This window comes from Megalobrama amblycephala, linkage group LG17, assembly GCF_018812025.1.
Source record: "Megalobrama amblycephala isolate DHTTF-2021 linkage group LG17, ASM1881202v1, whole genome shotgun sequence".
NCBI lineage: Eukaryota > Metazoa > Chordata > Actinopteri > Cypriniformes > Xenocyprididae > Megalobrama > Megalobrama amblycephala.
The window spans coordinates 250,305-311,239 of record NC_063060.1 but is presented as its reverse complement, the minus strand read 5'-3'; the positions used below and the strand labels follow the sequence as shown (position 1 = coordinate 311,239).

At 37.4% G+C, this 60,935-nt stretch overlaps 2 protein-coding genes across 3 annotated transcripts; one reads left to right on the top strand and one right to left on the bottom strand.

Annotated features, from left to right (window-relative positions):
* Positions 1–2,065: 2,065 nt before the first annotated feature.
* vapal (VAMP (vesicle-associated membrane protein)-associated protein A, like) lies at positions 2,066–24,270 on the bottom strand. 2 transcript variants are annotated; one of them, XM_048163200.1, is made up of 7 exons: positions 24,072–24,270; positions 11,053–11,205; positions 7,960–8,063; positions 7,210–7,290; positions 5,615–5,830; positions 3,015–3,197; positions 2,066–2,824 (listed from the first exon to the last, which is right to left on the bottom strand). In XM_048163200.1, exons 1-7 carry the CDS (start codon positions 24,127–24,129, stop codon positions 2,663–2,665), a joined length of 957 nt encoding a protein of 318 aa, XP_048019157.1. In that variant the 5' UTR covers positions 24,130–24,270; the 3' UTR covers positions 2,066–2,662. The 2 variants fall into 2 exon arrangements, with proteins under 2 accessions (XP_048019157.1, XP_048019158.1); XM_048163201.1 differs by lacking the exon at positions 5,615–5,830 and having other exon boundaries at positions 24,072–24,262.
* Positions 24,271–25,231: 961 nt separating this feature from the next.
* Positions 25,232–38,564, top strand: LOC125251130 (nucleolar protein 9). The gene is given in 13 exon segments (XM_048164067.1): positions 25,232–25,378; positions 28,408–28,588; positions 28,672–28,908; positions 28,994–29,203; positions 29,299–29,406; positions 30,885–31,026; positions 31,097–31,289; positions 31,359–31,499; positions 31,801–31,920; positions 36,954–37,133; positions 37,135–37,173; positions 37,239–37,344; positions 38,264–38,564. Coding segments are annotated over 13 exon segments (1,944 nt in total). The 5' UTR covers positions 25,232–25,246; the 3' UTR covers positions 38,419–38,564.
* The last annotated feature ends 22,371 nt before the right edge of the window (positions 38,565–60,935 follow it).

The window sequence follows — 60,935 nt, the reverse complement described above, 5'->3', positions numbered from 1 at the left end:
TGTTCATGTTTATTTCGCTGTAACTGGTATTAAAGCGGAGGAGAGGATGATCACATGCTTCTCTTTAACTGAGGCGCTAAAGCGATCCGTCACGCCACATTAAACAGCGCCAAAACGCTATTTATTTTTTAAATCTCATAATAAGATGGACGTCATTTGAAATCTGAGACTTTGCTTCATATCAAAAGTAACAAAGATAACTGCGATTTATTGGATGGGAGGAGCTACATATTCTGCTCATTCATCAACTGAAAACAGACTAGACTAATCGATTCTTGGGATTTAAGAATCAATATCGGTTTGATTAAAATCGAGAAATCAATATTTTTTACCCAGCCCTAATAAATATCATTTGACAGAAAATGAAGATCTTACAGGTTTGAAATGACAGAACTTTCATTTCTGGTGTTTTTCGCTGTAAAGCATTTGAGTGAGACGTTCATATAAGAGGTATTTTTATAGGAGAGTGACTTTGAGACGACGATATGAAGCTACATGGAAGGAAAGGGAAATATTCTGACTGTAGATAATCACTGCTGACTTCCTCTCTTCTGGTCCCTGAACAGACTTCAGATGAAGGTTTCTAACACACGCTGTTTCAGGCCAGTAGAGGACGATCACTGACCCTTCACCAGATTCATCAAGTGAGATTTCATATATAAATATGCTGATGAAGTGATCAAATCAAGTAGATATTATTCGTACGTGTGCTGGAATGAACTGTCATTTTGCAAAGTTTTACAAAAACTCACTGTTTTCCAGCACAAACATCTAAACGTTCGTAAATCAAGATACATTTATGAGTCTGAAAAGCAGTTTTTAAGGCGAGACTTTCTGAAGGGTCAGATGATGTTTTGTAGTTATAATAACATTGTTCATGTTTCATACTGTATGACGGGGCTGTACTATAGTGACGGTCAGTGTTCAATCCTGAAACACGAACCACAATGAGAATTTAATGGAAAATAAAATGTCCTGCTTTATTCTGACATTAGCGTCATTTTAAACATCCAACCGCACTTGTTTAAGATGTTTAAATGGTCAAATTATTTTTTGTATCTTCATATCTATTGTTTTACAGTGTCTGTATATTAAGATCCACATTTATCAATTTCACACAGACATCGTCCAGGAAAATCTGGATTCATTGTTTATTCATTACATTCTTCAGCAAAGACAATAAATCTGAAACTTGAACACGATTGAGTCTCGAATGGAGATCGACACTAAATATGCCTTTGCTAAAGGAAATATTGGTACTTGAAAGACTAAAAACTTTAGATTTTGTTTTCAGTCTGTAGATGTGCAAAAAAATTACTTTGAAATAAATCCATATGTATTAAAGGGAACATATCATGAAAATCTGACTTTTTCCGTGTTAATAATCGGGTCTCCGGTGCGACCGAAGCGTGAGCTGTTAAAGCTCCGCCCTCTTCTGGAGCAGCAGCTCATTTGCATTTAAAGGGACACACACAAAAACGGCGTGTTTTTGCTCACACCCAAATAGGGGCAAATTTGACAAGCTATAATAAATGATCTGTGGGGGATTTTGAGCTGAAACTTCACAGACACATTCTGGAGACACCAGAGACTGATATTACATCTTGTGAAAGGGGCATTATAGGTCCGCTTTTTATATACGTGCACGATTGATATATTGAAAATGAATGTTAAATTTTTCTTTCTATGCATCAATATGCAATATATAGTCAAACAGTCTATAGATATATTTACAAAAATACTTTTTCACTGCCATTGACGGAACTTTCCGGCTATCCATGTTTTTGCTGTTATACAGTAGGGGGCGCTATTTGATTCACAGAAATGAATCAGTTATGAAAGCATCTAAATACAGTCTTTATGAAACTTAATGGACAAATAATAATCACTGCAATAATCAAGATGCAGCTCAATTTTATTTTACCAGAAAAATCATAGCTAGATACTGTAAAGGTCAGTAACGGTTAAACATACGCAAGCGGATCGGACCAGATTCACGTCGTCTTTCACTGCAGAACTGAAGCACAAGTTTGAGGAATATGACAAATAAAAGACGCACAAAACGTGTATTTTTCCTGTTTATTTCTTCAATGTCGTCTAGTATGAGACAGTAAAGTGAAGACGTCAGTGAACATTTGTGTGGATAAATGCTGTTCAGAGAGAAAGTACATTAATAATATAATTAATAAATGATAATTACAGTAATAAAACAGTCTGCATTGGTATTGTTAGGAACAGAGAAGAAGAACAAATGTACATGGGAAGGAAGGAGGCACCCGTGTCGCTCGGCCGACCGTTGACATCATCAGCACTAACTCACCGTGAAGGGTTAAAATGACATTTACACTTTCAATCGTTTTAGTAAAACTAAATGGAGTTTGGGGGAAGACAACCGCTGCGGTGACATCAGATCCGCCCTCGACCGTCCCGATAAACCAGTTCATGCGCTCCGACATCATCCCTCGACAGGAAACAGCATGTGAACCAAAACAAACAGATGGAGTCGCCGGCCGTCTGTCGGGATGATGACGACGACGATGATGATGATGATGCTGCTGCCGCGTCAACAGAAAGACTCTTTCCCATCAGGCCGTGCGATCGCTCGTTTAGGAACCGTTCGTCAGGCAGTCAAACGCATCAGATCCCCCTCCGCCCGCCGCGCCTACAGGATGAACTTGCCGAGGAAGAATCCGATGAAGATGGCTGCTATGACGACCAGGAGCGAGGGGAGCGAGCTGGCGGTGGACTCTCGTCCAATCAGAGAGCTGGAGTTGGTCGTTGCGTGTTCGCTGCGCTGGAACTTTCTCAGTCTCAAGCCCTCGTCCTGATGAACACAAACAAAACAGCGTCAGTTCATCTGCCAGAGAGATGCATCATGGGATCAGGCCTGTCACATTTCAGTACACAGAAAAATCCCAATCTGAGCCGATTCACGGGAATGAATCAAACCTGTCAGCTCTGAACGCTAGTCTGACACAGTGAGCAAACAGTCGATGTTGCGTCAGCTGACTGACCTTCAGCTGGCGATTCTCCTCGTTCAGCTTGCTGACCTCCGTCTGCAACCGTTTGCACTCCTCCAGAACCTTCTTCCTCTCCGAGTCGTCCAGGGCGGCGCTGATGGGCTTCTGTGCCAGCGGCCCGTCCACTTTAGAGGAGTTGAGCACGGCCGCGGATTTAGCAGCAGCGTCGACGTCGTTCTGGAGGAGAACGGGAACATGAGCCGATAAAGCAGGTCAACTAGAGAGCCGGAGCAAACTTACACGACAAACTGAACATCACCAGATCTCATACTTGAAGTCACACTGTTAATAAAGTCAAAATATTAATATTTGTTAAAAAAATAATGTTTTTAAAAATTTAAAAATACAATATTTCACTGTAAAATAAAAATCTACTAATCTAGTAAAATATAATAATAATAATTATTATTATTATTATAAAATTAAGTTATTTTTTTTTTAATTATAAAAAAATTCATGTTTTAAATCTAGAACTTATGGAAATATAATAAAATAGTTATTAAAATTACAGATTTTAAAAATATTATATTTTACAGTAAAATATTTTTTATTTTTTTAAATCTCGTAAAATAATGTAATACTACATCTAATACTACTAATAATAATTTCAACAGTAACGCCTGAATACATGATTAAGATATTTTAAAAATCTGATTTTTAGAACTGGAAAAGTCATGTAATCTTTTATAAATGGGTGTGATCATATAGAAATATGACTAATAATAATAATAATAATAATAATAACTTTTTATTACTAAATATTAAAGTTTAAAAACAAAACAAGTAGTAATACAATTTCAAATTTTAAATCTAGTATTTAACAAAATAATAATAGAATTTTTATTTTACAGTACTACTATTATGGAACTCTTAATTCCTTCATTTTCAAACATTAAACCATAAAGCTTTTATTTTGGTGGAAAACAGCGAAAATCCCTTAAAGCAGTCGGTTTATAAGACAAAAGAATCGAGTCTGAATCTGCATCTGATCTGTTAAATGTGACTCATGAAGATGTTCCTGAAGAAGCACAACTACAGGATCTGGGAACACTTGAGCCTAAAACACACAGAAACTCCTGAAGATCTCCAGAGACCGATGGAAATCTGTCACCGCCTTACTGAGAGAACAGCCAATGAGGGCCTCGATGACATCACACCACTGACAGGGAGCGGAAGGGCTCAAAAGGGCATTTGCATTGTGGGTAAAAACAGAAGAAATTTAAAATGCAATAAAAAGATCTAGGTTTGCTAGATAAAATATTATTAGTACTACTAAATTAAAAAAATATATAAAAAATACTAAAAACAATAAATATTACTATTGAAATATTTTACTGTAAAATAAAAAATATATATTTAAGAAAATAATTATTTACATTACAACTAAAATTACAATACTAGTATTTATGGTGACATAATTCATTTTCAAATGTTGAAAACCCTAGCCATTATTATTACTATTATTATTATTATTATTACTAAATAAAAATATTAAAAAAATAATAATAATAATTCTACGGTAAAATTACAATACTAATATTTATGGTTGTTGTATTATTTTTCCAAATGTTGAAAATGTTATTATTACCATATAAAAATAACTAATATAAAAAAAGAATTATTACTATTGTATTGCTTAAATATTACTACAATATTACTATTGTAATATTTCACTGTAAAATACAAAATAGCGTATTTAACACAAAATAATACAATTTTCTTTTGCATTACAACTGTAAAATAACAATACTATTATTTATGGTTGACAATTCATTTTTCAAATGCTGAAGATCCTAAATATTATTATCATCAGTACAAAATAAAACTATAAAAACTACGTAAAAAAAAAAAAAAAAAAAAAATAATTACTATTGCAATATTTCACTGTAAAATTAAAAAAATTGAGTATTTAAGAATAATAATTTTATTTATTTTATTTTAAATATTTATGGTTGTTTTAAATCATTTTTAAACCATCAAACTTTTATTTTGACAGAAAGCCCTAAAGGGATAGTTTAATCACTACACTCCAGTTTGTCGTGAACGCGCTCGGGACCGTTTGTCGAGGCTGTGGATTATATAATAATGTTCAGTTTGCGGCACAGAGCGATCATTTCTCTGTGTGTGTTTTTGACTCAAAGTGACTGGCATCATGTGACCACGGTTTCAGCTAAACATCTTCTTTAAAAAAATTTCACCTACATCTCGGATGGCCTGAGGGCGAGTTCATGAACAGCACACTTTCAAATGTGACTCAAACTCATGATCATGTGGACATTTACTGTGAACAGAGGCGGATCACATGTTAGGGTGTGTTCACACTCGTCATGTTCGGTTGGATTAAAAGGTGATGAGACCCAAAGGACAGAATCCTTTTTCTCGTCATAGTCGTGAGTTTGTCCATCACAGGCATCATGTGTCTCGTTTGTCTCTGTGCCTGTAGGTTCAGTGATAAAATTGCCAATCTGAACACTAATCGGACCAGAACTAAATGTTTTTCTTTATTTATTTTCTGGTCCGGACCAAACGAACCGGACTACAAGTGTGAACGCACCCTAAATTAACAGTGCTGACCCTGCTGACCTTTGACCTACCCTACTGAAGACTCTCTGCTCTGAACATGCGTTCTGCCTGCTCTGACCCTCACAGACCTTGACCTCTGACCCTGCAGTCCTGACTTCCTGGACGTCGTTCCGGTTTCTAGCGCCGCCTGCGGTGGGAGGGCGCATGGAGAGAGGCGAGCGGAGCTTTGTCCAGGCCAAAGTCGGAGCGGTACAAATCCAGTGGGATACGTTCCTGGCCTTAGAGCGCTGTGACGCAGCAGCAGAGGTGTGAGGGAAGAAACAGGAAGTAATGTGTGTGTGTGTGTGTGTGTGTGTATTTATTTCAGATTGTAATCGATCCGTATCTCTCCCTCGGCTCTGTTCTGGTGCATCAGTGTTGGTGAAGAGCAGCAGCGTGTGAACCAGTGAAAGAGGGAAACTACATTAATGCTGAAGTGTTTTTACTCCAAACTGAAGAATCTCTCGTTACGGTGAAGGTGCTGTAAGTGATTTCAGGAGTTTCGCTAACTTCAGCCACTCCCACCCTCTGTCCAAAACCCCGCCCTCCAAACACATCAGCCAATCAGAGTTAATCAAGATTTTGAGACCTTTTCTCAGATGTGAGAATATTGTACATCCCTGCATCTCCAACACATTCAAGTGCAAATCTGGTTTACACTGTTCCAAATTATTATGCAAGTGACGTATCAGTAAGATTTCAGTAGAATAAACATTTAGATTTTAGTTTTTCTAAGAAAATGTTTGTTTGTTTATTTATCCATGTCTTTTTAGATAACTGGTATCAATCTCAGACAAAATAATTTGCCAGATCTATGGAAACCCTACTTAGAGGTTGTTCCGCATTATTAAGCAAGTCACAGTTCTCATGCAATATGGGAGGAAGAAAGATCTTTCTGAAGATGAAGAGCATGAAATGGTGCAATGTTGTGCAAAAGGCATGAAAACAACTAATATTGTGTGAAACTGAATGGAGATGATCAAATTATCATAAGATTTGTGAGTGATTTAGAGCACAGGTCTAAAATCTGAATGTTTATTGTACTGAAATCTTACTGATATGTCACTTGCACAATAATTTGGAACGCAGTGTAAAATGCAAGTTTAAAATGTTTTATTCAAGACCAATATATCAATACATGTTGACTGATATGATGTTTAAAGAAAAGCAATAAACAGATTATTGTGCCTATTATATAACTAGTACAAATTATATATTGAATGTGTTAAATAATGTTAATTATAAACAAGCCCAAAACATGATTGATTTGGAACATGCAGCAGTTGCATTTATTTCATTGACTTTTTATATCATAAAATATAATAAAAAATATAATAAAACAATTATAATTCAATTTGATCACATCAAGACCTTAAATGGTGCAACGAAAGAACTTGAACTTAAACTTGATCAAACCAAAGTTCTAGAATTTAATTTTTAAGTTCCTATTCCAGGAAAGAAAAAAAAAAAAAAAATCACTTACAGCACCTTAAAATAAGTGTGAATGTTGTGAGTCGAGCTCTTTCTGTTAGTAAAACACGATTAAAACTCAATTTACAGCAGCAGCAACAGGGTGGAGTAAATCCAGACGCTCTCCTTCACTTCCTGTTCATCTCTCTGTACTCACCACTTTATCGTTTTCAGACGGCAGCTCAAACACGCATCTGAGTTTGGAATCCATGAGCTCATCTGGTTTCGCGTCTTTCCACTGAAACACATGAATAAAACAGGCAATTCATCATCAGACAACCACTAACAGCTGCCACACACACACACACACACACGCACTCACGCACGCACGCACACGCACACTCTCACACACACACACACACACACACTCACACACACACACACTCACACACACACACACACACACACACACACACACACACACACACACACACACACACACACACACACACACACACACACACACACACACACACTCACACACACTCACACTTAAGTTTAATGTCGTGTGGCTCATATTATCCATTTTCTTCAGTTGGTCACCAAGAAACCGATGAATTTGCACCAAAATACCCTAGAGTTTAATTGGACACAAACTTTGACATGCATTTGCACCTCATTTGCACCATTATAGGGCTAGTTGCATTGTTGTCTGTGATGCAATCCAACATGTCGACAGCTGTATTACAAACACTTCCTGTCTTAGACAGGACATGACTCTTAGATAGGATGATTTTGTAAAACACCAGCGAACAACCGCTGCATTATGAACTGAACTATTAATTCATGTCAGGCTAAAACGACTGAAGCTAAAGGGTGTCTGCTGCCATCTGCTGGTGTGAACACGCAGTTACAGCACTGAACAGCAGCTCCACACACACACACACACACACACACACACACTCACCAAGGCTTCTGTGTCTGTGAGGGTTGCAGGGGCGAAGATGGTCTGTACCATGAACTTGTGTTTACTTTTCTCGTTGGGGTCGTAATCAAACGGCTGCAGCATAACTGTGACATAAAGACAAACATGAACACAAACCGAGCAGAAGAAGAGGCATTTCTACACACTTGTGTAACACATGCGGTCTAGAGTCTAATCTGCACATCATTAAATCTAAACATTTTTAGATTATTTTGCAGAAGAAACAGTGAATATTCTAAATATGACAATAGTAAGAGATCACATGACTGACTTTCTTCTGTGGAACATTTTGTTTTCTGTGCAATCATACTGAAGCTGCAACAATAAAGCATCACTTGTATTCTGAACTTCAATGTCAGAAACAGACATTAATATTCATGAGTTTATAAGAGAAGCAGCAACATCTGATTCATGAACGAATCATTCGTTGAGTCTGATCTGTTCAATCACTGGTGAAAACTGTGATTCTGAATGATTCGTTCAATGAAGTTCAACTCACTGAATGAGTTCAGATGCGTGTCTGTTCTTCTCACAAGTCTTGGAATATAAACCATGAGTCACATGAACTACTGTTATGACGCTTCAAACCTTCGGTCAGCATCGTTTGAGACTGACCAGCACATCAAATATTCTGTTTTTGTTTTTACAGGTTTGAAACAACAGCTTTAGAGACTAAATGACAGAAGGGTGAGTCGACTAATAAATCAAAATGTCAAAATCTAATCAAAATCTATATTCTAGTGATGCACCAAGATTATATTTTTACCGAAACCAAAATTAACCCTCTGGAGTCTGAGGCTGATTTGGGGCTTGGAGAAGTTTTGACATGCCCTGACATTTGTGCTTTTTTCAGTTGTTCATAAACATATAAATGACAAAAGTGTCATTACACTGTATTCAGCACAAACTAGGCTACAATAATATGTGAGGAACATGTATGTACATGTTTGTATTTTTGAAGGAATAACATTTATGCGTGGTTATTGAAAAAACTAAAACTTAAGTCACTGAAATAAGGCCAAAAAAAGTATAGTAAATCTGTGTTCACAAGACTTTTGGGTATTGGAGGTTGTAAACTAGAGTTTTTGCTTCAAAATTATGTAAAAATTATGCTGCCTACTCCTTCATATAAAACAATATATTGATTTAGTTTTTGTAAGACACTTTTTGCCAAGAAACACAGTATGCGTGGAGGCGTGAATCACCACTGAATAATGGGCCATTCTCACCTGAGAAGACAAAAGAATTGCATAGTAATGAGCTGAAATGACTTGCATATTAATGAGGCATTTCAGTCAGGTAGGCTGTGAAAAAAACCTTCTGTGATGTCTCAAGCTCATCATGGTATATGAAACATACAGAAAAATATTATTACAATATAAAGTAATGGTTTTATATTATACTTTAAAATATAATGTATTTCTGTGATGCAAAGAGTCTGAATATAGGCTTTTAGTTTAAAAGCATGCACATTTGGAGAAATATTGGATTCTCATATGCTTATGTCAATTTTCTATACAGAGAAGTTATATTTATTTAATATTCATTGTCATTACTATGAGCGCTGGTGTTTTCAATTCATCCTTGAAGTCGGAGGGCGCTCTCTGTGCATTTTTAGTCCACAAATTCATCTAAAAGAAGAAGAGGCTATTCCATGAATGAAGTTTCCAATTCATACTGCAGCCGGAGGGCGCTAAAGAAACAAAAACTCATCTAAAATTCATCTATAGAAGAAAAGAAAACAGGAACTAACTGCATGTCTTCTAGAGCTCCCTAACCATTGCTTTAACATCCAAATAAACACTTTTCAAGACAATAAATACACGATTGAGACGATGAATGCATGTATTGCCTCTGAATTTGCGTCTGAATAGCGCTGGCTCCGTGGGCGTGGCCTCATTAGCGGATAATGAGCTGAATCACGGACTTCTGACATGGCTCTCTTTTCATACAGATTACATAAACACAGAAGGTTTGTTTTCGATTTGACTTCAATGATTTAAAACCTGACATCTTAACGTTTTTTTAGACATAAGTTTAACTTTTCTGTGATTAGTATTCACTAAGTTACAGTTCATTTTCTGAGAACTATCAGATTGGACTTCGTTCAGAGGGAGAGGAGAGATCACGCATCATGTTAGTTTTCTTTATTTTACAAAAAGCACAACATTGTGTTTTTACTCTGAGTGTACACAAATAAAAGAAGATATTCTATAGTTTCAATTGATATATTACTTATGTCTCTATGACAAGAAATGACAGAGTATTTTAAGTCTGTTTTGCTGCAATGTGAAAAAAAACCTGCAAAACGCGCCGGCGCGTTTTCAGACCTCAGAGTGTTAAAGTTTTCATTTAGCCAAAAATTTAAAATGAATATAAGGCAGTTAACATGTTTCCACTCCAATTCCTTATTAAAATGTAAACATTTAAAATCAATCAACATTATTTCAGTATCAGAGTTACTATTATAGTTTTTATTAATATTTTGAACCAGTTTTCAATTTTTATATTTCCATTTTCGTTTTATTTTTTACGTTTATTTATATATAACTTTTAAAAATATAAAAACAAAGTATTTGTTGTGTCTTTTACTGTCTTTTTTCCTCTGATTCTTTCTCTCAAGATGATTTGATTACACCCTATGATGTCATTTAAACCTAGTTTTCTGAACTCGAACTAGACAGTTCGTCCAATTTTCATTAAAACTGGCTCAGATCATCTTCGGATCATGCTGGCGAAAAGTTAAAATAATGAGCAGGTGAAGAGCTCGCCAAACTGGATGCGAGGCAACGCTTCAGTGCATTGAGACGAAAACTGGAACATGTCATGTGATCTGAGGCCACATGCAGCGTTTCGGCACAGCGCCACCTACTGGTCAGGGAAAATGGCTCTTTTTGCTTATAACTTCCCAAAAATCATAAAACTGGTCTCTCTTAATTCAGTGCAGCATTTTTTATGGTTTAATTTCAGTTAACTATCATAACCCTGGCTAACTATAATAAGCCACTATTTTGGCCATGATTTTCAAACCCTTTCAGAAGAACACGAATGTTTTTCCGGGTCACGTGTTCTAACCTGAGATGGTGAGCGTGGCTCCGGGCTCGATGATCCCGCTGTTGGGCCGTACGCAGTATCTGCGCGGCGCTGTGGTCTTCACTTTGAAACATACTTTCCTGTCTGACGGATTCTTTAGCTTCAGGTTAGCAGTGACGACATCTGTGAAAGGACCTGAGAAGAAGAAGAAGAGAACATCATGAGCATTCTCACACAATACGTGACACAAGCGTGGAGAAAACAGAACATCAAACAGAGGCAGAAGAGACTCGAACACAAACACAAAGACTCCGCTGTGCTTCAACCTCACAGACGGACCACTTTATTAAATCATGTAATTGCTCAATTACCATAAAATCACAATTTACTGCCATTTCAAGCAGCACCATTTCTGAGGTCCTTTAAAGAGAGCATCAGTCACTGACCGTCACACCATAAACTCCCACAATCCACCGGGAAAATGCAACGCAACCAATGTTTTTTGGTTTTAGTTTACTATAGTAACCCTGCGGCTGAGTGATGTCATTGTGGCAAATGCAACTTTTATATTTATATCAATCAGGAACACAGTTTAATTACAGCAGTCTGTGGCGTTCGAGGACCTCCTGATTTATTTCAGAGCTGGTTTTACGATCCCGTCTGTGTCACTGCGTTCAGGAGAAACCTTCTTCTGTGCGAAACATATTAGAGGCGTATGATCCATAAATGTGGCAAACATGAAGGCTCAGTAAACGATGTTAAAGATGGCATCAGTGGCATGTGTGTTTGAAGTGCACTAAAGTACAAAGACACAACAGAGACAGTGTCACGGCGTTAGCCGAAGAAATGACATTACCGTCGGTCTGACGGCGCAAGAACACCTTTAATTCAACCTCAGTCTGTGAAACATTACTGTTCAAACAAGCTATTTTAGGAGTACATTTATAAAACTGATAATATTACAGTACTAGCCAAAGTTTGGACACACTTGGCCGAATAAATAAACGCTGAAAAATTATTATTATTATTAAATTTAAATTTATTATTATTATTATTAACATTAATATCATTAATATAAAGAAATAACCTGAATTAAAATATTTTCAATTTAACTATATTTTATTTTAAAAAATCATTCATATATTATTAATTAATATTATTTTAAAATAATTTAAATATATTATAATATATTTAAGATCTTAAGGTAAATTAATATATGATAATTATAATCAATAATTATATTTTTAAATATATTATTATAATTATAATTGACATTAATCATTGATATCTTTAAAAATTAAATATATTAGTATTAATATATTTATTAATTATATTTTAATTAGTGCTGTCAAACGATTAATAGTGATTAATTGCATCCAAAATAAAGGTTTGTATACATAATGTGTGTACTGTTTATATTTATTATGTATATATACATACACACATATATATTTAACAAAAATATACTATATTTATATATAAAATATTTAGATTTATATTTAAATTCTATATAAAAATGTAAATATTTATTAAATAAATACATGTGTGTGTGTTTATATATACATAAATATACACAGTATACACACATATTATGTAAACACAAACCTTTATTTTGGATGTGATTAATCAGGATTATTTTAATGTACGTGAACATATTATTGTAATTAACATTATATTAGTAAATATCTTAAAATAATTTAAATAAATATATATTATATTTTATTATCTTAATGTTAATGAATATAACATTAACATTATTCAAACAAACTAAATTAAAATGCTATAAAAAACATACAATCAAGATGTAAATTTAACATACATTTTTAATTGTCACAACATGAATTGTGGTTAATTATTCAATATTCAAAGGCCCCGTACATAATATAATATTAACAGAACTGGTTTTACATGAAGTTGTTTGATGAATGTCTGGAATCTAGATTGGAGTCAAATATAAAGATCATTTAGTCTAGCGGTTCACTGATAAATCACACACACGATATAATCGTACCATATTTGCATATTTTTAAATCTCAACATTGGCAGACAATCTGTTTGGCTGATAAGGACTTTTATTTTGACAGCGCAGAAGCTTCCATTCGTTTACAGTCTTTATTTTAACAGTTCTGTGACTGTCTAATAATTTAAAAGCAAACGCTAAAAAACTTTCTTCTTATACTGTCTGCATTCAGCAAATACGCATTTTAAACAAGTCTTTGTATCTAATAAACATTTAATGCTACGAGCATCAGCGAATCCACATCTTCTGAGATAAAATGTGTGAACGAGTTATTTTTAAATTAAAAGTGTGTTTTCATATAAGTCTATGAGCTTCACATTGGCCATCAGAATTCAGATGGAAATGCTGGTTTATATGCCAACATCAGGACATTTAGGTACAACAAGCATCTCTCCTCAAATCAAATCCCGCTTCAGCTCTTCCGATGGTCTTTTGGATCAGATGAACGGAGATGATGTGCAATTAGCCTTCAAAACTCAGGATCTTATGACCGAGCATGTCACATATTAGTGGATTAGAGGAGTCCTGCAGGATCAAGAGAAGGAATGGATTTATTTTTGTAAACACGGTCCAGAGCACCAGATGCTCGACCTTGAAAATTAGCTTCTGCTGAACTTGTGAGAACAAGGATTGTTGTGTGCAACATGAGAACGAAATAAACTCACATCAGATAACATTAGAGAGCATCGGAGGGAATCATATGAGCTTCCAGCTATGAGAGGGATGAGAGAGAAATCAAATCAGCAGGAAAAACGGCGTGACTTCAGGTCAAACATATGAACATTCACGTATCACACTCAACTGATTTCTCTCTGATGCCAGATTTGTGTTTGTCTGCTGTACAGTACAGCCGTTTCAGCTCAACGACGGTCATGACGGAGCAACAGTTTGCTAAGTGAGTTAATTAAGAGGTCATAACTTGAACATTAGACCTGAACACATCTGACCTTAAGGCAGGACACTACAGATAAAATCAGTGTTTTTCATGCAATGGTCAATTTTGCTTCCTTAACATGTCTTCTTTCAGACTAGTGGAAAGAAAACATCCAAATACAAACATATAAACACTGATGTCTGCGGCAGCGATCAAAACCAATCCACATCAGTAACGAAACAAGTCTTTATGAGGGATTCACTGAATCATTCATTTAAAAGACACTGATTCATCCAGTAATGAAACAACCCTGCGTCCCAATGTCCATACTAACCATCCTAAACAGTACAGGTGCTGGTCATATAATTAGAATATCATTAAAAAGTTAATTTTTTATTGTAAATTATTTAAAAAAAAAAAATGAAACTTTCATATATTCTAGATTCCCTACATGTAAAGTAAAACATTTCAAACATTTTTTTTTTTTTTTTAAATTTTGATGATTAGAGCGTACAGCTCATGAAAGTCCAAAATCCAGTATTTCAAAATATTAGAATATTTCCTAAGATCAATCAAAAAATTGATTTTCAAAACAGAAAAGTTCAAGTTCTTTAAAGTATGTTCATTTGTACACTCAATACTTGGTCGGCAGCACATATTACAGCAAATGACTTGCTCCTAGCACAAATTACAGCATCAGTGAAGTATGGAAGTGATCAGCCTGTGGCACTGCTGAGGCACTATTGAGCCTTCAGATCATCTGTATATTGTTGGATCGACTGTTTCTCATCTTTCTCTTGAAAATATCCCATAGATTCAGGGGTCAGGCATGTTGGCTGGCCAATAAAACACAGTAATATCATGGTCAGCAAACCACTTGGAAGTGGTTTTTGCACTGTGGGCAGGTGCTAAAGTCCTGCTGGAAAAGGAAATCAGCATCTCCATAAAGCTTGTCAGCAGATGGAAGCATAAAGCGCTCCAAAATCTCCTGGAAGATGGCTGCATTGACTTTGCACTTGATAAAACACAATGGACCAACACCAGCAGACGTCACGGCCCCCAAATCATTACTGACTTCAGAAAATTCCCACTAGACTTCAAGCAGCTTGGATTCTGTGCCTCTCCAGTCTTCCTTCAGACTCTGTGACCATGATTTCAACATGAAATGCAAAATGTACTTTTATCTGAAAAGAGGACTTTCGACCACTGTTCACTGTCCAGTTCTTTTTCTCCTTAGCCCAGGTAAGATGCTTCTGACGTTGTTTCTGTTTCAGAAGTGGCTTGGTAGTCCTTTTCCTGAAGATGTCTGAGTGTGGTGGCTCTTGATGCGCTGACTCCGGCTTCATTTGACTCATTGTGAAGCTCTCCCAAGTGTTTGAATCGGCTTTACTTGACAGTATTCTCAAGCTTGTGGTCATCCTGTTGCTTGTGCACCTTTGCCTACACAATTTCTTCCTTCCAGTCAACTTTGCATTTAATATGCTTTGATACATCACTCTGTAAACAGCCACCACATTCAGTAATGACCTTCTGTGACTTACACTCTTTGTGGAGGGTGTCAATGATTGTCTCCTGGACCATTGCCAAGTCAGCAGTCTTCCCCATTAGTGTGGTTTCAAAGAACAAGAGATACCCGGAATTTATACTGTAGGGATGATCAATTAATGAAACTCAAATATAAATATTCTAATATTCTGAGATACTGGATTTTGGACTTTCATTAGCTGTACGCTCTAATCAACAAATTAAAAAAAAAAAAAAAAAAAAAAAAACTTTTGAAATGTTTTACTTTACATGTAGGGAATCTAGAATAAATGAAATAGGGCTGCACGATTTGGGGAAAATGTCATATTGCGATTATTGAGGTCAATATTGCGATTGCGATTTGCGATAGCGATATAATAAACAAATAGTATCATGAGTCATCTTGCTTGGTTCTCAATGGAAATACACACACAGATTACTGATAATGCTGAAATGTGTATTTCTCAACTCAAACTAGCAACAACAGCAAACAAATGTACAGCGTTTTCAAATTAAAATATTTTTATGAAATGAAATAACATCTTTGCATTACTGCAAACTTGTTATAATCCCATTTAAGATATTTGTTTCTTTACTAATCTGTAGTGGTTTCAACGGATCACAAAACTCACGGTTCGGATCACATCACGGTTATGACATCACAGATCGGATAAAAAATTGGATGGGGGTAACTTAACTTTGCATTTATTACTTAGCCCACTTAAACTATTCTGATACCATAGCATAAACTGCTAGCCTAAATAATACATTATTAAAGGCAAGTGAACAGACTGTAAAAAGAACAAATACTGTACACCAATTACAACAAGCATAGATAAATACTACATAAAGTCTAGCTAAGGTCTAACTGTAGTATTAATTTTCATGCACAGAAATGTAATAATTAAATGTAAAATGACACTGTTCATTGTATAAATTTAATATAGATTAATCTTTGTTAAAGCTGTGTTTTGTTGTTTGATTTACATGACAGACAACAGCAGGTATTTATAGGTTGCTGTCACTTTAAGAGTAAGACATGCACGCACACATCGGACAGATATACATCCGAATTCTCACCTCGTTCAATTAAGACATAACTGAATGTGTTTACATGAATACTTGCTGAGAGGGGTATTTTGACTGACATAATGCGTGTATGTGACCATCCAAGTGCACTGAGGACGCGAAAGAGAAATCAATTTGGAGTTCGCGAGCTATAACGCGCCTCTCTCTCTCTGTGCGCGCGAGCCTTGTATGTATGTGCGTCATGTGCGCACCGATAACAGCGCTGCGTGCGATACCGAATTAAATCCTCTTTCCTCTTCAACCACTACTAATCTGGGTTTATAATCTTATAGCCAAAATATCGCCATATAACAGAGGTAGCGTTTTTTCTTGCCACCAGTTCAGTGACCGTTTGCTCCGCATCCATCTTTACCCGTTCTCTGCGCTGCACACCGGAAAAGTCATGACCGTGCGCGTCACACGTGACACTGCCTAAACTGAAACTGACTGGTCTTCTTTTTATTAGCGGTGTATAAAATGGGCAAACAGCTCTCAGATAATGGGTTGTTGTGTCCACACATGTATTTTTTTATTTATTTATTAACTTATTATTATTTTATTTCATAAAATCGCAGCATTTTGCGTCATATAATCGCACAAGCTTGACATCGCGATTGCGATTGCGATATGATTAATCGTAAAGCTCTAAAATGAAAGTTTTATTTTTTAAAATAATTTATAATAAAAAAAATGAACTTTTTCAAGATATTCTAATTATATGACCAGCACCTGTATGTGAGATTAAAATAAGTGTGTCCCAAAGCATAGTATGTTGAAAAGAGTATGCCGAAAGTCCCCGGATGGTCTACTGCTTCCGGTATATTTTCGAAGTGTGGATCCGCGCACACTATAAAGGCTAATAAAATACTATGGCGGACGGATATGCGCGAGTGACTATAATAACAAGTTTAACCTGATAAAAAAAATATTTATTTAATGTTAACCGTGTTATATTTCATCTGCAATAACAATGTGGACTTTTATAAAGATCCCTTAACTTTTAAATGCATCATTATGCATTAACATGAGGACAGTTCTCCGCATGAAAGACCCGCGACTGCAGATCACCGCGCTACTGCATTTCTCTCCGACACGGTAGGAAATTAAATGAAATGTCGAGGATGTAAGATGATTGACAGGTCAGTTTATGGTGACAGGATATGACAGAGAGCAAAGACGCAATTGTATGATGTGATAGTGTGTCCCAAAGCTTGTCTACTCTTTTGCTACACACTCAAAACACTGTACTTTTTGTTCACAGAAAGATACTTTTAGACACTAGATCACACAGCACAGTCTTTATGAGTGAGTCGTTGAATCATTCATTCAAAAATGCCGATTCATCCAGTAATAAAACAAGTATTAGGCTTGTTCGAGACGCATCAGCACGGCGCAGATTGTTCGGCGTATGACATCAAAGAACCGCGAGAGCGACTGGAGAGCATGTGACTCGAACAAGTCATTGAATCATTCATTCAAGAGATTTGTTAAAAAAAACAAAAAACACTGATTCATTCATAATGAAACAAGTCTTTATGAGTGATGAATTGTGATCTCGTGATTTTAAACAACAACAAAAAAAAAAATGCGATTCTTTTTTTTATATAGAATCGTGCAGCTCTATCAATATTCTGAAGGTTTGTTTATCGTTTGTCTAATTTATACATTTTATTCCTAAAAACATGGTGAAAATGTATTTTTTCTGGCTGTTGACAGCATTTTCTGATTTATATGCAAAATCCCCTTTCTCAACTTTAACTCTAATATGTCAACAAAAATAAAACCGGGCTTTATCCAATGTTCACATTTCTAGAAAGGTATGCAAATTAGAGGTGTGCACAAATAGCCAAATATTCGACCTGTAATTAATATACGAAAAATAAAAATACTATTCGAAATTTACTATGTTGCTAAATGCAGTGAATCCATGATAAAGCACTAAAACTCGCAGTTATAACTATATGCACCAGGTGGCGCTGTGGAGCACGTTTAACAAGTTTATTTTATTTGATCATAACAATGTTGTCGTCTGCCTCGCGAAGTTTGGAATTACTTGGATGAAACAAAATGTAATTACTTTTGATCAAATGATTTAATGAAACCGAGTTATCATAATATCACCACCATAATGAGAAAGCACAGGAAATCAAAACACCAGAGAGGAAAGACAGCTGTCCATCACTGCATTCACGACAGGTAAGCAGCTGTACCCCCGTGAGCAAAATGATTTTGAGACATATGCTTCCTTTAAGTTTCGTCGAGGGAGATAAATTTACGAAGAGAAAACACAGTGCTATTGTTAGAAACTTAGCTTAGCATAGCGTTATGTATTATCGTTATCTTTGTTTCGTCAGCGCAGCTCGTTTTCTCACCCGAGCATGTGGATATTGTTGTTTTTCTCAACATGAACATGTGAAACAATATGAACACGATACGAGTGTATTATGTACGTTTTGTACGATAACTGGTGCTGTCTGCTTTATTAGCGTTTTTCCCGTTCGCACTGCTTGAGTTTAAATGCTTTTGTTCTTTGTATTTTTATTTTTTTTTTGCACATCTTGTTTAATGCTTTGAACTAAAAGAAACGTAAGCTTGTTCAGAAATGGTTACAAAATCTTGATGAATTAAAAAAAATAACATCATTTAAATAAACAAATATTCGTTTTTTACGAGCCCAAATATTCGAATACAATATTTTGGAAAAATGCCCATCACTAATGCAAATGCATATTATTTAATTAGATAATGCCTCATTTGCATATATAACCATAACATTTCAGAAAACCTGCAATACAAAACAATTGTCTTAATGTGCTGTGATTAATCAACTGAGGAACGCATGTTAGTCGATATCTATTAGTTTACATGACGCACTTGGGAAAGGTCAGTTTCTACTGTAAATGTCCATTTCAAGGGCATCACTTCAGCTGCACACGTGAAGACCAACCGAACACATGATTTCTGCAGATAAACAGATATTTACTGCATGGCTTCCTCTAACACAGAGACGCCAAACTGGGACTGCTGAATGGAGCATTAGGAAAATTTAATTGTGAAATTTTGCCTCAAAAACATCTGCATCATGAGAACGCGAAAGACTTCTTACATAAATCAAAGAGACGAGGTGAAAGAAAGTTCACTGCTAGTCAGACATTTTCCATCTCATGGTTTGGACACACGTCACTCACAGAATAAAGGGGCGGGGCCTGGTTGAGTTCGTTAGTAGTGTGTTATGGAAAGGGGCGGGACATTTCCCAAACACACTCAAGGCACTTGACCAATCAGAACACTGCTGAAGTCAGTGTAGACAGCATCAGTCATTATAATGACTTTGATTTGCTTTTGACGCTCACATCCAAAAGACTGAACGCCAGTGGGCGGGGCCTATGGTGCGATGATGTATAACTATTGGTTGATGCTCTGGAGATAATCATATGCAAATATATTTGCCCGTGTGATGTCACAGATCCCGCAATATCAAAACAAACCATTTTTGGAGCTTGATTAAATAAATGCTTTGTTTATAAAGAGGAAAACTTGCAGGATATTTTAATGGTACAAAGATGATCATGTGTCAGAAGATCAAGACATTTCTCATGTCAATTTATAGGCCATTTACAATATATTAATTTCTGACCCCGTTTTACAATTTATGGGTTAAACTAAATCACTGTGGAGAAGAGAAACGGGAGGGAGACTGAAGCGTAGAGAGACGGTGAAACGGGAATCCCGTCAGGAGTGTGAGAAGCAGGGCAGCTGTATTTAGATCAGGGTTCCTCTTCCTGTCACCTCATTTATTTATTGGGTTACAGACCCATCCAGAACATCAACACGTCTTGCTTTCTGAGGCCGGGCAGGACAACATGAAACCACCTCTGGGGTTTGACTGGATCCTTTCTAAGCTTGATTCCACCACGGAATAATAAATAAAAAAAATCTGATTGAAACTTTTTAATCTCGTAATTACGAGTTTATATCTTGTGTCTCAGAATCGTGAGATATAAACTCAAAATTGTTAGTTTTTTTTACAGTTTTTCACCATATATAGAAAGGAAACACACCACTAACAGGCGTTTACATGCAAAATTACAATATTTTGACAAAGAACACAGAGACGTGAGATCTCATTAACAAACACTAAAAAAAATCTACATGAATCAGAACTGCTTGATTCTGGATAAATTGAGAATCACATTTTTTTGTTTAAAAATAGAGATGACGATTCTGAATAAACAACTAAACAAAATAACATGTAATTTACTAGAGCTTCAGACAAAATATTAACCGCTGCAGTCTATTTAAAAACACTTCATTTGAATCACCTGTTTATTTTTAATAGATTTGAATGAATGATTCAACGACTCACTCATAGACTTCACTGGATGAATCAGTGTTTTTGAACAAATCTCTTGAATAAATGATTCAATGACAAATAGATATTTTTTTGTAACAGTCACTTGTCGCCACCTACTGGTGTAGCGGTGTAATTGCTCTCTCTGTATCAGCGGCGGCGCAGGTCTGAACGTTCGCTGTGATCGCACTCGTCAAAGACAGGAGAATCACTGAAACTAAACTAAATACTCATGACTCAAAACAATAAAAAAATGAAAACACAAATGATAATAAAATAATTATTTTGTCTTTGCTGTGGTATGAAATTGGCATTAAGAATAACGCAATTCTACAGGTATTACTATGAAGTCTTGACGACCCTAGACGACACGACAGCACCTCTACCAGAGCAGAGGAAGTTCAGGACACAGAGAGGAATAAATACAGATCTGTTTCTAATCATCATCTCATGCTGCCACTTACTGTCAGGAGAACTTGTCCAAAAAACATGATTAAGATCCTGAACAGTCGATCCAGCCACACATCACAGTCCCTGATGTCCTTTATCTCAGGTACCATAACCCTACCAAAGCCTCCGGGACAGTCCGACATTTTCATGCAGGACAATTATTAAGATTCTAATAAACCAGCTACAGTTCAAAAGAAATTAATATTTTAACTCAGCAAGAACTCATTAAATTGATCAAAATTGACATTTATTAATGTTACAGAAGATTCTATTTCAAATAAATGCTGTTCTTTTGAACTTTCTATTTATCAAAGAATCCTAAAAATTTAAATGTATGACGGTTTCCCCAAAAATATGACTGTTTTCAACACTGATAATAATCATAAATGTTTCTTGAGCATCAAATCATCATATTAGAATGATTTCTGAAGGATCATGTGACACTGAAGACTGGAGTAATGATGCTGAAAATCAGCTTTGATCACAGGATATAAATTACACTTTACTATATATTCACATAGAAAACAGCTGATTTACATTATAATAATATTTCACAATATTACTGTAATTCTGATCAAATAAATGAACACTTGGTGAGCAGAAGAGACTTCTTTTAAAAATTAGCCTATTGAAAATAAGTAAACAGTCAATAATAAGATAAAATTGAACGTTAACTTTGGTGTTTAAAGAAGGAGCAGAAGCACACTATGTTTTATCTCGATTATTGTATTTTCATAATAATTGCAAGGCAAAATTGAAACTCAGTTTATATTAATACGCTTTATACGTTTGCTGCAAAAAAAATGTTGTTCTATTCATTATAATACTGTAGTGTGTATTATTTATTCGTTTATTTTCATCTTTTTATTTATTTTTAATGTAACTTGTAATTCATTTTATCTGTTATCTGTTAATTATACATTTTATTCATTTATTAATATCAAATTTGTATTTTAATTATTTATTTTAATCTTTTTATTATTCATTAGAATCGTATTATTTATTTATTTTTACACTGTTTTTCCGTCAGACATTTAGAATATTATAATTAATATAAATATATCTGAAATATTATTTGGAAGTATTATTTATCATTTATATTTATTTATTTATATGTTTATTTTCTCAAGCATGCTATTTTTAATTCCTATGCAACTGTTGTAATTATCTTTATTATTTTAATTACTTTTATGTAAAACACTTTGATTTGAAATGTGCTATAGAAATAAACTTGCCTTGCCTATATTTAAGTTATTTTATGTTCTTTCTTACTCATTAAAAGTACCATTATAGTACTGTTTATTCATTTATTTACTTATTTTAATCTAATTTATATTTATTTATTTTTGGGTCATTTACTAATTTATTTGATTATTTAATCAAATGTTTGATTATTTATTTATTTTTCTCTTTTTTATTATTTATTTATATTTAGTTTATTACACTTTTTCTGTAAACATTTCCACATACTTTTTTGTTCCTGGACCCCAGTTTGAAAATTCCTGCACTAAATCACGTCAGAATTACCAAACATACAAACAGTGTTGAGTTTTTCACCACTAACAAGTCAATTTAATTGAGTTTTGCATGAGCTGAAAACTCATCACAGAACATCCTACGCCATAAAAGCCTCCTGAAATATGCAGGGAAAGACATCAGGCGTATCACAGCACTGGTTACTCATTTATCAGGACGCCCTCAGAGAACACACACAGAAGCAGCAGAATCCCGCCGTCCGCTGCAAATACTCACAAATAAAAGTCCTCCTTCATGAAACGCTTCATTTCGTCCCTCTGAACTCTAATATCATGTTTATTAGGCAAGCACTGGAGCAGATACGACGCTACATAATGATAATAATTCATTACCAAACTACACAAACTCACCGTGGTGTTATTACCACTTGCACAAAACTACCGTACAGTGATGATATCATGGTACTTTGAGATATACCACGGTATTTACAGTTACTCTAATGCGAGGGTTTTCAAACAGGGGTGTAAAATAAATAAGAAAATAAATATTTAAAAAAAAGATCAAACATAAATAAGACTCAAATAAATAATTTATATTAATGGATTAAGTTAGATTAAAATAAATAGAAACTGATGAATATAAATAAGGAAAAAGTAGATTCAATAAACAAATAAATAATACATTTAACAGTACATTCCTATAGTGAGTAGAAAAATATTTAGTTTGATGTTTATAATAGATTTCAGGATCTAAAAAATTGGCAAATAAAGCACTGCGAGAGTAACATGGTAAAGCTAATGTACTTTGAGATATTTATAATGAAATTCATTCACTGCTCCATAAGGAAGTACCATGGTACAGTCCAAAATAAACATGGCAGTACCATGATACCTGAAGTGTGAATTCACTTACAAAACGTTTCTGAAAGAACTATATATGTACTATAGTAAACAGAATTCAATACTATTATTACCTGATATATGAGGTACAGTCACAGTACTTTATTTTGAGGATTTTTCTTTATTAACGCATCCACGTAAGCACTGGACCGCTGCATTTCTGCATTTTACCCCATAAATGACACCCAGCCCCGCCACACAACTCCGAACCGACACCAGCTCCGTGTCGCCTCCCTGCGACTGTGTGTTGTGAGGCCGGGGCGCGCGGGCAGGAGAGTCCGCTTGTCAGTTACTCGAGCTCGGGGATCCGACGCGGCCCGCACCGCCTACCTGTGTTATGGCGAGACAAACCCGCTTACACTTCACAGAACCTGCTGAATGTCCGCGTTACTCCCTTACCTTTGAACTTCAGGTCGTTTGCGGGCTCTAGGATGAGGATCTGCTCCAGTTTGGACATGTTTTGGCCGGGAGGTGACGCTCGGTTCCGGAGGGCAGCTGACAGCAGCGCGGTCAATCCGAAACCTTCACTGAGTCACTCAGAGAGCGCGGCGCGGGAGTGCGCAGCGCGTTCCCACGTGTGCGCGCGGGGCGGTCTGCGCGCGTGTTCTTGGAAGAGCTCCATCGTTTTTTTAGCTAAACTCGATTTATTAGTTCTATATTGGTAAATAAATTCAATACAAGCTGTAATCTCTGCCCCGTGCACTCTGTACCCAAAACATTATCCCAGTTATACGTTTGGAAAGTCGAAATTATGACATCGTAAATCATAATTGAGAATAAAAGTCACAATTATGACATAAAAAGTAAAAATTATGGCATAATAAGTCATAATATTAAGTAATAATACGGCTTTTATGGCATAATTTCGTAATTATGATTTAAAGCATGATTTTTTTTTTTAAGTTTATAGTTTTTTTTATAGTTCTTGGTTTTGGTTTGCATGTTGTTATCTGTGTTACTCAAATACTTCACATTTCCTTCCTGTTCTGCTGTAATAATATTTTTTCTCACATGTTCTACAACAGAATTTCAGCAAGTTGTGATTAATGTCATTGCATAATACAACAAATATCTATCAAAGTTTAAAAATATGACTTAAAATAAAACATAAAGTTAAATGCCCAAAATATAGAGAAGACACAAATTAATTTAAATAAAAACATGGAAATGCTTACATTCATTACAGCTTTCTTGTTTGTCAGATTGTAAATAGATTTTAGGTATTGTTTAACTTCTGATATCAAAATGAGAAATAATGGTTTATAATCACCATATTTACATGTATATTAAACTTTGCCGACAAAAGTAACAAATTAACCAAATAATATTCCTCATGGAATGACATAAGGAAAAAATAAAAAATAAAAAATTTCAAAGAAAGTTGAAAGCTGGGCATAATATAAACTCTAACAAAAGAGCAGAAATTTAACCAAAATTATTTTGAATAAGGACAACTCCAAAACAAATGGAAAAACGTTTCTGTATGTTGACCACAATGTCAAATATTTACTGGTGTGATATTTATGAATGACTTTGAAAGAAATTTCTTTTACTTTATTTGTTAATAAATATTTATGAGCTCATTTCCACATCAAACCATCGACAGGACTTTTATTTGCGAAGCCGCTGCTGTACGTCATCACGCTACACTTACGTCATCACGCTGCGTCGCCTGCAGTGCGTACACATGTGAGCAGAAGACTCTGGTAAGCTCAATATTACACGCTGTTTATTCGTCAGATTTTCTTGTATGATTGTCAGTGATCTTGTGACTCGATGCTTCAGTTATTAAGCGATTGTCGCTCGTATTTTTATCAATTATTGTCACGTGTTTATTGATTGTAACAGAACAGTACCATGGTAATAGTAACACAATTACCATAGTAGATTAGTGGTATTCTTTGAAATACCGTGAGCATGCATTAAAATACCGTTTAACACACTATATATCAAAGTACTGTGTCACATTACTAAAAAAAATCATGCTTTGGTAAATCTAAATTAATTATGACACAAATAATTATTTATTTTACACAAAAACATAATTATGGCATAAAATGTCGAGATTATGACATTCTAAGTCAAAATTTTTACTTGCCATGACTTTTATGTCATAAATATGACTTTTTGTTTGCTATAATTGAGTTTTGTTTCATAAATATGACTCTTTGTTTCATAAATATGACTTTTTGTTTCATAAATGACTTTTTGTGTGCCATAATTGACTTTTTGTTTCAGAAATATGACTTTTTGAGTGCCATAATTGACTTTTATGTCATAAATATGACTTTTTGTTTCATAAATATGACTTTTTGTTTGCTATAATTGACTTTTGTTTCAGAAATATGACTTTTTGAGTGCCATAATTGACTTTTTGTTTCATAAATATGACTTTTTGTGTGCCATAATTGACTTTTTGTTTCAGAAATATGACTTTTTGTTTCATAAATGGCTTTTTGTGTGCCATAATTGACTTTTATGTCATAAATATGACTTTTTGTTTCATAAATATGACTTTTTGTGTGCCATAATTGACTTTTATGTCATAAATGACTTTTTGTTTCATAAATATGACTTTTTGTGTGCCATAATTGACTTTTTGTTTCAGAAATATGACTTTTTGAGTGCCATAATTGACTTTTATGTCATAAATATGACTTTTGTGTGCCATAATTGACTTTTTGTTTCATAAATATGACTTTTTGTTTGCTATAATTGACTTTTGTTTCAGAAATATGACTTTTTGTTTCAGAAATATGACTTTTTGTTTCATAAATGGCTTTTTGTGTGCCATAATTGACTTTTATGTCATAAATATGACTTTTTGTTTCATAAATATGACTTTGTGTGTGCCATAATTGACTTTTATGTCATAAATGACTTTTTGTTTCATAAATATGACTTTTTGTGTGCCATAATTGACTTTTTGTTTCAGAAATATGACTTTTTGAGTGCCATAATTGACTTTTATGTCATAAATATGACTTTTTGACTTTTTTCATAAATATGACTTTTTGTTTGCCATAATTGACTTTTATGTCATAAATGACTTTTTGTTTTTGTTTCAGAAATATGACTTTTTGTTTTTTGTTTCAGACTTTTATGTCATAAATGACTTTTTGTTTCATAAATATGACTTTGTGTGTGCCATAATTGACTTTTATGTCATAAATGACTTTTTGTTTCATAAATATGACTTTTTGAGTGCCATATTGACTTTTATGTCATAAATATGACTTTTTGTGTGCTTTTTGTGTGCCATAATTGACTTTTGTCATAAATGACTTTTTGTTTCAGAAATATGACTTTTTGTTTTTGTTTCATTGACTTTTATGTCATAAATGACTTTTTGTTTCATAAATATGACTTTTTGTGTGCCATAATTGACTTTTTGTTTCAGAAATATGACTTTTTGAGTGCCATAATTGACTTTTATGTCATAAATATGACTTTTGTGTGCCATAATTGACTTTTTGTTTCATAAATATGACTTTTTGTTTGCCATAATTGACTATAATTGACTTTTGTTTCAGAAATATGACTTTTTGTTTCAGAAATATGACTTTTTGTTTCATAAATGGCTTTTTGTGTGCCATAATTGACTTTTATGTCATAAATATGACTTTTTGTTTCATAAATATGACTTTGTGTGTGCCATAATTGACTTTTATGTCATAAATGACTTTTTGTTTCATAAATATGACTTTTTGTGTGCCATAATTGACTTTTTGTTTCAGAAATATGACTTTTTGAGTGCCATAATTGACTTTTATGTCATAAATATGACTTTTGTGTGCCATAATTGACTTTTATGTCATAAATATGACTTTTGTGTGCCATAATTGACTTTTTGTTTCATAAATGTGACTTTTTGTGTGCCATAATTGACTTTTATGTCATAAATGACTTTTTGTTTCAGAAATATGACTTTTTGTGTGCCATAATTGACTTTTATGTCATAAATGACTTTTTGTTTCATAAATATGACTTTTTGTGTGCCATAATTGACTTTTATGTCATAAATGACTTTTTGTTTCATAAATATGACTTTGTGTGTGCCATAATTGACTTTTATGTCATAAATGACTTTTTGTTTCATAAATATGACTTTTTGAGTGCCATAATTGACTTTTATGTCATAAATATGACTTTTGTGTGCCATAATTGACTTTTTGTTTCATAAATGTGACTTTTTGTGTGCCATAATTGACTTTTATGTCATAAATGACTTTTTGTTTCAGAAATATGACTTTTTGTGTGCCATAATTGACTTTTATGTCATAAATGACTTTTTGTTTCATAAATATGACTTTTTGTGTGCCATAATTGACTTTTTGTTTCAGAAATATGACTTTTTGTGTGCCATAATTGACTTTTTGTTTCAGAAATATGACTTTTTGAGTGCCATAATTGACTTTTATGTCATAAATATGACTTTTGTGTGCCATAATTGACTTTTTGTTTCATAAATGTGACTTAGTATGTCATATTTTCAACTTTTTGTCTCATAATTATTATTTACAAAAGCATTTTTTTCTGATGTGGCAGAAATATGCTTCCAGAAAGTGTGTTTTTGGACATTTATTACCATAATGATCATGTAAATATTCGCACAATATGAATATGGTCATTTAAATATTTGTTTAGTATCAAAAATATGATTCCATATTAATACCATCATAATCCGCTGTAAGGAAGAACGATGTTTCCTCGGATAATAATCGTGTGTTTTTAGATCAAGGTGATGTTGGAGAAGATGGAAGCCAAAGGTCAAAGGTCAGTTAAGGGTGGACAGAAGGGTCATAAACGGCCGGTTCAGGGGACGAGGAAACCTCGGCTGGACGGCACGGCGGTCGGCTACTTCCGGCGCGTCAGTGACCGACTGAAGGAGGGATTCACGGAGGAGGAGGAGAAAGGTGAGGCTGAGGTCCGGCAGAATCGTCCTGCTGATGATCACGTGACCTGTGGAAGTGAGTCAGGTGTGTGTTTGTGTGTCCAGGTGTGTTTGTGCACAATGTGCTGTCGGAGGTGAAGGGCAAAGCCGCGCTCGTGGCCGTGGATATGACCGGCAGTCTGGTGCTGGAGAAGCTGCTGCCGCTGGCCAGTCCCGCTCAGGTGGCGGAAGTGCTGGCAGAGCTGGGTGGAGAGACGGGGTCAGAGTTCAGAGGCGTGGCGTGCGATCAGTGCGGAGGTCACGTGATGGAGAGCGCAGTGAGGCAGGCTCACAGGTGGACAGGTGAGACGCAGTGAAGAAGCTGCTGGTTTTGTTTCTGTGAGCAGAATCATCATCATCATCATCATCATCTCATGTTCTTCTGCAGAGGAGGATCCTGCGCAGGAGGGGTCTGACGCCACAGAGGCCGGTGAGGAGCATTGTGGGATGCTGGAGGCTCAGGTGCAGCGTCTGTGTGGAGTCGTCAGGGAGAACATCGTGCAGTTCGCCAAGGATCCGTACGGATCGCACGTGCTCCGGACGCTCGTACAGGTGCTGAGCGGCTGCTTGACTCGAGAAGCTCCCGGCGCTCAGAAAGGTCAGAATCCTCACCGGACGCTCCGCCGTCTCTCCAGTGTTTGAGTCTTACTGTCTCAGATCAGGTCAGTTTCATTCCGTTTCATTCGTTTTCAGCCAAGAAGAACAAAAACTGTGAAAGTGAGATGATGGATTTCGAGATTCCCACATCGTTCTGGTGGGAGCTGAAGCATCTGGCCGACTGTCTGATGGAAAACATCAACGGTAATGACGTCTTCCTATTAAAACATGCGTTCCATGAGGAACTGGATTAATATTAATGTTAATAATGCCTGGACAACAGTGTCACTGGCTACTGCCGTCTGAACGTGAGGCGAGATGAACTGTCGTCTCGTTTCTGATGTTTCTGTAGTTAAATGTGATCAACATTACGAGTGATTCTGTCGGAAGAATGAATGACATCAGTGAGATTTCTCCTGATAATTGGATGAAATGTTCAAAAGTTTAATGTCTCGCAGGATCTGTAAATTGTATAAATAAATTTGTAGTCAATCAGTTATGTGGTTAATTATTATAAATTGAATTAATTTAGTAAATTCCGTTATTTTAGTATCATTAATATAGTTTTAATTTGTTTTTATTTTCATAATTTTGGCTAAAGTTTTATTTGTTTGTCATTTTTATTAGCTTTTTTTTTTAATGTCTATACAGTTTTTATTAAATTTTTATTTCAGTTTTAGTTATTTTAGTACATCAAGCCTGTTTGTTTTTATTTTAAGTTTTATTAAATATTTTGAAGTGTCTTTTTTTCAGTTATTAACATTTTTCATGTTAATTTTTAGTTTATTTTTTAGTACTTTCTTTGTGCTTTTGTCATTTTATTAGTTTTTTTTTTTTTTTTTTAAATATTGCTATTTGTTTCATTTCAAGTTTTAGTTTTTAATTATTTCCTTTTAAAAATTTCAATCTACTTCAACTTATTTGCCAAACGGAAACATTTTAAATTTTCGTTTAGTTCAACTTTTTCAACTAATATTTACATTTTATTTTATTTCAGCTTTATTTCAATCAACAGAAATGTTTTAATAATTGTAATTTTAGTTAACAGATAATCATAATCGAATTGATTCATGAGACCAGCGAAGATTCACAACTAGCTGAAATATTGTTTTTAATTTTATTTCACTTAACATTTATTTTATTTCTAGTAACAAATGCTCTATATGGTTTTATTTAAAGGGTTAGTTCACCCAAAAATGAAAATAAGGTCATTTATCCACACCCGTAAGACCTTCGTTCATCTTCAGAACACAAATTAAGATATTTTTGATGAAATCCGATGGCTCAGTGAGGCCTGCATAGCCAGCAATGACATTTCCTCTCTCAAGATCCATTAATGTACTAAAAACATATTTAAATCAGTTCATGTGAGTACAGTGGTTCAATATTAATATTATAAAGCCACAAGAATATTTTTGGTGTGCCAAAAAAACAAAATAACGACTTATTTAGTGATGGCCGATTTCAAAACACTGCTTCAGGAAGCTTCAGAGCGTTATGAATCTTTTGTGTCGAATCATGATTCGGATCGCGTGTCAAACTGCTGAAATCACGTGACTTTGGCGCTCCGAACCGTTGATTCGACACAAAAGATTCATAACGCTCCGAAGCTTCCTGATATTTCTATATTTTCTACATTATAATTTCAATGATGTTCAAGTTTATAATGTTGATTTCTTCAGTCTGCGTGTCGAACACGAGCGCCTGCGCGGCTCTTCAGACGCTGCTGACCGTGTGTCACCGGAAGAGACCCATACTGTGCAAGAAGCTCAACAAGGGCATCATGGGATACCTGACGTCACTCAGCTCGGCTCCTGGAGTCAGGTGAGGAGGATGACGGAGCGATAGATGGATGTTGAGTGCCGAACCGTAACTCTGTCTGTTTCCGCTTCAGTCCGCTGCTGGTGTTCATGAAGGACCCGTCCGACAGTCATCTCCTCCAGACCGTCTTCAGGTTCTCCCATAAAGCTCTGCTGCGTGACGTCTACAGGAACCACCTGAGATCGCAGCTGATGCCTCTGGCTCTTCATCCCATCGCACACTTCCCCGTCCAGAGCCTGATCGCAGCGTCCGCCCCCTTCAGACTGGTGCGCCTCCTTCACTAGTGCTTCACATCTTCTGCCGTCATCATGTGACTCTTATTTCCCTCTGCTCAGTTCCTGAAGATCTTCGACGAGTTGATGGAGGGGTTCGAGGCCATTCTCGCCGCGGGTAACATGGGGGTCGTAGTGCAGATGGCGGAGAGCTGCGCGCAGTGGGAGGACAGGCAGAGCGTGCTGCTGCAGCGCCTCCTGCAGGTCCGGATGAATTATGGCACTGATCTCTAACTGTAATGAACAGATTTCTGGATTTAGCGCCACATTTTCAGATATGACCCTTCATGCAGTGTGTAATGGAGAATGTAAAAGCAGAAGACTGAAATGCATCCCTTTATCAGTGTTGTTATTGTTAACTAGAACCATAAAAACATTTTGCTTGGTTAAAATGATAAACGTGTGCATAAAAACATAAAGTATTGTTTGCTTGAGCATGCTATTTTTCCTCATGAATTGTTGGCAGTAAGTAATATGCTGGTATTCTAACTTCATGTCCCATCAGGCCTTTCACTGCAGTGAACCGGCGTCGCTGCAAGTTTCCTGTCTGCCTCTCTTCCTGTCCTTCCTGGCGTATGAAGTGTACTACCACACCGAGCCAGCAGAGGGCGCCGCCGTCACACAGGTGCTGCTCAATCACTCGCTCTGAAGGGCTCAGTCTGTGTTGTGCAGAACAGCTGCACCAGATACTCTATCCCATAATGCAATGCGTATTTGACTTGACCTTCCATTTCCAGTGTGGAACCATGAACCAAAAGTAACATCAACCACACTGACTGGATAACTGATCGATTTACACACAAAATAAACATTATTTTCAAGATGAACTAGATGATTCTGCACAGCAATGACATCATGATATTTTGATTTTCTGTCATACTTATATCCTGATATGAAAAAAATAGAGGAATTTTTCATCAGATGACTTGAAAAAATAGTCAGGAAGTGTATCTACATTGAAAATAATTTTTTATAGCTTTAAAATGCCCTTTTCGTCTTTCTTGAGTTTGAACCTTCCTTTTATATTTATTGTGATTATTATCAAACATATAAGAAATGTAATGCTAGTATACTGTAAAATGAGAAATATATTTAAACAAATAAGTACAAATAATAAAATTTTATTGTAAAACTGTAAAAATACAATCTTAATTTTCAAACTTTTATTTTGTTGGTTTCCCAGCAAATCAAATGAAGCTGCACACATTTATTAATTTATTTAAATCACAGCCTTACGATTTAATAATGGCACTAAGTCATATCGCAATATTGATTTTAACTAAATGAATGATGTGAGGTCATGTGGAAAACACATTAGATCGTTACAGTTTGAAATGTTTTTCATCACGTACTCTCCACTCGATTACATGCTATTTCAACTAAGACAGTAGTGTGCACTGAGTAGTGTGCACTGAGTAGTGTGCACTGAGTAGTGTTTCTTTTTTAAAAATAGAGTGAGTAGTGTGCACTGACTAGTGTTTCTTTTTTAAAAATAGAGTGAGTAGTGTGCATGCATAGTGTGCACTGAGTAGTGTAAATAAATTATTTATTGGAAATAAATTAAAAACTGAAATAAATTAAACCTAAATAAAGAGAACAAATAAAATGACAAAAGCACATTACAAAATTGCAAAAAAATAAGCTAAAATTAACATGAAAACTAAAAATATGAGCTAATTCAAAATATCAATAAAACTATAGTAACATTTCAGTAATGCTGATTAACCTCATTTTAACCTTGAAAATAATATCATTAATTAAATTTTTAGATTATTTATTTATTTTGACTCCCTTTTAACACCCACTGTTGAAAAATACATAATAACGATTTATTTCCCAGTTGAAGGTTGATGGCACTCAGTAAATGAATGGTGCTGGTGTTCACCACAGACTGTCACATGCTGTTTACAGTCAGTAGTATGCAGTATGCAGGTGTCATGCTCTGTCTCTGTTGTCAGTCAGTAGTATGCAGTATGCAGGTGTCATGCTCTGTCTCTGTTGTCAGTCAGTAGTGTAGTATGCAGTATGCAGGTGTCATGCTCTGTCTCTGTTGTCAGTCAGAAGTGTAGTATGCAGTACGCAGGTGTCATGCTCTGTCTCTGTTGTCAGTCAGTAGTATGCAGTATGCAGGTGTCATGCTCTGTCTCTGTTGTCAGTCAGAAGTGTAGTATGCAGTATGCAGGTGTCATGCTCTGTCTCTGTTGTCAGTCAGTAGTATGCAGTATGCAGGTGTCATGCTCTGTCTCTGTTGTCAGTCAGTAGTATGCAGTATGCAGGTGTCATGCTCTGTCTCTGTTGTCAGTCAGTAGTGTAGTATGCAGTATGCAGGTGTCATGCTCTGTCTCTGTTGTCAGTCAGTAGTATGCAGTATGCAGGTGTCATGCTCTGTCTCTGTTGTCAGTCAGAAGTGTAGTATGCAGTACGCAGGTGTCATGCTCTGTCTCTGTTGTCAGTCAGAAGTGTAGTATGCAGTACGCAGGTGTCATGCTCTGTCTCTGTTGTCAGTCAGAATTGTAGTATGCAGTACGCAGGTGTCATGCTCTGTCTCTGTTGTCAGTCAGTAGTATGCAGTATGCAGGTGTCATGCTCTGTCTCTGTTGTCAGTCAGTAGTGTAGTATGCAGTATGCAGGTGTCATGCTCTGTCTCTGTTGTCAGTCAGTAGTATGCAGTATGCAGGTGTCATGCTCTGTCTCTGTTGTCAGTCAGAAGTGTAGTATGCAGTACGCAGGTGTCATGCTCTGTCTCTGTTGTCAGTCAGAAGTGTAGTATGCAGTACGCAGGTGTCATGCTCTGTCTCTGTTGTCAGTCAGAATTGTAGTATGCAGTACGCAGGTGTCATGCTCTGTCTCTGTTGTCGGTCAGAATTGTAGTATGCAGTACGCAGGTGTCATGCTCTGTCTCTGTTGTCAGTCAGTAGTATGCAGTATGCAGGTGTCATGCTCTGTCTCTGTTGTCAGTCAGAAGTGTAGTATGCAGTACGCAGGTGTCATGCTCTGTCTCTGTTGTCAGTCAGAATTGTAGTATGCAGTACGCAGGTGTCATGCTCTGTCTCTGTTGTCAGTCAGTAGTGTAGTATGCAGGTGTCATGCTCTGTCTCTGTTGTCAGTCAGTAGTGTAGTATGCAGTACGCAGGTGTCATGCTCTGTCTCTGTTGTCAGTCAGTAGTATGCAGTATGCAGGTGTCATGCTCTGTCTCTGTTGTCAGTCAGAAGTGTAGTATGCAGTACGCAGGTGTCATGCTCTGTCTCTGTTGTCAGTCAGAAGTGTAGTATGCAGTACGCAGGTGTCATGCTCTGTCTCTGTTGTCAGTCAGTAGTGTAGTATGCAGGTGTCATGCTCTGTCTCTGTTGTCAGTCAGTAGTGTAGTAGCAGTACGCAGGTGTCATGCTCTGTCTCTGTTGTCAGTCAGTAGTATGCAGTATGCAGGTGTCATGCTCTGTCTCTGTTGTCAGTCAGAAGTGTAGTATGCAGTACGCAGGTGTCATGCTCTGTCTCTGTTGTCAGTCAGAAGTGTAGTATGCAGTACGCAGGTGTCATGCTCTGTCTCTGTTGTCAGTCAGAAGTGTAGTATGCAGTACGCAGGTGTCATGCTCTGTCTCTGTTGTCAGTCAGCAGTGTAGTATGCAGGTGTCATGCTCTGTCTCTGTTGTCAGTCAGTAGTGTAGTATGCAGTACGCAGGTGTCATGTTCTGTCTCTGTTGTCAGTCAGTAGTGTAGTATGCAGTATGCAGGTGTCATGCTCTCTCTCTGTTGTCAGTCAGAAGTGTAGTATGCAGTACGCAGGTGTCATGCTCTGTCTCTGTTGTCAGTCAGAAGTGTAGTATGCAGGTGTCATGCTCTGTCTCTGTTGTCAGTCAGTAGTGTAGTATGCAGTACGCAGGTGTCATGCTCTGTCTCTGTTGTCAGTCAGAAGTGTAGTGTGCAGTACGCAGGTGTCATGCTCTGTCTCTGCTGTCAGTCAGAAGTGTAGTTTGCAGTACGCAGGTGTCATGCTCTGTCTCTGTTGTCAGTCAGAAGTGTAGTATGCAGTACGCAGGTGTCATGCTCTGTCTCTGTTGTCAGTCAGTAGTGTAGTATGCAGTACGCAGGTGTCATGCTCTGTCTCTGTTGTCAGTCAGTAGTATAGTATGCAGTACGCAGGTGTCATGTTCTGTCTCTGTTGTCAGTCAGAAGTGTAGTATGCAGTACGCAGGTGTCATGCTCTGTCTCTGTTGTCAGTCAGTAGTATGCAGTATGCAGGTGTCATGCTCTGTCTCTGTTGTCAGTCAGTAGTGTAGTATGCAGTACGCAGGTGTCATGCTCTGTCTCTGTTGTCAGTCAGAAGTGTAGTATGCAGTACGCAGGTGTCATGCTCTGTCTCTGTTGTCAGTCAGAAGTGTAGTATGCAGTACGCAGGTGTCATGCTCTCTGTTGTCAGTCAGTAGTGTAGTATGCAGTACGCAGGTGTCATGCTCTGTCTCTGTTGCCAGTCAGAAGTGTAGTATGTAGTACGCAGGTGTCATGCTCTGTCTCTTGTCAGTCAGAAGTGTAGTATGCAGGTGTCATGCTCTGTCTCTTGTCAGTCAGTAGTGTAGTATGCAGTACGCAGGTGTCATGCTCTCTGTTGTCAGTCAGTAGTGTAGTATGCAGTACGCAGGTGTCATGCTCTGTCTCTGTTGCCAGTCAGAAGTGTAGTATGCAGTACGCAGGTGTCATGCTCTGTCTCTGTTGTCAGTCAGAAGTGTAGTATGCAGTACGCAGGTGTCATGCTCTGTCTCTGTTGTCAGTTAGAAGTGTAGTATGCAGTACGCAGGTGTCATGCTCTGTCTCTGTTGCCAGTCAGAAGTGTAGTATGCAGTACGCAGGTGTCATGCTCTGTCTCTGTTGCCAGTCAGAAGTGTAGTATGCAGTACGCAGGTGTCATGCTCTGTCTCTTGTCAGTCAGAAGTGTAGTATGCAGTATGCAGGTGTCATGCTCTGTCTCTTGTCAGTCAGTAGTGTAGTATGCAGTACGCAGGTGTCATGCTCTCTGTTGTCAGTCAGTAGTGTAGTATGCAGTACGCAGGTGTCATGCTCTGTCTCTGTTGTCAGTCAGAAGTGTAGTGTGCAGTACGCAGGTGTCATGCTCTGTCTCTGCTGTCAGTCAGAAGTGTAGTATGCAGGTGTCATGCTCTGTCTCTTGTCAGTCAGTAGTGTAGTATGCAGTACGCAGGTGTCATGCTCTCTGTTGTCAGTCAGTAGTGTAGTATGCAGGTGTCATGCTCTGTCTCTGCTGTCAGTCAGAAGTGTAGTATGCAGGTGTCATGCTCTGTCTCTTGTCAGTCAGTAGTGTAGTATGCAGTACGCAGGTGTCATGCTCTGTCTCTGTTGCCAGTCAGAAGTGTAGTATGCAGTACGCAGGTGTCATGCTCTGTCTCTGTTGTCAGTCAGAAGTGTAGTATGCAGTACGCAGGTGTCATGCTCTGTCTCTGTTGTCAGTTAGAAGTGTAGTATGCAGTACGCAGGTGTCATGCTCTGTCTCTTGTCAGTCAGAAGTGTAGTATGCAGTATGCAGGTGTCATGCTCTGTCTCTTGTCAGTCAGTAGTGTAGTATGCAGTACGCAGGTGTCATGCTCTCTGTTGTCAGTCAGTAGTGTAGTATGCAGTACGCAGGTGTCATGCTCTGTCTCTGTTGTCAGTCTTCCCAGCAGGCTCTGTCCGTATGTTATCACGGCTCTCGGCTGGTTCAGGCTCTGGCCGGCTTCAGAGAGCGATCCGTGCTGATGAACAGCCTGCACGAGCTGAGCCCCGCCGACCTGCTGACCCTCGGCACCGATCCCATGGGCAGCCGCGCGCTCCAGGCGCTGGTGACGTCCGGCCAGCGATAAGGGCCGAGGGAAGATCTTGAGGAAGATGCAGGTAAAGCGTCACACACTCGTCTGGTTCTGTAGTGAAGAGCGCGTCTCATGAAATCTCTGTCGCAGGACATGTACGTGGATCTGGCCTGTTCGGCGTGCGGCAGCCGTCTGCTGGAGGCCGTGTGGAGCAGCGCCACCGTCAGTCAGAGGCAGAGCATCGCAGAGAGACTCGGTGAGCAGACCTGCGTCAACACCACACGCGTTTACATCCGACGATAAACCAGTGCTGCATTCTCAGAACTTACAGTCTTCAGAGAGATAAACACAGTCATATCAGTGTATTACATTATTATAGTTATTATAATGTAAAAAATAATTTTCATTTTCATGTGGAGTTAGACTAGATCCTAGAAAATTAAGATGTTTTCACCTGAAAAAAATCATGAATATTAATTAATGAATACATATTTTTTCACCAGGGGACTTTCATAAATTAATATTATTAATTCATAATTTTTTTAACCAAGATGATTTAAAATTAAAATCATGAATTAATTTATATTAATTAATGAATTAATATTTTTTCACCTGATGACTTGAAAAAAGTAATAAATTAATTAATATTAATGCATATTTTTTAACCAGATGATTTAAAATAAAAATCATGAATTAATTTATTTTAATTAATGAATTACTTTTTTTTTTTTACCTGATGACTAATTAATTAATATTAATGAATTAATAATTTTCACCAGATGATTTGTAATCAAAATCATGAATTAATTTATATTAATAAATTATTATTTTCTCCTGATGACTTGAAAAAAATCATAAATTCATTAATATTATTAATTCGCCATAAACATCATTTTAGTAGATTAGATTTTTTTTTATTGAATTATAGCTTTTTATAAATAAAAACAAAAAATGACACTATTATGTTTATTATTTAATTCAGAAAATAACAAAAGTATGAAAAATATAAATAAACAGAAATTACACTTTGCGTGTGTTTAATGCATCCTATCAGATGATAAATGTGCTTCATATGGTGGAGTATACAGTAATCAGTCAGTTAGTATGATGTACAGTGATCACGTTACTGTCACAGGAGCGTCAGTGTTTGAGTCGATCGTGTTCTGTCGTTTCAGCCCCCAGTGAGAGTCGGCTCCGCTCGCATCAGTTTGCACGACACATTTGGGCCAAATTCGGCCTGACGTCGTTCCTGAAGCGCCGCCGCGACTGGCTGGAAGCGCAGACGGGAGATTCGAAGAAGAGGAAGATGTTCAGGGATATTCTGGAGTGACGGAGTTCATTAACAGACACTTTCCTCAACTCCTGTGGATGTTTTAATCATTCCAACTGAACGACGCCATCAGAGACTCGTTTACTAATGAGGAATTTTCATTCAACCCTTGAAGATGCGTTTTATTAATAAAAACATCAAAAATGTCTGTGCAACACGTCTGACTCCATCCTCCATTATAGTGACGATTGATTCATATCCACTGGATAATTGATCAAACACATAATAACTGTTTCTTTTATGTTTATCTGGCTTTATCAGGGTTTTATTTTTCTCTGATATAAATTGTGATATAAAGTTAAAAAAATAATATTTTTATGTAAAGTTAGACTAGATTCTAGACATTTTTCATGAATTATTACAAATAAATTAATTGTTTTTCACCAGATGATTTGGAAAAAAATATGAATTAATATAATTTTTATATATATATATATATATATATATATATATATATATATATATATAGAATTAATAATGAATTAATATGGTTTTTACCAGATGACTTGGGGGGGGGGGGAAAACAATTAAAATAAATGAATGAACTAATTATTTTTCACCAGACAACTTGGAAAATAAATCATATGAATTGAATATAAATTAATGAATTATTTTTTCACCAGGTGACTTGAATAGCTCTATTTGTGGAAAATAAAAATTAAAATTAAACTCCAGATCATCACCACAGTAAGTGATGAATTTTCATTGATTCTCCCTTCATAAAAACGTCTATTCTACTCTATACACACACACACACACACATACTCTACTCCACACACACACACACACACACACACACACTCACAAACTCTACTCCACACTCACACACACAGAGTTGAGTGCAGAATGTGTTGTTAGTGCGCATGACCGTCTGCAGCACGTGTGTGAAGCATGTTCAGAACGAGGTTTGTCCCGCTGGGTGAAGGTCAGGTGGGATGAGCAGATACGAGCACAGCTGCGATCCTCTATCTGTGTGGGAGAGACGAGGAGGAACGACAAACCCCGGGATCTGATGATCGGGGCGGCGTGACATTCAGCTGAGAGCGCGTGCGCCAGAGTTTGTTCTGAAGGGTCTGTGAGGTCATGTGACTCTGTAATGATGGGAATTCTTCCACTGAGGATTGAGAATTGGGTGTTTTTTTTATTATTATTATTAAATGCTTGAAAGAAAAGGAAAAACAGTAATGGGGTGTTTTTATATCCAGTAGTGTACCTCAGGGATGACGTGTTTTTGTAGGCCGGAAGTTAGCGGCACGTGTTTTTTCCTCGATCGAAAGCTTTTGCATTTTCCCATAGACTTCTAGAAAATCGCAAAAAATAAGCTCTGTGTTTAACAAAGGGTTTTGACACTTACACGTTTTGTCTATGAAGATAATCTGTAGAAGTGAACACAACATTTATACATTTTGAAGCCTAAATAAAGTGGTCAGATATAAAAAGCTAACAGGCTAGCACACCATGGTCGCGGATCAACATCAAGCGTCCTCAAACTTTATTTAGAAATCAACTTTATTTAAAAACATGCTCGCTGATTATGATCTGCGCTGTGTATGAATACTTATCCACGTTTCCATGAGAAATGCTGTATCCAAATGTTGTTTGTCATTATGACGTCTAAAGTCCCCGTCGGAAGGAAGTAGCCCCTTTTAGTAACTTGTTTGCAACTGCCGTTTTTAAGACACAATAAAGGTTTAAAATAATCACAAGCAGGTTATAATTGGTGTGTTTTATGTCATAGATCAAAATGTGAAAATATTTAGAGGCTTTGTTACCCACAGACCTTATTTCAGGCGATTTAGCAAAAACCCATTGACTTCGGGGCGATGGAACCGCAAGTCCCAGATGCTAACTCGCTTCCGGGTTTTGCCTACAAAAACACGTCATCCCTGAGGTACTCTATTAACCTCATTCATTTAATCATGAACAAATGTAGGGCGGGGCTTGATTTTGTCCATAATAGTTGTGGTTTCCTATTGGTGGATCTCATGTGAGTGACAGGTTGCCCCGCCCTCGCGCCAGTAAACACAAGAGGGAGTTATTTTGATTCAAGATTATGAGGAAAATGAATTTAAACAATAATGAACGTGCAGCAATCAATCATTTATAGTAACACTGTGATATTCCATTTTAAAAATAAGATTTTGATTTCATGGTGACTAATGAGGCTGTCATTAGTGTGTCGTTACATGAAATGCGTGTAAGGTAACGCGCGTGAGGTCTGTATGGTGCCGGTCATCGGGAATGGTTTTCCCAGAGGATTTTCCGGCCCTCATTAGTGAGCCGTTGATGGAGATCGAGGCTAATGGCGAATCTGCAGCTGTGAACGCTAGAGTTACTCCAGCTGCTCTCACACTCACTGCAGCTTCATTAATATTTACACACTAATATCAGCGCGTGTGTGTGTGTGTGTGTGTGTGTGTGTGTGTGTATAAAGTGGTCTTCCGTTTGTTTACTACATGAAGTCCTTCAGTAGCTCATAACAGCAAGATAACATAACTCTGTTTATTATTTCATAAACAAGAAACTGTAAGATGATCTCGTTCGCTGAAGATGTTTTGTGACCTTTTTCATCTCCCTAAATAACCTCATTTATTTTTGACATGGAATACACTGCGCTAGGCCTATTTTTAGTTTTTGTTTTGTTTTTAAATAAAGTTAGACTAGAAAAACTTGATTATATTTTGATTTCATTATTATTAGTAGTAGTAGTAGTTGTACTAGTACACAATATTAATAGGTTGTAGCCTATAAATATTAGCATTATCCAAATTACTCCAGTTTTTTTAAAAGAAATGTGTATCAGTATTTGACTATCTTAGGTTAATCCATAGCCTAAAGATTAGCCAAATATTAATGTAAATAATCTGAACGTTTTTTTAAATTAAAATATGTAATATATTTCTATTAATAAATATTAACTTTGTGTCATGTTTTAGCTGCCGATCGTAAGTCTCGTGCTGTTGCTATGGTTACCAAGACGAATGCAATTCGCTTCACAAGCGAGTATGTACGCGAAAAATAAGCATCTCTTTACTGGACAGTAAAACTAAACGTTCTAAAAATTCTGGGTTAAAAATAACCTAAGTTAGGTTAAATATGGATAAACCCAATTTTGGGTTCATTTTAAGCCAGCCATACAGTAATTTTTAAACAATAGGTGGGTTAAATAAAACTACCCAGCAGGTTGAGCATACACTTAACCCAATCACTGAGTTAAAACAACCCAACCGCTGGATTAAAACAACCCAACTGCTGGGTTAAAACAACCCAACTGCTGGGTTAAAACAACCCAATCGCTGGGTTAAAACAACCCAACCGCTGAGTTAAAACAACCCAACCGCTGGATTAAAACAACCCAACTGCTGGGTTAAAACAACCCAATCGCTGGGTTAAAACAACCCAACCGCTGAGTTAAAACAACCCAATCGCTGGATTAAAACAACCCAACCGCTGAGTTAAAACAACCCAATCGCTGGGTTAAAACAACCCAACCGCTGGATTAAAACAACCCAACCGCTGGGTTAAAACAACCCAACCGCTGGATTAAAACAACCCAACCGCTGGATTAAAACAACCCAACCGCTGGGTTAAAACATTCCAATCGCTGGGTTAAAACAACCCAACCGCTGGGTTAAAACATTCCAATCGCTGGGTTAAAACAACCCAACCGCTGGGTTAAAACAACCCAACCGCTGGGTTAAAACAACCCAACCGCTGGGTTAAAACAACCCAACCGCTGAGTTAAAACAACCCAATCGCCCAATCGCTGGTTAAAACAACCCAACCGCTGGATTAAAACAACCCAACCGCTGGGTTAAAACAACCCAACCGCTGGGTTAAAACAACCCAACCGCTGGGTTAAAACAACCCAACCGCTGGATTAAAACAACCCAACCGCTGAGTTAAAACAACCCAATCGCTGGGTTAAAACAACCCAACCGCTAAAACAACCCAACCGGGTTAAAACAACCCAACCGCTGGATTAAAACAACCCAATCGCTGGGTTAAAACAACCCAACCGCTGGGTTAAAACAACCCAACCGCTGGGTTAAAACATTCCAATCGCTGGGTTAAAACAACCCAACCGCTCAGTTAAAACAACCCAACCGCTGGATTAAAACAACCCAACCGCTGGATTAAAACAACCCAACCTCTGAGTTAAAACAACCCAATCGCTGGGTTAAAACAACCCAACCGCTGGGTTAAAACATTCCAATCGCTGGGTTAAAACAACCCAACCGCTCAGTTAAAACAACCCAATCGCTGGATTAAAACAACCCAACCGCTGAGTTAAAACAACCCAATCGCTGGGTTAAAACATTCCAATCGCTGAGTTAAAACAACCCAATCGCTGGATTAAAACAACCCAATCGCTGGGTTAAAACATTCCAATCGCTGGGTTAAAACAACCCAACCGCTGGGTTAAAACATTCCAATCGCTGGGTTAAAACAACCCAACCGCTGGGTTAAAACAACCCAACCGCTGGGTTAAAACATTCCAATCGCTGGGTTAAAACAACCCAACCGCTGGGTTAAAACATTCCAATCGCTGGGTTAAAACAACCCAATCGCTGGGTTAAAACAATCCAATCGCTGGGTTAAAACAACCCAATCGCTGGGTTCGCTGGGTTAAAACAACCCAACCGCTGGGTTAAAACAACCCAACCGCTGGGTTAAAACATTCCAATCGCTGGGTTAAAACAACCCAACCGCTGGGTTAAAACATTCCAATCGGTTAAAACAACCCAACCGCTGCGTTAAAACATTCCAATCGCTGGGTTAAAACAACCCAACCGCTGAGTTAAAACAACCCAACCGCTGGATTAAAACAACCCAACCGCTGGATTAAAACAACCCAATCGCTGGGTTAAAACAACCCAACCGCTGGGTTAGGGTTAGAGCTACACTTTTATGTACTGCTGAAAGAAATGTTTAATATTCAAATAAACATAATGATATTTAATGGTGGTGGTTATAGAAGTTCTGCAGACACAGACAGTGTGTGTGTGTGTGTGTGTGTGTGTGTGTGTGTGTGTGTGTGTGTGTGTGTGGCTCATATGGCATAAGAACATGTACTTTTAAGACTCTTTTGTTTTGACTTTGGGGGTTCAAGCCGTAACTAGCGGGGTCAGGTGACCCTCCAGCCCTCCGTAATTCACACTCTGCTTTCGTCTTCTCAGATTTCGGAGAACCAGACTGAGTGCTTCAGTGTTTTCTTCCTGGTTACGGCCGAAGCGAGAGCTTTAATGCGTCTCTCAACCCAACATCTGGCCGGACTCCTTATCTGCGTGTGAGGCGTTTCATATCTGTATTATGAGAACATGTAGAACAGACAGCTGTCCAATCAGAGATCAGCTCAAATCAGTCGTACAAACACCCACAAACCCTCTGAAGGACACGCGGAGCACTACTGCAGCAGATATACATGCAGAACAACAAGAAATACAGGCCAGAAGAACCGGGGTGATATTGCAGAGTGCAGAAACAATCGATTTTAAGAGAGTTTTATCATATATTTCTTCTTTTGTGTGTGTGTGTGTGTGTGTGTGTGTGTGTGTGTAATGACAGTAATGGCCAAAAGTGATGTCCGGTCTAAGAAAAACTGACATTGTCAATATAGTCCCTTTCTGGCATAAAGTGTTCTTTAAAACGCTAGAGCTCTCTATAGAGATTGAGTTCACGAACACAGAGATCGGAGGAGGGTGTGAAAGCATCCATGCGTCCATTAAGCCGTCTGCATCCGAAGGCCGTTTCCTGCTGGTCGTGTTCTCGACACACACTTGAGCGTGGCTGATGTGCTTCTCTCACAGGAAGCCTGATATCACATATATATTCTGTTCACGGCTACAATGGAAGGATGCCAGTGTTGTTCCAGCCCGGCACGCCTCCACGCTCCCGTTGGACGAGGCTGATGACTGACGGCTGGAAGTTCATTTATGGGCCTCTGTGCTTCATTCAGGCTTTCATTAATCAGCCTCTCGGAGAAGTCGGATATTATCCTCCGATTACAGCTGGAGTCAGAAAATCCCACATTTATCCCCTAAATTTATCTGGCACACAGAGACATTCTTTCCAGGGTGTTTTGTGTTCTAACTAACATTTTCCAACAATTATAAACTTCTGGCAGCAAAATTCACTATAATGCGGCCGAAAGTTCACAGAAGTTAAACCTCCATAATGCCACGACTCTGCTGGCTCAAGTCAAGAAGGTTTTTAGCCTTTGGGTTTTGTTTTATTATTTTATTTTCTATTTTATTATTTTATTCTATTTTAATTTTATTTTAGACAAATTTTATTCTATTTTATTTTCTATTTTTTATTTTTTTCTAATTTTAATTTTTATTTAATTTTATCCTATCTTATTTAATTTTTCTATATTTATTATTGCTATTATTATATTTATATTTATTTTATTTTCTCTTTTTATTTTATTTTTATTTATTTTATTTTATTTTATATTACATTTTATTTCATTGCATTGCATTTGTCCTTTTTGTCCTTTGCATTTTTGGCCTCAGGTTTTTATTTTATTATTTTATTTTCTGTTTTTATTTATTTTATTATTTTATTCTACTTTTTACTTTAATTATATTTTATTTTATGTTCTATTTTTATTTCGTTATTTTATTCTATTATTATTTTATTTTCTATTTTTAGTTTATTTTATTATTTTGTCCTACTTTTAATTTAATTTACTTTTATTTTATTCCATTATTATTATATTTTCTATTTTTATTTTCATATTTTATTTTATTCTACTTTTTAATTGTATTTAATTTTATTCTATTTTATTTCATTTTTCTATATTATTTTATCCATTTGTCTTTTTTTCATTTTTTTTAGTGTTTTCTACACTAAATTGGTGTAAAATGTACAATTTTCACTCAGTAATCACAATTAAATTAAAAAGAAACGGCAAGCAAACAACACAATGAATTAAACATGAAATTTTAAAGGGGAAAAAAGACTGAAATGATGTTTTCTTGTAAAAAATAAATCATTATTTACAGTGTAGTTTGGTTTCCATAGACCTAATCTAAGATGTTTTATTTTATTTTGTTCAGTAATAATGCCACTGCCTTCGTGTCTCTGTGATCTTTTTTTTCTTTGGGAGTTTTTCAGCTGTTTTGTTGTGAAAATGAAGCGTCTGATCAGTAATTACAGATGACTGATGTCTGAACTTTAACACTCAGTGTCAGAGGTTCGATCACATCACAAGAGATAATCGACTTCATATACCATTTAGGGAATATTAAACTAATGCACTGTAACCGTTTGCCCCACGTTTACACATAAAAGTCCTTACATCAGCGTCCTGTAATGAAAACGCCATGGCGCCCACCTGAAGCTGAATATTCCCTCACTTTTGCCGAATCAAAACACCAGTATAGACTTTCATCCCAGGAATTACATCCTCGCTGACCTCATCACGTGAAGGAGCGAGGGGAGGATTTTGCCATGAGCCGCTGTGTTCTCTGAACCGGACGGAAATTTGATTAGTAACCTTGGGAACGTGACAAAGAGGTCACAATAGTCCTCATCATCAGATACGATGGCTGAACGTGCATCACAGATAAGACACGTGGAGGCTCATAACAAACCCATCAGAGTCGCCTCATGTTCTTCTCTGGCAGATCGGCAACGTCACAATTTCACAATTCATAGATTGCTTTAAACCACTTTCTGTACTTTTGATGTTGCATATGATTTTGGGGTTAATTTGGTAGAAATATTATATGAAATCCATGATGTTTTTTGCATGAGCAGGTCAAAGGTCATTCGTCCAATTCCCAGGTAACATGCATTTATATTAAAAATATAGCTTTAAACCAACTGCTGGGTCGCAATAACGTCTTGAGCGTGTCGTGGAGTGTGTGGTCAAAGAAAGCCTGACTAACAGTTCAATGATTTACTGATGCGAGACTTTTATTTTGAAAGAAGTGCGCGAACCTTGCACGAGCAGGTCAAAGGTCATGCGTTCTGTTCTGGGTAACATTATAAAAATAAACTGCCTTAAGCAGTTATCTAAATGTTGCGTATGTTTTGGGCTTGATTTGCTAGAAATATCTGTGATTTTCCTGGCGGATCTTGGGATGAGCGGCGGATTCAGCAAAGATTGATTCAAACCGTTATCTGTCCTTTAGATGTTGCGTGTGTTTTTGGGCCTCATTTGGTAGAAATATTACCGGTGACGCTCGCCCTGTTGTTTTCGTCTTGCAGCTCATCTGACACGAGCAGGTCAAAGGTCACCCGTTCGATTCCAAGGTAACATGCAAGAATAAAAATACAGAGCTTAAATGCATTGCAAATCAGCTAAACTGAAGTCATTTTGTGGTTTTATCAAGCCGTGCCTGCGACGAACGTTTGCAGTGTGAGCGACTGACAATTAAAGAGTTGAAAAGTCGAGCTCGGATCGCTCCGTAATGCGATAAAGCCCCGGAATAAGAGGAAACAGCTCCGCGGACGCCAATGTGTTGACATCTGTGACGAGGCTTTTGATGACGGCGTCCGTAATCGGAATGTGCATCGAGGAAAAAAATAAAACAATGCACGGATCATTTGGGTCCTTCTGAGCTCCAGCTTGAGTCTATTATTGATGTCATCTTGATCCAATTTGATGAATTTCAGAGGGTTCGCCCAGAGAAAGGGCCCATCCGGAGCAAACCGGGGTCACTTTCCTCAGGATTTCACCCTCTCCCGAGCGAACTACTTAACAGAGCTGGCTGATGTACATTTATTTTTGTGTGAACATCCATCTAGATGTGCTGAGCGTATCTCTTTTAAGTTGACCTTCATGCAACTCTTCCCTTTGTGCGATTGCGAACGAACGCCAAGTCTTCAGAAACCCGTCGGAGACTAAACAAGAAGCAGGTTGTACCAGAACTCGCTCGCTGATAAATCTAAAGCAACGGCGCAAATGCGTCTCCTGAGATCTCAGGGAAGCGTGATTCACTCCTGTGGATGGGTTGGGTTGCATAATAAACTGGTTGCCAATTTGTTTTCTAAATTAAAATCCGTTGGTCGACCCGAGACCCTGTCCCAATTCTTTAAATCTAATTGACTTTCTTTGGCCCGCTTCCTCACGTAAAGCAGCGCTTTGATCCTCCCGCGCCGCGCTGAGGTAATGCCGCGATCGATCGCCGCCACGTTGCGCCGGACGACGGGCGTCGGGACGGGGAAGTGGGGTTGTGCCCTCCGATCGCCACGGGCCGTTTAGAGCCGCGTCTCTCAGTCAGCTTCATCGAGTCTGGCAGGACTGAACTTTCTGCCCCTTCATCAGAGGTCAAGAGGTCAAAGTGCAGCATGCTCACGGACGCAGCAGGGATATTTTTGCCATAAAACCATTTGAAGAGAACATCAGAGAGAAGAAGGCGAGTTAATCTCTTTGCTCTCTGATATTTTTCCAGAAACTCTCACCGATAAGACGAGCGACTCTAAACCTAAAGCGGTTTATGTAACATGAGATGCGGATTTTTATAAATGTTTTTCAATAAATCAATTATTTTGTTATTATTTTAAACAGTTATCTCTCAGTCTAACATCAGACCTCATGTGTCCTGTTCGTGTCAATACATACAGTAAAAAAACACTGGATTATATATTTATTTGAGAATTTACAATCAGCGTTTGGGAATCAAAAAAGTTTTTAAGTATATAATGTGCTGAAGACTTTTGCACAGTGCTGTATTTATGTGTAATATCATATCATATCATATCATATCATATCATGTAATGTAATGTACAGTAGTCAACATTTGAAGTGGATCAAAAAAGTTCATCAAAGTTGTCCTAAGAAGAAAGTTATAATATAGAATATAATGTGTAATATAATATAATGTAATGTAGTTTAATTTTTTAATAGAAATTATACTTTTATTCATCAAGACGCATTAAATTGATCAAAAGTGACAGTAAAGACATTTATAATGTTACAAAAGATTCTGTTTCAAATAAAAGCTGTTCTTTTCTATTCATCAAAGAATCCTGAAAAATAAAATGTATCAGTTTCCACAAAAATATGATTTGTTTTTTTAACACTGATAATAATCATAAATGTTTCTTGAGCATCAAATCATCATATCAGAATGATTTCTGAAGGATCATGTGACACTGAAGACTGGAGTAATGATGCTGAAAATTCAGAGGAATAAATTACACTTTACTATATATTCACATAGAAAACAGCTGATTTACATTATAATAATATTTCACTGTTTTTACTGTATTTTTGATCAAATAAATGCATGTGAGCAGAAGAGACTGTTTCAAAAACATTAATAAACCTGGACTGTTTAGTGTAAATAGACATTATAGACAATCTATAATGTATTTCTGTCCTAAAGGTGTTTGATCATTTCTGATTTAACAGCACACGTTTTTCTCACTGTAAACTTTTTCAAAAGACGTGTTTTCAACATTTTGTTGGAGGAACAATCACTTTTAATAAGTCCGTCTCTCATCAGCACTCTTTCACACTCTTTGTCTGAATCCATTAATTCATTAATTTGACAGTGATTAGTGGTAATCCAGCTTCATTTAGTCAGTTTTCAGATAAACGTGCTCCGAGTGTGACAGTAATCCTGGGATTGAGTCTTAAAGAGGGAAACATTGACAGGACGCGATAGAGCCAGACGTTCAGAGCCGAGCATCAAGAGCGGCAGAAACCAGGAAACAAGTGTTTTTACAAGCTTTTCCGCATTTCAAATACAATAGCTGTCATCAGCCGGCACTTTCAATAAGAGTTTCATCTGGAAAAGGGCCAGATCGTTCACAGGAAGTCACATTACGACAAGCGTTTAGAACTCTAAATAGAGTCCTGCTAAATATAATAATAATAATCTGATCATTTATAATGTGTGTGTCTGTCAGACAGCTTTATATAAACGACTCTGAACATTTTTCTCATTCTTCAGTAATTATTTCAGAGATAATGTGGAATGTTCATTTGTCAAACCACTGGACTGATTCAATTTAATTAAAAATATAATGTAATATATAAATAAATATTATATAATAATATAAATGTGTGTCTGTATATACCTCAGTGAGAAGTTTGTCATTTTGTTGTTTTTTTGTCAAAGTTTTGTTAAAATATGTATGTAGTTTTTATTAATTTTATTTCAGTTTCAGTGATTTTAGTTCATCCAAGATAAAATAAATGAAAAAGACAAATTTTGGTAAAATGAAAAGTTTAATTTTATTTTATTTCAGTTAATGTTTATTTTATTTTAAGCAACAAAAATGTTTTATAGTTTTCAGTATTGAGACGATGATGATTATCCTTCACAAGTAAGTCAATCCCACAATAATTCTGACTGTTTGCATGTACTTGTTAATGTATTCCATATATTAGTACATTCAGATAATCAACTAAAATGTTTCTTTTCACCTCGTCAGATTCAGAGCACAAACGAGCTCCAATTAAAGTGACAGTGAAACAGAAGCATCAGCTCACACTCGCCGCTTACCATCAATTCCTTCCTCCGGCGTTTAGCACCTGCTGCTGGGAGTCACTGTGTGTGTGTGTGTGTGTGTGTGTGTGTGTGTGTGTGTGTGTGTGTGAATGAGGGGCAGCACCTGGGTGGGCCGCGAGCCGCAGCTGCTGTGAACTCACACACCAAATCTTTACATTTAATCTACTTAAACCCTGTTATGAAAACACACGCGGACAGTGACTCACTCTAACCAAATGTTATCGACTTTACTAATTAGTCCATAAATGAAGCGATTAATCGTGCAGCTCACATTCACCGCTGGTGTTAAAGTGCGCTTATTTCTGATCGTCCCGCTACAATAGCTCAGGATTGAGTGAAATCTCTAATCAACAGTCCTTTATGTCAGTTATTGTCGTCGGTACTCTATAATACGCTCTATCTACTCAATAAAACTGTGGCAACAGATTTCGAGCAATATTATTAATTAAATTCAACATATAAGAATTGAGTTGCTTAAAAGTTAACCATTTAAAATGTGTAAAATAAGCAAACAGCATTACAAAAACCACAAACTGACATAAAAAGCAAAGAGTCAAACTAAAACGAAGCACTGATCTCCATAATGATGACCAAATATTTTCAATAAAATCAACATCTAAACCTCTGTTAATTCTTGTGTTTCTCATTATCATCAGGTGTCGTCAATGTTGGCAATAAAAAATAAAGAGTTCTTAATTAATCTTTGACGTCTGTCCGTTATTCATGTATTTTTGTTTAAATTGTACTTAAATTTTACTCGTTTTAAATGGTTGACATTTAAGGAATCAATTTGATTAATTCTAACTCAATTCTATTTGTTGAATTTAATTTAAAAAATTGCTTGTAATCTGTTGCCAAAATGTTATGGAGTAGATATAGCGTATTAATTTGCAACTACATGTCAACTAGCAGTTCTATAGGAGAGAATAAGCTGACATGTACTCGCAAAGTCACTTATAGTTATTAAAATTTCTATTGTTAAATAAAAATAAAACCATAAAAAAGATTTTTGTTACTTGAAACAAATTAAATGTTAACTGAGAAATTGAAATTGAAGTAGTAAAATAACAACAACTGAAATAAAAAAATTAAAAACTGCTGTCTCTCATTATCAGTATGATGGAGCTTTTATTGTTCTGTTTATGATGTATAAATATGCAGGTTCAGGTCAGGTGTAGATGCTCCACATGGACTCAGTCTCTCAGTCTGTTTGTTTGGGTTTCCAAAAACCTTCATTTGGGACGCATATAAAGTCTGACGTGTGTTTCACAGAGAAGCGTTGCTCTGTTTACACGAGTGGAGCTTCATATGAGTCGATTCTAACGTTCATCTGGGAACACAACCTGTGCCGTTCCAGCAGATTTGTAGCTGGTACGTTTACTCGATTCAAACCGTTTTGATTCTTGATTGTTTCTTGATGTTCTGGAGTATTTTTGAAGTGTTTCATACTTGTTCACCCTCAAAATAGCAGCTTATCTTCTGGAGATCTGCAGTTATGGGGGAAGCCCGAGATGCCCACCTCAGAATCCAGACAAATCTGCCATCTGGAAGTCTGTCACGAATACCAGCATGTGCGGACAGAGTTCAGGCGCTGAACCCAGCAGTTCACACCCACCTCGAGCCCTTATCGCCAGCATCACATCCTCCGCTCAGATAGGGAGCACGAGAGGTGGGCTCGCTTTTGTTCATTCATTCGCTCGCTTTAATTGATTCGTACTCGAGCCTCTAACTCGGCTGCACACGGCCAGGCTTGTGTTGTGATGATGATGATGAAGAGTGTGGGGGAATTTTCTCAGGTCACAGAGAGGCTGAATGTTGTCGTCTCGCTGTCTGCTGACTACGTAGGCTGCACCCTTCTCAGGCAGCGCAGAAAACACATACGAGTCTCCTGTGCACTTTAGTTTTAGGGTTTTATTTTTATATTTTTAATGTTCACGTTCATTTTTTTTTTAAATACTGCTGTTTATGTTTCATTTATTTTTAGTTTTAGTAAGTTTTAGTTTTTATTTATTTGCAGTTTTAATCATTTTAGCGGTTTGTAATTTTTGTTTAGCTTAATTTTTTCAACTAATATTTATATTTTATTTTATTTCAGCTTTATTTCAATTAACAAAAATGTTTTTAATACTTTTAGTTTTAGTTAATGATAATTAAAAAAAAAAAGCAAAACTTTAATTAACTAAATTAACATTAACTAAATCTAAAACCACAAAAAAAAATATTAATTGAAAAAATAAACATTAACTGAAAAAAAAATTATTTCATAAAATAAATTATAACTCATCTGTGTTTAGTTTAAATTGAAGTACAAAAATAATGAAAACTTTGTAATTTTTATTTAGTTTTTCAACTAATATTATATTTTATTTCAGCTTTATTTCAATTAACAGAAATGCTTTTAAAACTTTGTTTTAACAATAATTTAAAAAATGCTAAACTTTAATTAACTAAATTAACATTAACTAAAACTAAAACCACAAAAAAACATGAATTGAAAAAATAAACATTAACTGAAATAAAATAAATTATAACTCATTTTGTTTAGTTTTTCAACTAATATTTATATTTTATTTTATTTCAGCTTTATTTCAATTAACAGAAATGCTTTTAATACTTTATTTTAATGCAAAAAATGCAAAAAAGCAAATATTTACACACACACACACACACACACACACACACACACACACATATATATATATATATATAGCCAGGGTTTTTATCATTAACTAAAACTAAAACCATAACAAAAAGTTACTTGAAACAAAATAAACATTAACTGAAATAAAATAAAATATAAAAAAGTATTTCAGTTAAATAAGTACTTAAAGTAATTAAACAATGAAAACTAAAACTAATTCAAAAATAAAAAAAACTTTATAGACATTTAAAAAAAAAAACTAATAAAAATGACAAAAACAACAAAATTGCTAAAACTAACTAAAATTTAAATAGAAAATCCAATTATTAACAAAAACTATAATAGTATATGAATAATATATATTTAAAGATTTTTTACTTGTTGTTTCTCATCTAATATTTCCTCCTCATCCATCTTGTTGTTGTGTGTTGTTGCAGTGCATTCTGGGATTGCGTTCTCTCCCGAAGAACACATGCATTAGCTCTCGGCCAAAAGTAATGCTTCAGTGTTAAATTTACACATCATACAATCTTGTGCCAACAGGCAATCATCAGAACACCCTAGCAACCGCATAGCAACCCAAAGCACAGTGGATTGAGAGACTCAGTCCTGCTGGTCGTTCCTGACGGTATTTCTGCTCTGATCCGGTGTTTGAAGGCCTAAGCCTGCAGTCAGTTAATCGACACCAGCGGGCCTCTGGCAGAGATAGCGTGGCTCATTCTCCTGGAGCTGGGCAGGTTCGGACAGGCCTGCAGACGAGGGTTTACTGGGTCCGTCAGGAGAGAGACATTCCTCTGGTTATCTGCTGTGAGCGGGAGATTTATCTCTGCTCATCTCTCTGTGTCTTTACCTCTTTCTCTAAGTCTGTCTGAGTCTCTTCTCAGTGTTTTCCCTCTATTTATCGCTGCTTACAAAGACAATCATGATTATTACAGATGCTCATAATCACTTCTTCATCTGTCTTTAGTGTGTAATGTTGTTGTTTGATCAGGAAAAACCTCTTCAGGAGTTCTTCTCTAAATCAGTGTCAGTGTTTCTGAACTCCGACCAATCAGAGCAGATTGTGCCTTTCAGAAGGCGGGGCTTCATAGACACAGGAACTAAACAGCCCCGCCCTACATTTGTTCTTGTTCCAGACGCGTTTCACTCGGATTTACGGAACAATAAGGAGGAAAAGACTAGCGCAGCTTCCCTTTCATACCGACAAAGAATCAAAGAAATCAAGAAAATTCAAAGAAATCCAAATTACTGCTATCAGACAAAAGTTTATTGAAGGATTTATAGGCCCTGCAAACCAACAGTTCATAAATTCATTCTTAATTTATCCTTTTTAATGTAATTCAAATCCGATAAACATTCATTTCAAACTGCAAATCATGAATTGAAATGCAGCCAATTGTTAAATTCTGAATTTTGCTTTAGCAACCACCAACTATTTTGGAATTAGATCCACATTTTTATTGTCCATCAGAGCTGTTTGGACAAAACTATGTTTATGTTTTGCTTCCTCTGAAACAAAGAACGCCACGTGTTTGACAGTAATATTTACCGGCTTCTCAGTAACTATCAGAGGCGAGCGATCTCTCCGCGTTATCATCAATCTGAGGAGAGTCTGAGAGTGAGAGATTCACACTGATGTCTGGAAGTGATGATCCTGGAAGTACAATCATGCAGTATTATTCATCTGAAAGGAATATATACAGGTATACATGTTTTTGAGGGAACTCAACTCTCCCAAAAATGTGTCATCATTTACTCACCCTTATATCATTTCAAACTAAGACTTTTGTTCATCTTTGAAACACAAATATAGAGATTTTATTTTGTCCCTCCATTGACAGTCTACGCAACTACCACTTCATTGCTTGACAACTGATGACAATTTTTTTTATTTTTGGCAGAACTAACACTTTAACTGGACTGAAGCAGTTTATTTTATTATCCATACATAATTTTTTAGAAAAATAATGTATCAAATATGATCATGAGGCTTTTTTATTTGATCATCTCTCAATCATCATTGTATTGCATTATATGTTTTAAAACGACAGAGATTTGATCATAAAAATATGCATTTAAATATCATCTTACTGAGACATATTATTGGCAGATATTGATATTTATGTGCATTTTAAGTAAATATCTGCTATACTGTTATAAGATCTTATTGATTTACATTACAAGCATCAGAATCATATTAATATCAGCATCTGCACCGAATTGCATATCAGTTTGGGCCTCTGAATAGAACTGTTTTTTATTATTATTTTTTATTCAAAAAAAGTCTGACCGGATGTGAGGCTACCATGACATTACTGTGTTTTGTCAGCAGACATGAAGCTGTCGTTCCGTACGTCTGTCTGTTCTTCTCTTTGACACCTAAAGCCCCTGCCGTTCACCCTCATCTGTGCGCGGCGCACCGGTGTCACAGGAACGGTTCTGCTGAGCTGTTTTCAACAATACGGCAGCACACCTGCAGGTCGAGGGTCCGGGGTCAAGACTGAGCATGGGGAGGCGCACATCTCTGAGCTCCTCACAGGTGCGGGCCGCTATTGAGACGCGCCTCACCTGTCACTCACCTGCCGCCTTTGATTTGAGCGAGCGCTTCCAACGCTTCCTGTGCCGGCTTAACATTCCAGCGCGAGGCCTCGCATGAGCGAAACGTTAAAAGGCAAACGCGCGCTCGAGGGCAGCGAGACTGTCAGCGTCTGGCTTGATGCAGTGATGCCGTAACTCTCTGGAGATTAGCGACGGTTTGGGTAATGGTTATGCTGAGTGCTGCTGGTTCACTCGTGTTGTGTTTCTGTGGGTTTGTGTGCAAAAGTGCTTGTGCTTCAGACATCAAGCCACCTTTATTTCTATTGCACACAAGACAATAGATTAATTATTCAGATCAAACGTAATGCGTTACATGCAAATGAATCTCACTGGATTACGCGGAAGCTCAAACGTGCTGCGTAACATGAGAATGAACCTCATTGGTTCTTGTGAAGCTCAAACGTGCTGCGTAACACGAGAATGAACCTCATTGGTTCTTGTGAAGCTCAAACGTGCTGCGTAACACGAGAATGAACCTCATTGGCTCTTGAGGAAGCTCAAACGTGCTGCGTAACACGAGAATGAACCTCATTGGCTCTTGAGGAAGCTCAAACGTGCTGCATAACACCAGAATGAACCTCATTGGCTCTTGAGGAAGCTCAAACGTGCTGCATAACACCAGAATGAACCTCATTGGCTCTTGAGAAGCTCAAACGTGCTGCGTAACACGAGAATGAACCTCATTGGTTCTTGCTGAAGATCAAACGTGCTGCGTAACACGAGAATGAACCTCATTGGTTCTTGCTGAAGCTCAAACGTGCTGTGTAACACGAGAATGAACCTCATTGGTTCTTGTTGAAGCTCAAACGTGCTGCGTAACACGAGAATGAACCTCATTGGTTCTTGTGAAGATCAAACGTGCTGCGTAACATGAGAATGAACCTCATTGGTTCTTGTGAAGCTCAAACGTGCTGCGTAACACGAGAATGAACCTCATTGGTTCTTGTGAAGATCAAACGTGCTGCGTAACACCAGAATGAACCTCATTGGTTCTTGTTGAAGATCAAACATGCTGCGTAACACGAGAATGAACCTCATTGGTTCTTGTTGAAGATCAAACGTGCTGCGTAACACCAGAATGAACCTCATTGGTTCTTGTTGAAGATCAAACGTGCTGCGTAACACGAGAATGAACCTCATTGGTTCTTGTTGAAGATCAAACGTGCTGCGTAACACCAGAATGAACCTCATTGGTTCTTGTTGAAGATCAAACATGCTGCGTAACACGAGAATGAACCTCATTGGTTCTCGCTGAAGCTCAAACGTGCTGCGTAACACGAGAATGAACCTCATTGGTTCTTATGAAGATCAAACGTGCTGCGTAACACGAGAATGAACCTCATTGGTTCTTGCTGAAGATCAAACGTGCTGCGTAACACGAGAATGAACCTCATTGGTTCTTGCTGAAGATCAAATGTGCTGCGTAACACGAGAATGAACCTCATTGGTTCTTGCTGAAGCTCAAATGTGCTGCGTAACACCAGAATGAACCTCATTGGTTCTTGCTGAAGCTCAAACGTGCTGCGTAACACCAGAATGAACCTCATTGGTTCTTGTGAAGCTCAAACGTGCTGCGTAACACGAGAATGAACCTCATTGGTTCTTGCTGAAGATCAAATGTACTGCGTGACACGAGAATGAAGCTCATTGGTTCTTGCTGAAGCTCAAACGTGATGCGTAACACGAGAATGAAGCTCATTGGTTCTTGTGAAGCTCAAACGTGCTGCGTAACACGAGAATGAAGCTCATTGGTTCTTGTGAAGCTCAAACGTGCTGCGTAACACGAGAATGAACCTCATTGGTTCTTGTGAAGCTCAAACGTGCTGCGTAACACGAGAATGAACCTCATTGGTTCTTGCTGAAGATCAAACGTGCTGCGTAACACGAGAATGAACCTCATTGGTTCTTGCTGAAGCTCAAACGTGCTGCGTAACACGAGAATGAACCTCATTGGTTCTTGCTGAAGCTCAAACGTGCTGCGTAACACGAGAATGAACCTCATTGGTTCTTATAGAAGATCAAACGTGCTGCGTAACACGAGAATGAACCTCGTTGGTTCTTGTGAAGCTCAAACGTGCTGCGTAACACGAGAATGAACCTCATTGGTTCTTGCTGAAGATCAAATGTACTGCGTAACATGAGAATGAACCTCATTGGTTCTTGCTGAAGCTCAAACGTGCTGCGTAACACGAGAACAAACCTCATTGGTTCTTATAGAAGATCAAACGTGCTGTGTAACACGAGAATGAACCTCATTGGTTCTTGCTGAAGCTCAAACGTGCTGCGTAACACGAGAATGAAGCTCATTGGTTCTTGTGAAGCTCAAACGTGCTGCGTAACACGAGAATGAACCTCGTTGGTTCTTGCTGAAGCTCAAATGTGCTGCGTTACGCGAGAATGAACCTCATTGGTTCTTGCTGAAGCTCAAACGTGCTGCGTAACACGAGAATGAACCTCATTGGTTCTTGTGAAGCTCAAACGTGCTGCGTAACACGAGAATGAACCTCGTTGGTTCTTGTGAAGCTCAAACGTGCTGCGTAACACGAGAATGAACCTCATTGGTTCTTGCTGAAGCTCAAACGTGCTGCGTAACACGAGAATGAACCTCATTGGTTCTTGCTGAAGCTCAAACGATGCTGCGTAACGCGAGAATGAAGCTCATTGGTTCTTGTGAAGCTCAAACGTGCTGCGTAACGCAAGAATGAACCTCATTGGTTCTTGCTGAAGCTCAAACGTGCTGCGTAACACGAGAATGAACCTCATTGGTTCTTGTGAAGCTCAAATGTAGCTGCGTAACACGAGAATGAACCTCGTTGGTTCTTGTGAAGCTCAAACGTGCTGCGTAACACGAGAATGAACCTCATTGGTTCTTACTGAAGCTCAAACGTGCTGCATAACACCAGAATGAACCTCATTGGTTCTTGTGAAGCTCAAACGTGCTGCGTAACACCAGAATGAACCTCATTGGTTCTTGCTGAAGCTCAAATGTAGCTGCGTAACACCAGAATGAACCTCGTTGGTTCTTGCTGAAGCTCAAACGTGCTGCGTAACACGAGAATGAACCTCATTGGTTCTTGCTGAAGATCAAATGTACTGCGTAACACCAGAATGAACCTCGTTGGTTCTTGCTGAAGCTCAAACGTGCTGCGTAACACGAGAATGAACCTCATTGGTTCTTGCTGAAGATCAAATGTACTGCGTAACACGAGAATGAACCTCACTGGTTCTTGCGGAAGCTCTAACGTGCTGCGTAACACGAGAATGAACCTCATTGGTTCTTGCTGAAGATCAAATGTACTGCGTAACACCAGAATGAACCTCATTGGTTCTTGCTGAAGCTCAAACGTGCTGCGTAACACGAGAATGAACCTCATTGGTTCTTGCTGAAGATCAAATGTAGCTGCGTAACACCAGAATGAACCTCGTTGGTTCTTGCTGAAGCTCAAACGTGCTGCGTAACACGAGAATGAACCTCATTGGTTCTTGCTGAAGATCAAATGTACTGCGTAACACCAGAATGAACCTCGTTGGTTCTTGCTGAAGCTCAAACGTGCTGCGTAACACGAGAATGAACCTCATTGGTTCTTGTGAAGCTCAAACGTGCTGCGTAACACCAGAATGAACCTCATTGGTTCTTACTGAAGCTCAACGTGCTGCGTAACACCAGAATGAACCTCATTGGTTCTTGCTGAAGATCAAACATGCTGCGTAACACGAGAATGAACCTCATTGGTTCTTGTGAAGCTCAAACGTGCTGCGTAACACGAGAATGAAGCTCATTGGTTCTTGCTGAAGCTCAAACGTGCTGCGTAACACGAGAATTAACCTCATTGGTTCTTGTGAAGCTCAAACGTGCTGCGTAACACGAGAATGAACCTCATTGGTTTTTGCTGAAGATCAAACGTGATGCGTAACACGAGAATGAAGCTCATTGGTTCTTGCTGAAGCTCAAACGTGATGCGTAACACGAGAATGAAGCTCATTGGTTCTTGCTGAAGCTCAAACGTGCTGCGTAACACGAGAATTAACCTCATTGGTTCTTGCTGAAGCTCTAACGTGCTGCGTAACACGAGAATGAACCTCATTGGTTCTTACTGAAGCTCAAACGTGCTGCGTAACACGAGAATGAACCTCATTGGTTCTTGTGAAGCTCAAACGTGCTGCGTAACACGAGAATGAACCTCATTGGTTCTTGCTGAAGCTCAAACGTGCTGCGTAACACGAGAATGAACCTCATTGGTTCTTGCTGAAGCTCAAACGTGCTGCGTAACACGAGAATGAACCTCATTGGTTCTTACTGAAGCTCAAACGAGCTGCGTAACACCAGAATGAACCTCATTGGTTCTTGTGAAGCTCAAACGTGCTGCGTAACACGAGAATGAACCTCATTGGTTCTTACTGAAGCTCAAACGTGCTGCGTAACACGAGAATGAACCTCATTGGTTCTTGCTGAAGCTCAAACGTGCTGCGTAACACCAGAATGAACCTCATTGGTTCTTACTGAAGCTCAAACGTGCTGCGTAACACGAGAATGAACATTGGTTTTTGCTCATAACACGAGAATGCTCATTAGTTCTTGCTGAAGCTCAAACGTGATGCGTAACACGAGAATGAAGCTCATTGGTTCTTGCTGAAGCTCAAACGTGCTGCGTAACACAAGAATTAACCTCATTGGTTCTTGCTGAAGATCAAATGTACTGCGTAACACGAGAATGAACCTCGTTGGTTCTTGTGAAGCTCAAACGTGCTGCGTAACACGAGAATGAACCTCATTGGTTCTTGCTGAAGCTCAAACGTGCTGCGTAACACGAGAATTGAACCTCATTGGTTCTTGCTGAAGATCAAATGTACTGCGTAACACCAGAATGAACCTCGTTGGTTCTTGCTGAAGCTCAAACGTGCTGCGTAACACGAGAATGAACCTCATTGGTTGCTTGCTGAAGCTCAAACGTGCTGCGTAACACGAGAATGAAGCTCATTGGTTCTTGCTGAAGCTCAAACGTGCTGCGTAACACGAGAATGAACCTCATTGGTTCTTGCTGAAGCTCAAACGTGCTGCGTAACACGAGAATGAACGAGAATGAAGCTCATTGGTTCTTGCTGAAGCTCAAACGTGATGCGTAACACGAGAATGAAGCTCATTGGTTCTTGCTGAAGCTCAAACGTGCTGCGTAACACGAGAATTGAACCTCATTGGTTCTTGCTGAAGCTCAAACGTGCTGCGTAACACGAGAATGAACCTCATTGGTTCTTGCTGAAGATCAAACGTGCTGCGTAACACGAGAATGAAGCTCATTGGTTCTTGTGAAGCTCAAACGTGCTGCGTAACACGAGAATGAACCTCATTGGTTCTTGCTGAAGATCAAACGTGCTGCGTAACACGAGAATGAATCTCATTGGTTCTTGCTGAAGCTCAAACGTGCTGCGTAACACCAGAATGAACCTCATTGGTTCTTGTGAAGCTCAAACGTGCTGCGTAACACGAGAATGAACCTCATTGGTTCTTGTGAAGCTCAAACGTGCTGCGTAACACGAGAATGAAGCTCATTGGTTCTTGTGAAGCTCAAACGTGCTGCGTAACACGAGAATGAAGCTCATTGGTTCTTGTGAAGCTCAAACGTGCTGCGTAACACGAGAATGAACCTCATTGGTTCTTGTGAAGCTCAAACGTGCTGCGTAACACGAGAATGAACCTCATTGGTTCTTGTGAAGCTCAAACGTGCTGCGTAACACGAGAATGAAGCTCATTGGTTCTTGTGAAGCTCAAACGTGCTGCGTAACACGAGAATGAACCTCATTGGTTC

What these genes read in the sequence shown, in the direction of transcription:
- vapal (XM_048163200.1), bottom strand. Translation starts at nt 24,129, where the DNA reads ATGTCCAAACTGGAGCAGATCCTCATCCTAGAGCCCGCAAACGACCTG. An exon ending in AGCCACGCTCACCATCTCAG is followed by an intron (nt 8,064 to 11,052) that starts GTTAGAACACGT and finishes TTTATGTCACAG; the next exon opens with TTATGCTGCAGCCGTTTGAT. An exon ending in AGCAGAGAGTCTTCAGTAGG is followed by an intron (nt 3,198 to 5,614) that starts GTAGGTCAAAGG and finishes GTTCTCCTCCAG; the next exon opens with AACGACGTCGACGCTGCTGC.